The sequence below is a fragment of the Brassica napus genome, unplaced genomic scaffold (genome assembly GCF_020379485.1).
Source record: "Brassica napus cultivar Da-Ae unplaced genomic scaffold, Da-Ae ScsIHWf_2941;HRSCAF=3726, whole genome shotgun sequence".
NCBI lineage: Eukaryota > Viridiplantae > Streptophyta > Magnoliopsida > Brassicales > Brassicaceae > Brassica > Brassica napus.
Window position 1 is genome coordinate 1 of NW_026016188.1, and position 54,215 is coordinate 54,215.

The following is a 54,215-nucleotide window of genomic DNA, read 5'->3' on the forward strand; positions in this document are numbered from 1 at the left end:
TGGAGATCCCGATCAACCGATCCAATTCTATGTCCAGATCTCTCCATGTCTTCTTTCTAGATCTGGTCACTGGTGAGGTAAGAAACCCTAGTGTCGTTTTCTTCTTCTCCTCTCTATTCCTCCTTTTAGATCTCTTATCTCGGGTCTTTGATGGTAGCACCTACCCGTTTATCTGTAGATCTGGTTCGTTGAAAGCCATAAGCTTCAGATCTGGTTCTACTCTCTTTCCCATTCTCAGATCTAAGACCAAGGTGAGGGCTTGTTGCAATCTCTATCTCCTTCTATCATTATCTCATCATGGTAGAAGTGTCTAGGTTGATCACTCATCCTTACTTGTTACTTTCTATAGATCTACTAATATAAATAATTATACGTAGAATATATATAAATATCTTGATGCTTGATGTGTGAAAGACTAAGATCTATTGCTAAGGTTGTTAAAATATGGCTGAATGATGTTTGAGGATTGAATGTGATGATTGAATTGATTGGGGTTATTGTATAAGAGGATGATATCTACATAATTGGGAGATGTAAATGAGTTAGAGAAAGGCTTAAGGCCTATGTTTGCCGGTGTAACGTGGTGGAATGACATATGTGTATGTCTCGGGCGTTACATCGTTTCTTGTTAGGTCATGTGGCAATCATTTGAGTTGGCATGATTCATCGCCGGAGCGGGCATGCGGCGTGCCTGTAAATGAAGTAACGTAGAAGCGTGATGTCGTGGAGACAACGTGGAACGTATGAACATGGTGGCGGATCAAGCGTGAACCGGTGTCGGTAACTTGATTGCGTGAAGGCGTGAGACAGCGGGATGTCGTGGAGACAACGCAACATGAAAGTTCTCGCGCGACAACATGAGGAACGCAGGTACCGATTTAGGTGGCGTGGTCTCATTATTGGCACCGCCGGGGTTTATCCTCGTTTCTTGTTGATTGCTTTTGATTTACTGAATGTTAAAGTTAGATGCTTATGCTATGTTGTGTGTTGATTGTCGGGTGACTGATTTCGGGGCTCCTAGAGCTTCCCTCACTGAGCTTTTGTCAAAATGCTCACCCCTCCTTCTTTCCTTTTCATTTCAGGTTCGGCTCATATTGGTGGATTTTTGTCTAAGACGTCCTGGGATCCTAAAGACACATTGTTTCGGCCTTGTGGCTGGAGACAAGTGTCATGATATCGCCGACCATTTCAGCTACGCTGGGTCGGGGTGTCACAATTAATCTATATGATGAGATGGTTAATAATCATTTATACCTTGACCAAAGCCACTACCGACCAAGTACATTAGTATTACTACCAAAACCGTTTTCTCCATTGATCGCTTTTTCTCCCACACACACTCTTTCTTTTCTTGTTTTATTTATAGCCCATGTGGTCTCGTTTTATAAGCTTGAAAAGTCAGCAGTTTTACAATTAACCAATAACTAATGATCCAATCAACACCATCTCGTGTCTTAGCTGTCTCTTTTTATTTAAGCTAGCTGTCTCACTAACGTGAATTTCATTATGAATCATTCTTTTATTATAAGTCAAGTCGATAAAATAAACGAAGTGTAATTTAAAATATTATGAAAAAATTTAATTTGTATAAAACCTAAACAATGATTACAATATATTCCATCTTTTACATTGTATACTATTTTATTTGTTTTTTAATCACTAAATTATATATACAAAATTATTTAACGTTATTGAATTAAAGTTGCCTACGCGTTTGCAATAGAAAAATTCTCTTGGAAAGTATTTTTTAGTTTATTTTCACAAACATAGTTTTTAAGGAAGAAAGTGACCAAAATAGGTTTTATTAAAAAGTAAATATACATATATTTCTAGGATTAACTAATTTAGACTTAGTATTTAGAGTTAAATGATGAGATTTTGGAGATGAAGTTTTAAATTTAAATATCTTTTAAAAAATATTAAAATTTTCAAAAAGAGAATTGTCATTTAATTTAAAAAAAAAGATATTTGAGAGAATTGTCATTTTCAAAAAGATAAAAATAATCATTTTATTCTAAAATATATGAAATATCTATATTATTAAAGTAAAATCTCTAATATATTATGAGCTGTCAAATGGTATGTCCATGGTCCAATTGGGCATGACCACTTGGACCATTTCAGTTTTGGGTAGTAATGGGTGGTTCATATTGGACAATTGTCCAAACAAATGATCAAAATCAATAGAGACCATGTCCAAATGGGCAAGCCCATAGACATCCAATAATATTTATAATTATTTATAATTATTAGTTTATATTTTATTTTTAAAATTTTAAAATTATGTTTATTTTCCAAAATTATAAAAGTATTTTTTTGTCAAAACTGTAAAACTATGTTTTCTTCTCAAAATCGAGAAATTTCATTTTTCCGCAAAAACTGAAAAATTGCGTTTTCCCGCTAAAACAAAAAAATTACGTTTTTCCGCCAAAACCAAGAAATTGTGTTTTCCCGCCAAAACTGAGAAATTGCGTTTTCCCGCCAAAACCGAGAAATTGTGTGTTTTCCGCCAAAACCAAAAAAATGCGTTTTCCGCCAAAACCGAGAAATTGTGTTTTTTTGCCAAAACCAAAAAATGCGTTTTTCCGCCAAAACTGAGAAATTGTGTTTTCCCGTCAATGCTGAGGAATTGCGCTTTTCCGCCGAAACCGAGAAATTGTGTGTTTTCCGCCAAAACCAAAAAATTATGTTTTCCCGCCAAAACCGTAAAATTATGCTTTCCCGCCAAAACCGAGAAATTGTGTTTTTCCTCCAAAACCGAGATATTTTGTTTTTCTGCCAAAACCGAGAAATTTTATTTTTCCGCCAAAATCGAGAAATATCATTTTTCCGCCAAAATCGAGAAATTTCATTTTTTCGCAAAAAAACCAAGATATTGTGTTTTCCCGCCAAAATCCGAGAAATAGCGTTTTTCCGCCAAAACCGAGAAATTATGTTTTTCCGCCAAAACAAAAAATGCGTTTTTCCGCCAAAACCGAGAAATTGTGTTTTCCCGCCAAAACCGAGGAATTGCGTTTTCTCGCCGAAACAGAGAAATTGTGTTTTTCCGCCAAAACAAAAAAAATTGTGTTTTCCCGCCAACACCAAAAAATTATGTTTTCCCGCCAAAACCGAGTAATTGTTTTTTTCTGCCAAAACCGAGAAATTGTGTTTTTCCGCTAAAACCGAAAAATTGTGTTTCCCGCCAAAATCGAAAAATTACGTTTTCCCGCTAAAATCCGAGAAATTACGTTTTCTTGCCAAAACCGAGAAATTGCATTTTCCCGCTAAAACCAAAAAATTGTGTTTTCCCGCCAAAATCCGAGAAACTGCATTTTCCCGCCAAATTTTTTGAAATACATTTTTCTGTCAAAATTGTGAAATTATGTTTTCCGTCAAAATCGATAATTTTTTTATTTTAAGATAAAACCGTTTTTTGGGTTAAATTGTAAAGCTATGCTTTCTTTTGTTAAACTCATGAAAATATGTTTTAGGAAGTCCATGGACACTCATTGTCCATTTGGTCTTCGCCCAATTGGACCATGTACCAATTGGTTTTTTATCTAGTTGGACCATTTATTAATTGGGCATGTCCATAGCCCGCCCAAAATTAATTGGACTGGGCTAGCCCATGGTTGTCAACGGTGGCTTTCAGAACGGCTATGCTTCCTATCCTTATGAACGGCTGGACTTCCTGGAAGTCATCTGGACTTCATGGAAGTCTTCTGACGAAGTCTCCCTTTCATAATAGATCTAAGCGTTTTGGTAAGTTTTTATGTCTGATTTTTTTTCATTAGGTAACTTCTTGTTCTATAAAGTTCTTACTTTTTTCCCAAACTAAAACTCTCCAAACCCACTCTAATATCTTTGACTTGAAAACACCAAACTTTATATGAATTTTTCAGTTTTGTCTCATGTCTTTCTTACTAATCTATCTTTTTTGCAGGTTTTTAATCAGATGGTACTCATCTTCCACTCATTTAAAGGTAGATATATTAATTTTAGATATGTATTTTTGTGTGTTCTATAAAGGTAGATTTATCTAATCTTCCACTCCTTTTTTCTGTTTTTAAGCCATTTGAATGTTTTTGGATATGCAGGTTTTCATATCTAGATTTGATATGTAGGTTTTTCAGATCTGGAAGACTTCTGGGATGACTTATCTGTTAGTCGTCTAAAATATAATGCACTAGACGACTTTCAGAAAGTCTTCCAGACTACTTCCACTTCAGTCGTCTGGACTTTCTGAAAGTCGTCTGGACTTCCTGAAAGTCGTCTGGACTTCCTGAAAGTCGTCTGGATTTCCTGAAAGTCGTCTGGACTTCCTGGAAGTCGTCTGGAAGTCGTCTAGACTTCCTAAAAGTCGTCTGGACTTCCTAAAAGACATCTAGACTTCCTGGAAGTCTTCTGACAAAGTCTTCTTCCATATCAAGTGGAGTCTAAGCTTGTCTTTGTAGATGAATGATTTATAATAGTTTTGTTTGTGGTCTGTTTTGTGAATTGCATGTCTACTCTTTTAGTTGTGAATTTTTTGTAAAATCAGTAATAATGTTTCCCAAGATGTAATACATGTGCTAACAATGTGTTTAGACATTTACAAATCAATGAAATAATCGATTTCAGTAGCCTTTTTCTTATCTTTCGACCTCTCATATGCAATAATAAACTATAATGGCCTTTTTCTCATCTTAATAAACAAGAATGTTGGTAGCTTCATATTGATACAACATTTTAAGAAGCATTTTAACCCTTCTTCCAACTCATAACAATAATCATCATTATTGTCTATAACAATAATACTTAAGAGATGGAAACAAACAATAGTAACTAGTCAAAGAATATCATATTTTTTATAAGTTTGCGTTGAAAAACTTAGTCAAATTTAGTAAAACTAAGGGAGAGAACATATTTTGTAAATAAGAGTTTTACATATGTTGAAGTTAGTTATCACTCTTAAAAATACAAATTATTCAAAAACTAACGTAGAAGACTTAAAAACTAGCGGAGAGGACTTCCACTGAATTCTTCTCGGATCACTCTCGAATGTTGGTAACCTCATAAATATCACCAATTAAGTTATAAATTTCATTCAGTAGCCCAAATATTCATTAATAAACATGAATTAACAAGAAAATGTTAAAAAGTCTTTATAGTTTTAGAGAAAATGCAAGTTTATTAAACATTGACGCAGACGACATCTACGAAGGTCATCTAGTAGACTTCCAGAGAGTCGTCCATTTAGGTCGACGCGGACGACTTCAATATAAGTATTCCAGATGACTAAAATATAAGTCGTTTGGTCAACGCAGAGGTTATTTTTGCAATTGACTTTGAAATCTGTTATTTGAGACGACTGAAAAATAAGTCGTCTACTTTTGTTTGGTTAAAAAAAAACTCCAAAAAAGCTAGACGACTTATATTTCAGTCGTCATAGGTTAGTTTTGCATTTGACTGGATTATTTCAGAAGTTTGACTTTCCTGGACGACTTACATTTCTGTCGTCTGGTGAAAATTGAAATATCAATATTTTATTAACACTAAACGACTTACAATTAAGTCGTTATAGGTTAGTTTTGCAACTGAAAAAAAACTTTAATATTTAATTATACCCAGACGACTTACAATTCAGTCATCCGCCCAACGACTTACATGTAAGTCATCCATGATTTTATTCTGAGATTCTGGTCAAACCTCGTAAATGACGGACGACTGAATTGTAAGTCGTCTATATATAATTAAATATTGAAGTTTTTTTTTTCAATTGCAAAACTAACCTATGACGACTTAATTGTAAGTCGTCTAGTTTAAAAAAAATATTGATATATTAATTTTCACGAGACGACTGAAATGTAAGTCGTCCAAGAAAGTCAAACTTCTGAAATAATCCAGTCAAATGCAAAACTAACCTATGACCATTGAAATGTAAGTCGTCAAGGTTCTTTGGAGATTTTTTTGTAACCAAATAAAATCAGACGACTTAATTTTCAGTCGTCTCAGAAAACATATTTCAAAGTCAATTGCAAAAATAACTTCTGCGTTGACCAGACGACTTCCAAGTAAATCGTCTACTGCCAGACGACTTCCCATGTAAGTCGTCTGACGAACAGATCTCGAAAAAAATTTGATTTCATACCTTAAATTGGTGAGATAACTTCCTTAGCACACATAAGGCTTCTCGAAACCCACAGAATCTCAAACGAAAGTGACCCACCCATAATCGTTAGCTTCTATGACTTTATGAACCATAAAAAATGTAAAATCAAAATCTTGGGTTTTTTTTCTCAATGTGGAGAGAAAGTGAGAGATATGTTGTGTTTAGTTCATAAGAATGTAAAAAGAAGAAGGGTAACTCGATTTTGGGAGCATTAAGAGCTTCAAATTGGTTGTTCATGGTGGTTAGGGTATTGATGACAATGTCAATCTTGTAATTACCAGAAGATGATGAGGGTGAGAGAGTAAAAATGTCATTTTCGAAAAGAAAAAAAAATGATGGCATTTTCGTGAATTATATGAACTTGTGGGGTGAATAGAGCAAAACCAATTTCCAAAAAAAAAAGAGGTTAGTTTTGTATTTGATTTTAAGTTGTAGGTCAATTCTGCAAAAAGCCCTAATTTTAATATAGGTATTTTTTGTCATCATATAGATATTAATTATTTAAACTAAACAAGCTAATATTACTTCTATTGATAGTAACTAATAATTTCTTTTTGTTTTGTGAATGATAATAATCTAATTTCTATGCAAACTATACTCTCCATTTCATTTGAATAATATCTCTTATATATTAATTGAGAAACATTACAACATTGTTTTATAGCCACATGTCATCATGAGAATAAAATTCAGAATTCTTGATAAATAGATTGGTCCATCTTAATTTAGATTATATGTTTTATTAAACTAACTATAAAATTGATAAATAGTACACAAAAGAATATTCTCGCACTTTTCTTAAATAAAAGCTACAAAATTGTCTAATATGATTAACGTATATATGACAAACAATGATTATGAAAAATAAATATTTGATAATAATTTTGTATTTTAACTCTTTTTTTATTTTATATTATTAAAAGATATTAAACAACCACATTAATCATATAATAATAAAAATAAAATTTTTGTAATATGTTATATTTTGAATTTTTAAAACGACTATAAATTACTAAAAACGTTAAATGCCTCACACTAAATTTTTGTGATCAATGATTTAACTTTTTTTGGTAATAACAAGATACAAATGATCATAAATCATATGAATATGAAGTCTTATTTACTAGACATTTATATATATATATATAGTTTGTGTTTCAAAAAAAATATATATATATATATAGTTTAAAATTAAACATATAACATAGAAAAAATAATTAAATATGATAATTTCTAAATTTGTATTGAAAAAGTATTGAAACCTTAGTATTTTAATTTTGAAATTTGCATTCAACAAGTCGTCATTAGAAATTTTGTGTTTATCATATGAGTATGAATTCTCAATAATAAATATTTATATTAAAATATAATATTTATTTTTATGTCATTGAAAATTAGTTATATACCTTATAAAATAAATAAAATGATTGTTTTGATTTATTTACCAAAAAAATATCGTAAATAACAAGATGTATTGTTTTGATTTATGCATTTACTCTAATCATATACATAATACGTAAATAAATACAGATAAATAATAATAGATAAAAATTAGTTTTATATATAACATTCATCTCACGCAATTGCGCTGTGTATATATCTATATTTGATGCATTATAAGTTACTTTATACAATTTTACTGTCTAATAGTTATATTATTTAAACATTATGCTATGTACTTTAAATAATAAATTATTATAGTATTGGTTTGTAAGAATATGGAATACAATCTCTATAGAATACTTTATGTATACTCAATCTGCTGTACAAAGACTAATTGGTCAGACATCAGCCATCATGGTAGGCTTAACTATTTTAGGAATAAGGCAAAAGATGCGTAAAGTTCCATTCTGCTGCTATAGTACATTCTTTCCATGTGATTAAATTTTAATAGGGAATCTTTGTTATTAAAACTAATGAACTTACCTTAATATGAAACAGAAATATCGTTGGAAATGAAGTTCATAACATAGAAAGAAACACAAAAGTTTAGGGTTCGTTTATATATGTCTTCTAAAAGGATATTGATTCTTGATTTCTCTCAAGCAGCCAAACTCTTAGAGGCAATCTCAAAGACATTTTCAGATAATCCATTAGCTGACATTATCATCTCCAACTGTGCCTGCAAACCACAACAGCTTCATCTAAACATTTTTCTCTTATAGATTATAAACCCAACAAAAGCTAATATGGTTTGTTGCGTATTTGAGAAAAGAAACAAGACTGTTTTTTGCAGTTACCTTGGCCAGAGCTTGTCGGGTTTCATCGTAGCGCTTCCACCTCGAAAAGGCAGATACCATACGAGAAGCAACCTAGACTCGGACACAAGAATAGCAAGTCGTAAAGGTTTGTTTATTGTCAACAAAAGATAACACACAGGTTTAGTTTTGGGAGCCAAACCTGAGGATTGATTTTGTCTAACTGGACAACAATGTCACCCAAGAACTTGTAACCTGATCCATCTTTGGCATGGAAGTTCACTGGAGAACCGCAGAATCCTCCAATAAGCGAGTAAACCTGAATGATCGTTGTTTGTAAGGCATGGATCTGAGAAAGAAAGTTGCAAAATTGATTGAGAATTCACTTGCCTTGTTTGGATTGCGCAGATCAAAAGCTGGGTGATCCAAAAGCTTCGTCACATTCTCCACATTGCCGGGAATGTCGGATGACGATTGAAGGAGGAACCATTTATTAACAACCTGAAAAAAGAAGCCAGATAAATCTCAGTATGGAGGCAAGAAGGAAGTAACTTGTGAGATATTAAGAACCATACCAAGTAATCGCCCTGCCACTTGTTATAGAAGTCAGTAAGGACGTTATCACGGGTTTTACCCGGGATCTGGGCAAGAGCTGCTAAAGCAGCAAATTGGTCGGTCAAATTGGTGGCCGACTTGTATTCACTCAATGCAAGTTCCACATATGATGGGTCCTCAAGAGATGCAAGATAAGCTGGATTAGGCAAACATAATGAAGTTAGAACTTGAGCAAAGAAAGAGAAGCTCGTTTTTTTTGTTCAACAAAAGAAAAAAAAAGACTAGTTAATGCAAACCTAGAGCCGTGTTCTTCAAAGCACGCCTCGCCATGTTTGGGTGGTCAAAGACATAAGCCTCTGTGCTCCTATTGTTCTCAACCTGCACAAAAAACAACAGTTGAAAACTTTGGTCCCGAAAGATTCACTATGTAGAAAGAAGAAGACACACTATCTTTAGAAGCTCAGTTTTGAGTTCAGACGCAAGCTGCTTTCTAACAAACTTTCTAACAGCATGAACAGCATCAGGATCTGCCACGGCCATCATGTCCATAATCTCTCCCTCCCCAGGCAATGTTATTGCCTTGGCAATAAATTCCTACACAATAGAAGATTACAAAGTCGTATCCTTGTTTGATTATGTGGGGAATGTAGAGACATACCTTGTCCAAGGTTGAGTCAGAAAGCACGCTGCCAAGACCTTGAATGAATTTTGGGTTTAAAACCAATGGTCTGTTTTGTTGGAAATCAGAAACTAAGTTCAGCATGAGCTTCCTTGCAAGAACTTGACCTGCCTCCCACCTAAAAAATACAGAAATACATGAATGATCGAAGAGCACAAAGAATTAAAATATGTTGTGGAAAGGCACATTACCGGTTAAATTCATCTGAATCATGGGCTAGGAGGAAGAACAGATCATCATCCGAGAGATCAGTCTCAACACGAACTGGCGCACTGAATCCTCTAAATAGGGATGGAACAGGTCTTTCAGCTATATCAGAGAACACAAACTCTTCTTCTTTCTGGACGTAAGCAAAACATAAGCACTGGATGTGGAATACAGTGGAGGGCAATATAACGTATACTACATACATTACAAAACGTATTAAGGAATTCTCGACTGACCTTAGTCACTCGAAGTATTGTGCTGCTGCTAGAAATGGTCTGCAGTGTACCATCATGATAAACAGAGGAGAGTGTAATGTCTTTCCCACTTGAGTCCAGAAGACCAACAACCACTGGAATAAATGTAGCTTCTTTTGTGGGCTGGCCCGGAGTCGGAGGTATCTCCTGACTGGAAAAAATTATAAATTACAAAGCAACTCAATGTATCAACAACAAATTCAGTAGACGGTTCAGTGTAGAAATAGTACGATAAGAATAGAACCTGAATTTCAAAGAGAAGGTACGAGCTTCAGCATTGTAAGAGGATGCCACTTTGACGACTGGAGTTCCAGCTTGTGAGTACCTAAAATATAAACATTGTACATCCTTACTAGTATGAAAACAAGAACCTTCACGAGACATTACACAATACAAGTATGGCTTACCATTGCAAAAAATTAGCAAAATCTGCACTGTTGGCATCACGCATAGCAGCAAAGAAGTCTTCACAGGTCACAGCTTGCTCATCATGTCTTTGGAAATAGAGATCAATACCCTGCAATAAATTCACACAGAGGTGAGCGGAAAGAGCACGCAATAAAGACCTAGCTACTGGATTCACACAAAAAAAAAGAGTATTGGAAAGCAACCTTTCGGAAACCCTCACTTCCGAGTAGAGTTTTGTACATCCTCACAACCTCAGCTCCCTAAGAAAACATTATACAGTCAGCTAAGGTTTCTTGCTTACTGCATATAACAGCAACATTATTATCGAAGAGCCAAACCTTTTCATAAACCTGAAACGACAACAAAAAAAAGAAAACAAATCATATTATCAGAATTAACATATAAGGGACTGACACGAAATGAAACTGCATATGAAAATAAAATTCTTAGATCCGTACCGTCACTGAGTGAGCAGGGTGATGGCCAGACACATAATCCAAGTTTAGAACAGTTACAAAAACACTAGCACGTTAGATTGGAACACAATACTGAGAGCAACCAAATGAAATCAATCCCAGTCTTCTTAGCAAACAGAAACTTGCCTGTGTAGAAGTTGTCCATCTGTCAGAGAAAGATAAAGAGCCATGTTTATCAACACCGAACGTAACATCTACATCATAATTTTATGGCAAGATAAGTAACAAGAATCTCTAACCTTGATGTATGAATGTGGGCGAACAGGATGTGCCATAGGACCAGCATCCTGGAAATCAAACAACAAAGGATTTGGCTATTAAAAAAAATGAACAAACCATGTAGTGGCCTAAAGGATAAGACTACGTACCTGCGGGAATTGATAGATCCTGAGCTTTGAAACATCAGCAATGCGCTTTACAGTACGGCTTCCCATGTCAGATGAAAACTCCTTTAAAAATTTGAGAAGCATAATACGATTAGATAGAGAAAATTTTGCAATACGCAACTTACAATTATGAAGAATAAGTGTACCTGATCACGGAAGACAGTAAGACCTTCCTTTAGACTGAGTTGGAACCAGTCACGGCATGTCACCCTATTATCAGAAATAGAGTTTTAGTCATATACCAGGCCGCATAATAACAATGTCTATCTTAGGCAAGTTATTGTGCAGACGAGCATATAAGCAAAAAACTGGAAGATTCAACCAACAAGAAGCGATCATTTGTAATAAAGAGAGGATAGATGAGGCTGACCTGTTACCTGTCCAATTGTGGAAGTACTGCACATAAAACAATGAAAGACACATTTATTAAGAAAATAACCGTACACAGTATAAGATTTCATAAACAGAATAATGCGCATTACATACTTCATGACCAATAACTCCCAAAATTGCAGCATAATCTGCATCTGTTGCAGTTTCTGGAGATGCCAGGACAAGCTTGGAATTAAAAATCTGCAAGGTAGACATACTTACATGATCAAGAAGATAGAATATCAACACAGATACGTTATTATTATAAAACAAATTACATTCAAACTCTTGTTTTCCATGGCTCCCCTGAAAAGCGAACAGAAATCAATTAGTTTGATTATTCTCGACAATAAGAAAAGTAAAAGACTATTTGTTCATACATGTTAAAATCTGGAACGGCGACAATGTTGAAGAGATCCAGGTCATACTCAAGGCCAAACACCTAGAGGAAAAGGTTAACACAAAAAATTCAGATCAATACATGCAAATACAATATTAAAAAACTTTTGAAAGTACTTACATCTTCATCCCACTTCATGGCCGCCTTCAGAGAATACATGGCATGAGCAGTCTTCGGTAGATCTTCTGCAGGAGTCCAGATTTTCAGAGATACCTCCCTACCAGAGCGTGTGGTAAATGTATCATCTCTACTGGCTAGCTGTCCAGCCACCAGAGCAAATAGATAGCAAGGCTTCTTGAATGGGTCCTCCCATAAGGCAAAGTGCCGACCTCCCTACATTTCAACGAAGAGATATGCGTTCAGCAAAGAAAAAAGGTGAGACAGAAGGTGTCACTACGTTGCTAACCTCTATGTCTCCTTGGGAAATAAGGTTTCCATTGGACAACAATACAGGATAAAGTGACTTGTCAGCTTCAACACGGCATGTGTACTTCGCCATAATATCAGGACGGTCCTAATCATTGCATATTAAAAACACTATGTAAGAACATCAACTGTACTATCCCAACAAGAGTCATCTTATATAGAAGTGGCAACCCACCTGGTAAAATGTGATTTTCCGGAAACCCTCTGCTTCACATTGTGTGCAAAAGTTCCCAGATGACTTGTAGAGCCCCTACAGAATAACCATGGAATGGTTAAAATTATTCTGGTAACAGAAGAAAAAAAAAAAGTAAAAGAACATATGCAGAAAAGTTTACATCAAGTGAAGTATTCTTGTGGGGGTATATCTCAGTATCAATTTCCAGAACAAAGGACTCCTTGGCCGGCAGTGAAGGCAGAGTGAGATGACGAGAGTCCAACTGGTAATCCCCTTCCTAGTCAAAGTTAAAGACAGACCGGTAAGCAAAGAAAAGTGAGTTATTAATTTTTTATAATAGGGAGTTGATTTTAGTATCAAAAAAAAACTAATTGGTAATATTTAGAATAACAGAGTGAGCATAGAGATACAAAAAAAGAAGAAAAAAAAATCTGCAGGTTTAAGCATTAAGTGGATACCTTCAGAAGCTTGCCCTCAACTTTGACAGAAAGTAGCTTCAAGTCATGCCCATCCAGGACCAAGGGAGCAGAGGATCCTGGGCAACAGAAAGCGATGTGAAAGAAAAAAAATACATTGAAGTGAATGCAAAAAAAAAAAACGTAAAAACAAAGCTGAATGTTGAGCTTAAAGAAACTAAACAAGTAAGGTACCTTGAACTCGAGGGGAAACTTTGATTAAAGAGCTAACAATTGTTTTCTCTTCACCTAGAGAGAAGCTAAGATCCACCTAAACAGACAAAAAGCTTTAACATGAGAACGATAGTGATTATACTAATTTGGAGATTAAAGAAGGGTGGGGTAGCATACAGTTTCAAAGTAGTAATCAGGCTTGGTGTAGTCCTTGAGAAATATTTCCTTAGGTGCATCCATTTCAACTTTATCCGGAACTGATTCAGTGGCAACAGAACAAAATAGAGAGAGTTACATTAACAGAGTGTGATGGAAACTGATTCTTGGTCAAACAAGTAACCTGATGATGCAAAATTGAAGATTATACTCAATTTAGATTTAAGTAGAAGTTGAAGAAATAAAAGAAAGAAACAGAAACCTGGGAAGTAAGGAAGGGAGCAAGTCTCTTTTTTGGTGAATTACGTAATGGAAGAGGACTGGGAGCCTGCAAAAGATGACAAAATTAGAGAAGAAATTAAGGGGAATTTATAATATACTTGTTACAACCAAAGCAAACTTCATCATCAAAACTATACGAGTATTCAAAGCTCGAACAAACTCAATCATTTAGCTAGCTTGTTCAGAAGGTTGAAGAGAGCAAACGGAGAAGGTTGAACCTAGCCACAGTCACACTTCGACAAGGAATTATCAATCGAGCCATAGGAAGAATAAAACACCCAAATTCCCAAAAACCTCTAGCTAGATTCAAATCTATTAAACCCTAGAAAACTCTCTCAACTTACAGAGAATCACGAGATAACCACAGAGTTAAAAGGTTAGGGCTACGGACTTTATAAAGATATATGAAAATCGGATAGCATTTTAAATGAGAAAAAAAAAAAAGATTGATCTTGCGATTCGACTGATGATCAAAAAATCTAGCAAAATTGATCGGCGGAAGATCATTACCGAGATCCGATTATCAGATGAAACAAGAGGCACAACTCATTCAATCAGAAGAAGATAAACACTGTCTACTGCTGATATATAAACCAATAGAAAATATTAAAAAAAAATGAATAACAGAAAGGGATAATTGGGAAAATACTCTATTTATGTTTTCAAATTTGAAAAATACATTGATTTAATTTGTTTTTGAAAATTACACTTATCATCCCCTATATATTAAAAGAGAAGTCACTTTAGTGATTTCTACTGACGTGTCAATCACATAAAGCTTCTCAGGAAAATTCTTATAATTCTATTGGTTGATTTTTTAGAATTTTCTTTTTCTTTTTGTTTTATTCACTCGCGTACGAGAAGTGGAAAACGCCGTCGTATTTTTTTGAATTTTCTTCTTCTTTTTTTTTTATTTAATCGCGCATCAGATAAGTTTAAAACCGATGAAGACGGTCAGAGCAGATGAGTTTGCTTCTCGACACTCTGAAGACTCAATCAGATCAATGGCGGCAAGAAGCAACGAGCAGATGAGGTTCCTTCTCTCCACCATCGATCAGATCGACGAGGTGAAGTTTGTCGATACTCTGTTAATATACAGAGTTTTTGGTTTCTCTTATTGGATTCGATAGCGATTATCGTTAGCTGAGATTGAATTGAGATTTACTCTCGAACCGATTTAATTTGTAAGATAGAAACTACGATCTGCTTATTAACATTTTGATACTTTGTATCTAATTGAGTGATTAACCTGCAGAGATCGAAAGATTGAAGAAACTACATATATAATCGTTAAACAACTTCGTTGACCAGGTATTATTAACTTTTGAAGTTTTTCTACCTATATGTTTCTTGTTGTTGAGTTATTGATTCTCTTAAACTGGTTTAACATTCAGCTTGAGCATCGAACTAATTGCCACGTGAAGATAAGTATTTTCGCGGACTGTCTCCTGATGTGAACCTCTGAAGAAGGAATGTAAGATTTTATTCTCCTTACTTAACTCAACAAGCATTTAGACAGTGATAGATTGGTTTGTGATTCAGGATGTGAGAAATTACTGAGATTTTCAAGTTTGGTTTTCGGTTTCATTAGCAAGATTAAGAGCTTCACATTACTTATTTAGTCAGTCTGTTGCAAACCTAATTGCAGGTCCCTTTATATTCTTTGCACTGGTTATAAATAGCCATGCGCTTGAAGATTCTGTATGTAGCTTTGGTTCCCACATTTTCACTAGCTGAGATGAAGCTGAGAATGAGGTAATATTTGGGTCCTATCTTCTTAATTAGCTTTAATTATCTTAGGAGAGAAAATATGTCTTTAGCCTATTTAGAAAAGCCCAAAATTATTGTCGATTTAGTTAAGCCCATATATATAGCTAGGGGGATATTAATTAGATATTTAGTTTAAACTTGCGCAAGATTGTAAACTAATACAAATATTAATAACTTTCCTTATTATTCACACGGTAAACTTGCGCCGGTTGATATCATATTTATTACATTACTTGCGCAAGTTAAAATCATATCATATGCAAATCACTTTTTGACAATACACATTTATATCTTTTTTTAAACGATTTCATTATTTATTGGGGGTCATTAATATGAGAAATAAATCGACTTTATATATATAGGAGACACCTAAGGTCTTAAAATACAAACATTCTGCTCTTACAAGAACAATGGCAATGGTGCGAAATCTTGATCATAGCTATTTGGTTGGTGAGTCAGTTTCTTACACAGTTAGAGAGTCTGTCACTTTTGTTATACTTGTTCCTGATTTGACGCTTGTTTTTGTTATGTAGATGTGGGGCCAAATAGTTAACTTCGGGTCTCTGGAAAACAAAATAATAAAAGGAAAGGATAACATGAGGCTCTTGATTGAGTTGCGTGACCCAAAGTAAGATTAAGTCGTTTATCTTTTCCTTAATTTGCTAGCTAAACATCTATAATCTGTATTTTAACTTAAGTTTATATTATACAGTAATGTGATGTGTACTATGTGGGGTTGTTATGCTAAACAAGTATACGATTACAGTATGAGTAACATGTCCACGATGATTATTTGTGTTATCAGGTTCTGTTCTGTTAAAGAGTGGAAAGGTATATAATGTTGTTTATATTTGTGTCAAATTATTACTCGCATAACATATAAATAAGATGAAAATAATTTGTAGGTGCTTACTCCATATCTAGCGGGTATAATTCAACTCATATTTTGCTCAACCCAACACTTGAATTTATTGAGGAGTTCAAAGCAAGGTACGTCTCCAGCTTCTTACGTTCCAGACCCATTGAGGAGTTCCATACATCTAGATCTTTTTTTAATTTGTGAACGTCATTTTTAACTGAAACGTTTTAAACGTTTTGAATTTTCTTATGCCCGCACAGGATGCGGACCGGTCACCTAGTCTATACAATTAAAACATGATCCTTGTTTTCAGATTTCCTTTACACTACCTTGGAATATTATTTTGGTGCCACTGTATTTTAGTGAAAGTTTTGGTCTTCATTAAGGGTATTTTCGTCACGTGTAAACTGGTTCAGTTATATCATTTCTTTCTTTACCATTAAGCTAACGACTAGACATTATTATAATTGTTATACACTGACTTTGCAACATTCTATTGTCTTCCTATCTATATTATTAAAAGAGAAATACAAAATAGAAATGCCCCTTAGTTTTACCATTTATTTAAACTAGAATGCCATTGCCATATTTATTGAACCTATATTTAAATATGCTTGTTTTTTTCTAATTTAAATATTAGATTTAATCATATAATGTCTTTCATAATTTAAATAATAGATTTCATTTATCGAATCTTAACCAAAGTAGATTTCTCTATAGGTTTCCTATATATTTTGTATTAAAATATTAAATATTTTTCAATATTTATTAGTAATAAATAATAAAGTAAGAGACCACATATCATAATCCATTTATATAATATAGAAATAAAATATAATTTCATATATTCATAAATTATTGGTATAATGTTTTCATATATATGTATGTCAAATTAATAAATGATTAAAATAACAAAATATAATTATTCAAAGAAATAAATAATTTTTATGTATTAAAATGTTATATTAACAATTAGTTAATACATTTAAATTTACAAATATATATTATACTAATTTAGCACAAAAACATCTTTATATTAAAAACAAATATTCAAATGGTCATAGGTCAAGCTCTAGAAATAAACAATAACAACACATGATAATTTTTATATAACAACTTTATTTAATAGAAATTATAATTCCAAATTTTTTATATGTTTCGTGAATCTAGAAAATTTAGTTTATTTGTTTTTAAGGGGTGCCAAAATTATGGAATTAGAAAGAATTATGACCCAACCTTATAATGTTTTAGTTAGGATAATTGAAATTTAAATCAGAATATTTTATTAAAGTTTTCATTTTAATTTTTGTTATAACTGCATAGTTTAGTTTTTTATTTAAATTTATGAATAGAAGGTGCAATTTTATTTTGTTATATACTTTTGTATTTGTGAAAAATAATTTAAAACATATACTACAAAGCTTTATGAAGTAGGAGAAACAAGTATATAACTTTAAAAATCATGAAGTTATCTGCAGAAATGGAAGAAGAATACCATACATGTTGACCATAACATTATTTGTTCGAAAAACCACGTTTGAAAATATGGTTAGTGTTAAAAATATTTACCATTAATGATGTATAAATAAGATTTTATGTATGTAAAATTGAAAACAAGCATCCTTTATGTATATATTAAGTTACCTACACTTGACTATACATATCATTATCATTGTTTGCTTTCTATTATCAGTACTTCATTACACAATGGTGGATAAATTTGCATGTGGTGCTCGGAGTTTTCTTTTCTACTTTGTTATATGTTGATTTCGTACCTCCGGTTTGGTTATTTAAATCAGCGGTTGCTTCTACATAGTTTTTAGTTATTGTTGTCAAAAATATCTTATATAAATAAAAATTTAAAACTAATATAATCTATAAAAAAAAATTGGATTTTTGGTTTAAATGGGTTCGAGATTCAATAGAGATCGATCAAAAGGGGGATTATATAAGATGGGTTTGCCTATTTTAATTTCCCTAACAAAACATCTGATACATTTTTTACTAGATTTCACAACGTAAAATATTCCGCCCTTTTAAAGCGCAAATCAAAATCTAGTTTACATTAAAAATTTAGACTAGTGTGCTCCGTTCGAGATCTTTGAAATCAAAATGATCTGAAACTAAACAGTCAATATGTGTAAACATCCATGATACTGCATGTTATCTGATTACTGTTTGGATTATATTGTTTTTCATTTTGATTGCTTTATTCTCAATGTTTCTCTTCTCCACATAGTTTAGCATTATCTCACACGATCTAAATGCAGACGATCAAGATGATAAGTGTAATATTCCAGTTTGTGGTATATGAAAAAGTTTTAAAAGAATTTATTTGACTACTTATTTCTCTAAAGTGCACTTATTTTATTGGTAACACATCCAAAAAGAATTCCAGATTTAAGCGTGCTTGATTTGAAGTAGTAGATGAATGGATGACATATCCGAAAGTTATTCGTGGTATCGTGTGAGTGAGAACAAAGCATGGAAAAATATCATGTGGTGATTGCACCACTCGTTGATAAATTAATGCACCACCCATCGAAAGAAATGGGGCCCACAAATCGAGTGATACAGGCATGGAAGATCCATTAGCCGTGGGCGGTCGGGCCACTACAATAAATTAAACCACAAGAGTGGTTAGTCGATAAGTAGTTACAACTAAATTTCATTTATAACCATATTCTTATCTAAATTAAAGAGTTTTATGCATCATACAAGTTTATAATCATAAGAATAAACCGGAAAGAGATAGATATAAAAATGAAGAAAATATAGAAAGGTCTGAGACGATTCCAAAGAGCTCCAGGGGAAACAATTTGGAATTAATTTCTTGGATAAGCTGGATAGAGTCAAATGATTGAGTTGAATTTTGATGGTAAGTCCTTCTACCACCAGTGCATATGGGACAAACAATTGAACATTAAAAGATAGTCGTTAAATTGGGTTGATCATGAAGATCCAACCCATACCCGCTGACTGAAGATCCACCTGACACTCCACATGTGAAAAAGGGTTATATAAAAGAGTTAGAGCAACCTTTTACTGAAGAGATGCTAAAATTTGGGCAGATTGCCACTTTCGATCGTCTTGGGTTAGCTCAAATGATCGTTTGAAAAGCTGACTAGAACATGTTATTGAAGATTTTCGATGGCCATAGGTTCCAGTGATTAGGACTCATGATTTGATGCCCAAGGGAGAAAGTGTTGTAGAATGGAGAAGTTTAAAGAGTTATGCTGCCACATAAAGAAAATGCCATGTTTCATTCTCATCCTTCAAAGGTAGAAACTCCAAACCTCTTTCGTAAAGGGACAGAGAAAGAGTAGATGGTGAATAGATTCGATAGTCACATCGCCATCAAGTAAGAGTAACTGATGATATCCGAATATGAATTTGTTACCCCACATGTTGCGATTTTTTAAGCACTCTCATGTTGAACATCTTTAGGTTTGGAGAAAATTTCAGGGTTCATACAAGCGAGTTCCAGTTTAAATTGGAAGTCTGATCCACGATGTGGGTATTGTTCAGGGATATATCATTGTCTTATGGGTTGACCAAGGTATAAGTTCTTATTAAGAGTTTTATATTATGTTTCAAGTCTGTTTTAGAGTCATTGCAGGTTTAAGTATGATTTTGAGTACTTTAAAGATTCTGGAGCTATCTAAAGCATCAAGAGAATTGGAGCTGAAAAGCTAAAGTCAGAGTCGAATATTGAGGATCGACACCACCCGTGGTTTCGGTCAACACCCATTGATCAAGGAAACCGACTCGTGATAAATGAAGTTTCAAGATTTGCAAATTTTGCCCAGAAGTTTTTACTATTTACAAAAGTGTCCAAGTCATTTTAGACACATATTATGTTTTCTTAAGCCACTATTTAGGGTAAGCTTTATTTTATATTTGGAGAGAAAGTTGATACACTATTTAGGCTATGTTTTATTCTTAAGCCACTATTTAGGGTAAGCTTTATTTTAGATTTGAAGAGAAAGTTGATATGCTCAAGTTTACCCTTTGAACTACTCTGCAATTTCAGAGTGCGATGTAAAACCTAGGGATCGAATCCACAGAGACTCAATTATTCACGCAATAAAAGAAATTGATGCCCCCTCCACTAGTTCCAGCGATCCTAAAATCTAACCTATACTAAAAGGAAGATATACTCATCAGCCAAGCCATCCACGTAGTCAAAAATATTCAGCCTATCAGACATTACGTTTTTGCCACGTCACAAGGCGTCCAGTTACAATTGGGCTTAACCTAATCGAAGTGGCCCACTCCCAGTCAAACCCAGCTCCTGGTCCATCTTCGGTGAAAAGGATCGCCGACACTTCATCTTCAATTTCATCGTATACGATTCATGTCTCTTGATTCTCTTCTACAACACCTTTGTCTGCGACGTAAGATTTCAGAGTGATTAGTCGGAGTCATGTAAAACCAGGACAACGGTTCAGAGGTTACGGCCATCCAACAACAAAACTGTGAGACTCCAAAGGAACCACAATCTCAAAAAGAGGAGTTTCCTCCGGCACCCTCTGATCACCAGAGCATCTTGGTTTCTCTATCGTCCAGATCAGTGTGGAAAGGAACGGTGTGTGAGAGGTCTCATCTCTTCCGGATAAAATACTATGGTAGTTTCAATAAATCCTTGGGACTGTTCTTGAGAGATCATTTGTTCGATCAGGTAAGTTTTACAGTTTGACTTCTCTATTTCAGCTTACATAATAATATGGTAACCCAAATATATGCTCGAATCGCAGGGATACAGGTGTCGTTCATGTGAGATGCCATCAGAAGCTCACGTTCACTGTTACACTCATCGACAAGGCAGCCTTACGATATCTGTCAAGAAGCTTCAAGATTATCTCTTACCTGGTGAAAAGGAGGGGAAAATTTGGATGTGGCATAGATGCCTGAGATGCCCTCGACCTGACAGTTTTCCTCCTGCGACTCTACGAGTGGTGATGTCTGATGCTGCATGGGGATTATCTTTTGGGAAGTTTCTGGAGCTCAGTTTCTCAAATCACGCAGCTGCCAGTAGAGTAGCATGTTGTGGCCATTCTCTCCATAGAGACTGTCTTCGCTTCTACGGGTACTTTCTCTTGGCTAAATTGTTGAAACGTGTCTGATTAAAAATTCTATATGTTTCCTTTGCTCTAACAAGTTGTGTCCATGCAGATTTGGGAACATGGTTGCTTGCTTCCGTTACGCTACTATAGATGTGAATTCTGTCTACCTTCCACCATCAGTTCTTAGTTTCAACTATGATAATCAGGACTGGATACAGAGAGAGACAGATGAGGTTAGATATCTGTGATTTTACTGGGATGCAGTTTTGAAATCTCACACATTTTAACTGACTTCTCTTCATTTTTATTATTCAGGTGGTAGAGAGAGCGGAGCTTCTGTTTTCTGAATTATTAAATGCTATTAGTCAAATTGCAGCAAAAGGTTTTATGCGTCGAAACTGCTGCAGAGAGAGAAAGCAGAGTTTGAGGTAATAATTTATGTATTAAAGATCAAATTGATTCTCTTAAAACCAATATACTACAATTATTATTTTAAGACCAGTGGTTTTGTTTTGTAACGTTCTGACATTTCTTTCAGGATAATATTCAAAAGATGATATTGCAAAGGGAGGTGAAGGAAGGCCAACCTCAAGTGGATATTCTTGAGCTGTACCGGCTTCGCAGGCAGCTCATTTCTCAGTCATATATGTGGGATCACCGCTTGATTAATGCATCAAGTTTATCTAAGATTGAGAGTAGTGATGAAAATGAGAAAGTACCCTTGGCTAAGAGCCAGACCCTCCCCGAGATGAATGCTGGGACTAACTCTCTTCTTTCTGGCTCAGAGGTTGATCAGAATCCTGATGGTGGTTCTACTGATGACACTAAGGTTCAGAAGGAAGCGGATACGAATTTAGATTTGAATCCGGAAAAGGAAGATGGTGGAGAAGTCTCTCCCAGCAAGACCTTACCTGATAGTTCTGAACCTCTAGAAAGTAAACTCGATGTTCGCAGGACACAGTCAGATGGCGAGATAGTTATGAAAAATCTATCAGCTACTCTTGATGCAGCATGGATAGGCGAGCGTCAGACATCAGGGGAGATTCCAACCAATACTAAGATCTTGCTTCCTCCTTCAAACTTTTCAACTTTCCCTCCAATAGATCTCCCAGAACAGCAAAACGAATTCAAGGTGGCGTATCCAGTTTCACCTGCTCTACCGAGTAAAGATTATGAGAGCTCAGAATATTCTGTAAGCTGGTTAGGTGTGCCATTCCTCAATTTCTACCGCTCCATCAACAAGAATTTTCTCCTTAGCTCTCAGAAGCTCGATACATTTGGAGAGCATAGCCCTGTCTATATTTCATCTTTTAGAGAGGCAGAGCTTCAAGGTGGACGAAGGCTACTTCTTCCCGTAAGCATCAATGATATTGTTGTTCCGGTGTATGATGATGAACTCACAAGTATGATCGCATACGCCTTGACGTCACCTGAGTATCAACGCCAAATATCTCTAGAAGGGGAATCTCGATATAAGACTCAAACCCCTCTTAAACCTCCATTAATGGGTTCGTTTCGCATCCCTCTCTCTGGTCTGCGAAGTTTTTTTCAGAGTGATTTAAATGCCAAAGCAACAATATGAGGTACACCAACAAAAATAGAAGACTGAAGATTAAGGAATTAGAGTTGCGATGAAAAGAAAATTAGAAGCCAGCCTCCTATTTGGTACATTCTATTACATTTATGCAAAAAGCTGCACTGGTGTCAATGCAACAGTCGCGCTTCTCTACTATTTGGTACATTCCATTACATTAATGCAGAAAGCTGCACTGGTGTCAATGCCTCACAGAGATTCCACTACACCCACGGCTGGAATAAAACAGCAAGGGCAAGAAATAAAGAAGGCGCAGAAGTCAGACATTCTCTTTTGGTAAGTTTACTTTGCGGCTGTTGAATGTTGAATCAAGGTGTTTATGTGACATATATCTTCTTACTGATTAATGAATGCTCTTTTATTTTCTATCCTAGGCTACCAATTTTTTCCATGGATATAGGGTGTGACCGTGCAAGCAAGGTAATTCACGCTAATTATGCGTCTGTGATATGCATTATCTGGTTATTTATGCGGAGTACAAAGTCTTTATATTCCCTAGCTGCTGTCCTTGGGAGTTGAAAAAACAAAATATTATGCGACTCCAGCCGGTGCTTGCTTTTGAAATCGGGCTTGAACAGCTTGAGTTAATGTGCAAAGTTAAGAACATTGCTTCTCTTCAACTATAAGGAGACAAGCAAGATAGTGCTAAAACTTTCAACAAAGGCAATTCATATCTCAGTAGAATGAAGAAGTATGGTCAGAAGAAAAAAGTGATGATGAGCTAAGTAAATGGACCTGATCTTCCTACCAAGTCCTCTAAGGCATTGGCTGTATCTTTTCTGCCATAAGCATATCAAGAAAAAAACAATGTCCGTCTAACTCCCAGGAGCAAAGGAGGAGTTAGTTTCCAGCAAATGTCCCCGTCACAAATGTTGTTTGTCTCCATCAAACATTTATAAATGATAATGTCAATTTTAGCTTTTAAATTTAAAATATTAAAGAAAATAGTTATCTTTTAAAGATAAATTTAAAAAATGATATCAAACTTGGGGTAAAGTTTTATATTAAAATTTTCAAGAAATTAGAATATGCATTTGTTTCTCCAAAAATTCTAAAAGTGATGTTCATGTATAAATGCCGCTTCTATTTTTTTCCTTCTATGTTTTAAAAATTATTTTTTCAATAGACCTTTTGGTTCGTACACTATTATTCTTTGTATTTAATTAGCAAACAATTCATCCATAACTGTATATTAATTTACAGAAGTCCGACACCAAATAAGATATAAACTTATTTATTATAATGTTATCAAAATTATATTAGAAAAAAATTACAAAAACAACATTTACACATTATAAAAAAATCAAGTACAAATAAATATTTTTTCTACAACTAAAATATTGGTCACTAATATTTAATAGTATGTTTAATACGCTTCAAATTAATATTATTTTATAAATTAATATTTTCACTATTTAATAATGCACTTTTAGACAAATCTTAGATAGTTTGAGTTCTAAAACAGTCAACAATAATCGATATTAAAAATTTACATAAAACAATATTAATAAATTTAAGTGCATTATTGAACAAATATTTTTTGTTCTGATGTGTTTTACTTATATGAAATGTTGTTCCTAAAATGTTTCAAATCTTATATAGAAGTAAAGTTTGCAAAACATTTCAGGAAAAAGGTAACTCAAACTACATTTCAGGTTACTCCTTTTCATTTCATATACTATAACTGAAACTTATTTCACATTAAAATAGCTCTGTGCAACAGCAAGGATCAAATCATAAGAAACCAAGAACAAAACAATGCATGTTGACTACAATAGAGCTCCTTTGAACAAAGACAAGGCGATGACTCCAAACTAGGACCTCTGGCTTGCGTCTCCTGCTATATAGAATAGCACATGCAATATAAAGACCAAAGCTTCATACACCAGGAAACAGAACAATTAAGTTCATTAGTCGTCAACCGGAATGGCAGAGACAGAGAAGAGAACTCGAAACACTATGTGAAGCTTGATGGAAGAAGAGATTTTGATCAAATCTTAAGGGTAATGAAAAGGAGCGAAACAACTCACAATCGAGTTCAAACTTGCTCGAAAGATCGAGAAGGTGGAAGATCGAAACCAATAGTGACCCAAAGAAAGCTCAGAGACGACATGCAACACAAACAAAACAGCACATGGTTTCAAAGATAAAATCAGATCTGGAGGGTAAGAAAACCCAACCCGCTTTAACTAGCTATATCAAGCAAAGAAGATCGATTAACATTGCATTGAGATCATCAATAAACTCATTAATTTTCTGAAAAAAACAAAATCAAAACTTGATTATGTTACCCAAAAAGAAGAACATGAAGAAAACCAGATGATCTCAGTTAACAAAATATGATAAAAAAAAAAAAAAAATCAAAGACCCAACTCCAGCTCTAAGGGAGTAACCGGAATCAGAGAAGAAGCGTAACAATAGATAATGGAAAAGAGAATGAAAAGTTTTTTTTATGAAAGAAAAAGATTAGATTTTCCTCATGGGAAAAGTAAATTGTAAATGATCAAATAAACACAATTATTCTAAAATTAAGATGATAATTTAGATATGATAAAATATGCTATAAGTAAATGAATTTAAAAGTATATATCCGCGCGTAGCGCGGAAAAACGATCTAGTATTCTATTAAAGTTCATAAGCGAATCAATAAGGGGGACCCGTTTTTATATATTTAGTAACAAATAATGCTATTCAACAGTTATGTGTATTGAATAATAACTCTACTTACGATTCCAACTAGATCTACCTTCCTTCTTGAATGCTTTACGGTTTACATATTCTTCTTCTTCATTTTTCTTCTTCGCGAGGTCAACGAAAATGGCTGATCAACCTCCAAATCCCCAAAATAGAATCAAACTTCGTGATGGTAGATACTTGGCTTACAAGGAAAGAGGTATTCCCAAGGATGATGCCAAGTTCACCATCGTTCTTGTACATGGATTTGGTAGCTCTAAAGACATGAACTTCAATGTCTCACAAGTATAGACTATTCTTTTATTTACTCGATTCTTCCTAATTCTGTCTGTTTACTTACCTTTCAGGGTCATTGATCTAAAAATTGTACTTTTAATCTTGAGAGTTTTGTAATTGTAATATTTGATGTGCGTTGCCTGAAAAGCTGCCTAAAGCTAATTTCAATTTTCCATAGATTAAGCCCAACAGTCTCTAAATGAAATGATAGAGATTTGGTTGAAGACTAATGAGGTTTGTTTTAGTTATAATCTCAGGAGTTTGTAGAAGAAACTGGGATATACTTTGTGCTATACGATCGAGCGGGCTATGGAGAGAGCGATCCAAATCCGAAACGTTCGCTGAAGAGTGAAGCTTCCGATGTTCAAGAACTGGCGGATGGGTTACAGATTGGATCAAGGTTTTATTTGATCGGAATCTCGATGGGTTCATACACTGTTTGGAGTTGCCTCAAACATATTCCACAAAGGTAAAGAAAACAGATTGAGTAAATTTATACAACTTATTACAATGCTTAAAAGTCTTCTAAGCCATGTTGCAAATATATTGTTTCAAGATTGGACAAAATCATAAAATAGTCAGACAACACGTTATTTTTTTGGGCAACTCAGACAACATGTTCATATCCATATTGTCAGACAACACGTTCATATCCATATTTGCAGGGTCAATATTTTTATTTTATTTTTTGACAACAAAGCATTCACAGATCATATTGACTCTGTAAACCAAATTGGTAACTCCGCATGCTGTTGATTTTAAATTTAAAGTTTCAAAAATGCAAAAGAGAAATGTTTTTGCTTTACCCATTAGGGGTTTCCTAAAATCCCTTGATTTTCTTTTTTGAAATAGTTTTACTTTTAAAATTGCTTGTTACTAAATGTTTGGGTTTTCCCTAACTCGGGAGAATTTATTATTTTGTTATAGTATTTTGTTTTATAATCTGACTTTATTTTTAAATTTATTATTGGTTTGGAATTAATTATTAGTTTTGGATGTGGCATTCCAATTTTCTTTTGTTAAATTTTCTAAGCTTGATTACCAAAATGGGAGAAATTCTATGAAATTCTTATTTTTTTCGTTGGTTTTGGTTTGATGAAACGTAAAAAAAAAAATCAAAACTGTAAACTGATTCACATATTTGTATTCTTATGAATTTTATTAATTTTATTCTTGTTAATTTCTTTGAATTCGATGACCAAAAACAAATTCTTGGAATTCGCTTTCTAGCTTTAGCTTTATGAAACTTGAGAAAAAAGGGAATCTGTATATGTTTTGTTCTTATGAATATTTTCTATTTCTTTTAAATACTTATGTGTTTTAGTGGGTTATATTTATGTTTTTAATTAAATTAAGATTTTTTTGATAAATATGAACTATATGAACTACTAAATTTTTGTTGATCTGGGGAAAATAATAAAAGGATGAGAAATGTAAAGAAATTTCATAAAGTCTTTGAATCGTTGTTGATGTGTTAATTTTTAGTATACCACTTGCTAATATGATACTGAAAAGGAGAATTTTCAACTATTTATACATGTACTCTTATAAATTATTCTTAAAGATTTTGTTTTAAGTTCAGTTCTAGCTTTGGTTGGGCATTAATTTAGTATTTGATAAATAAATAAATAAATATATATATATATATATATATATATATATGTTTACAAATTTTGTCGATTTTAAATTAAGAAAATTGAAATATGGCGTAATTCGATAAGATATATAATAATTTTTATAACTCTTAGATATATAAATTCCTATCAAAATTATAAATAAATAACTATAATGTTTATATAAAATATATATTATAGGTTATGTTTTCAGTAAAAACAGTTCATATTATATATTTCACTTCAAATATTGAAGTGTTATTTTATCAAAAAAAATATATTTATTTTAGGATGCTATACAAAAATATCAACTAGTCTAATAAACTAATGGAAGTGAAATATGTATGGTCTTATATTAATATATAAAATTGTGAAATATATTTTAATTTATTTTGAATCAAAATATTTTCAGTGATATAAATTTAAAATAAAATTAAAGATTTTATAAATTAATAAAATATTAAAATTTTGACACTTAAATTTCAGAGTTTTTACCGTGATTTTATTTTATGACACTGAGCTCATAAATACCAAAATTGCAGGATTATTATGTACTGTATCTATAGTGAGCCACATTACGTGGTTTGACATTTGATCCAATTCAATTAAAGCACAAAATATAAAACAAATGTATTTTGTTGTACTATATATGATCGATCAAAATTCTTTTTTTTTTCTCATTAATGAAATTTAATAGGCTAGCAGGAGTGGCGATGGTCGCTCCCGTAGTAAACTACCGTTGGCCGTCGATTCCAAAGAGTTTGATGAAAAATGATTACAGAAGAGAAGTGTTAAAATGGTCTTTTTGGATTGCTAAATATTTCCCTGGACTGCTTCATTGGTGGGTGACTCAAAACATGTTTCCTACAACTTCAATGCTAGAGAAAACCCCTGCTAATTACTTCAACGACCAAGATATCGAAGTCCTCAAGCACACCAAAGGCTTCCCAATGCTCAGTAAGGTACCCAGATACTTTCGTTAGGATAATATAAATTTATAAGCTTTTTCTCATATATTCATTAATTTAAAACTAATAAACTATTATGGTACTATCACATTATCGAGCAAAGGTACACTCAATATATCCCTGACTTTGATTAGCAGACAAAACTTTCATTTTTAATCAATTTAAAAAGGTTAGTGAACGGGATTTGTGTGCTCAATGGTTTGTGTTAATATTGCAGGAGTGATAATCCAGTTTTGTAAGTTGTAGACTATCCAAAATTTAGCAAAAAAAAGTTGTAGACTAAATCTAAAGTTGTAGACTAAATCTATAAGATAATGTTTTACTCACTGAACAAGTTTTGCATGGACAAAAATAAAACTCATGCTACTTATTTGTTTCTGACATATACCTCTATGCTAGATTTTGAAGAAAAATGAATTGATAGAAAGAAATAGGAGTTTGATTGAATGGGATTCGTACTCTAGTGATTTTTATTATGTCGCCCGCGGTGTTATAATTTAGATCTGTAAGACTGAGAATAGAAGGGTTACTTAGATTTGCGTTGCATGGTCAAAGGTCATGTTACTTAAATTTGCTTCTGACAAAATGACGTGCTAAAAAGACCCATAGCCGTTGTAGTTTTACCAAATTATCTTTAGTTACAATTACATATATTAAAATAGAAAACCTGATGTCACTTTAGAATTAGATAACTTGGAGAAAAAAAACTGTGGTTATCAGTCACATTATAGAATGCTCATGAATGTGTCCACAGGAGAGGTTACGAGAACACGGCGTTTTTGAGACGCTGAGAAGCGACTTTTTAGTGGCGTTTGCTGACTGGGACTTCGACCCGGCAGACCTACCGGACCCGTTTCCGTCCGCACGAGAGAAGAGCCCCTCCTCTGTTCACATATGGCAAGGCTACGAAGACAAAGTGATACCGTTTCAGCTGCAGAGATGCTTGTGCCACAAGCTAGCATGGATCAAGTACCATGAGGTTTCTAAAGGAGGTCACTTGATCGTGCACTACGAAGGAGTCTGCGACGCGATCTTGAAATCGCTTCTTCTAGGAGAGGATCTTCCAATGTACAAACCCAAAGCTGTGGTGACTGAACCTTAGAGACAATTCATTCTTCTTGATTTGTTCGTATCTTGCTTGATTCTTTGATTTTGATTTATAAAAATGAATTCTTCTTTGTGACGTAAGAAAACTTATCTGATTGTTTTTTTTTCTCGTATTTGAGACATTATTTACGTCAATGGTTTTTGTACAATAAGTTTCCGTATATATTTTAATCTCCACGATATAGATTTAGGAGGGGTTATTGGTAACTGAATTCTCAGGAACTTTGAAAATTTTGAGATTCTATTGTTATGTTGCATCTTCCTCCTCGATTGGTTCCATCGATTTCTTTTCTTTTACCTCTTCTTCGGACCTCTGCATCACCACCAAACATCATCTTTTACTGCCTCATCTACCTTCCTTTACCAGAAAAATCAAAAACAAAATCATATAAAACAAAACAGGGAAAGAGAGAGAGATAGAGAAGGGAGATAGAGAGAGACTCCGGGGCGTCTTCTTCTCGGGTGAGCCTCGGCGCTTCGACCCAGCGAGTCTCCATCTTTGTCGCTCCATCACATCTTCATCATTTCCCAGTTGATTACATCTGAAAAGTGAGACCTGAGAGAAATGGTGAGCAGGGGCGGATATAGGAAAGCATTTAGTAGGGGGATTTGACATAAATTTTGAATTAACTGGGGGCACTTTCATTGAATTCAAGCTAATACTAAGATGGTCACTTAAAAAAGTATATTTTTAGTTGGGGACACGTGACCCGTTGATCACAACATACGTTCCACCCCTGTTGGTGAGCTTTCTAGAGTACAGAGATGGAAGAGATGAGAGTGAAAGAAGATGAAATGAAGAAAAATGGAGAATGAATCTGTCGACGGAGAGAAAAGAAAAAAAGATTAAAGAAAAGAATAAATATCAACCTTAATTGAAGATAACTAAATTTTGAGTTTTAAGTTAAGACTAATTGATAACCATTCGCATGAGTTTTTTATATATTAAAGTTTCTTCATGTTTTAATATTTTACAACACTACAATTTTTATCGACCGCAAAATAACAAATATAAAATTTGGTCTCTTAAATGTATCATTGTTGTTGAAGAGTTAACGTATTACTACTTATTTTAATTATTTTTAAAAATTCATATTCACAAAAGAAAATTAAGTTTTACGGCTGACACAAATTACAAAAACCAGATATGCAACACCAATTGTAAAATGACGAAATGGAATTAGGTTTTCTGCTCTCGATTTGTTATTATTTACTCTCCGTAAGTGATTTCATTTCCATTTCTATAAAATTGTGTTTTCGTTCTCATTTCTGTTTCAATCATATGAGTTTTTTTTTTTTACTTTTTCTGTGAATTCGGTGAATTACATAAGTGTCAATTTAAAAAGATGGACATCTGTAAAAAACTAGTTCCACTAAAGATACATATCTTAGAATCAAATTTTTGAAGAAAATCACCGGCAAACTCTATTTACAGGTTAGTGTTCAAATCTAATATATCAATTTGTTATAGAATATAAGTGCAAAATCAAAATATAAATGTATGTCTAGTATATTCACCAGTTCGGTCTAATAGTCATCTAATTCTAAAAACAACAAAACAAATTACTTATTTTATTGATTTACGCTTTTGAGTTTTAGTTACTTAAGAGTATCCCGATAAAAATATATATAATACTTTACTATTCTAGTATATGTTAACTATGTATAAAGTAAGAATTGTTAGACGAATGATCAAATATCTTATTATTCGAACAAACTCAAAAGGAGGTGATCGAAATCGTGTGTTGATATTTCATTAAAAGCTTTTTAGGAATACAAATCAAGACTAACATATTTAATCTGATGAAATAATATATAGATATAAAGTGTTTCCAATATTAAAAATCACTTTGATTTATAGAAGTCTATTCGTGGGATTGTCGGGATCAAATAACATATTATAAACCACCTATATTTTTTAAAACAATTATACATAGAAGTATAGGAGATTTGCCAAATATGACTCAAAAGTTGACTTTGATTGCAAAAATATACCCAAACTTGAATCAAATGCAAAAGTAACCCAAAAGCCATGTGAAATTACAGCCAGCCTCTTGTGACCAAACAAAAAAAACATAACTAATTTTTACGAATATACCCCCGAAAAGTCTTCTGAGTCTTCTGAGATACTGTGCATCGTCTAGACAACGTCAATGGAAGTCTTCTGGTATAGTTGATCTTAAAAATAATTTAATAATTTTTTTAAAAAATATTTTGACAAGTGAAAAATTAAAATCACGTAATTATAAATATTTTAAGTGATATAAATTAAGATTTAATAAAATTGAATACATTTCAATATAGATGAGTGAAAGTAGTTAATCATGATATTCTTTGGCTTAGGGTTTGACAACATATGTTATAGTATTGTATATATTCTTAGGGTTAGATTTTGGAAAGCTTAAATGTTTTTTTTAATTAAAATTTTACCTATAAGTGTTTATTTATGTGTTTAGTAAACACTTTTTAAGTAGTTAGTTAATTTAGTTTAGGGGTTATATTTAGGGTCTAGACGACTAACATCTAAGTCGTCTGGCGATTAGAAGACTTCTCTGAAAGTCTTCTGACTCCCGCTAAAAATATTATAGTTTTCCTCTAAAACTATTTTAGTTTCCCGCTAAAAATATTGAAGTCTTCTGAGCGACTTACAAGTGAGTCGTCTAGAAATTCTTCTATTAGAAGACTTACTTGAAAGTCTTCTGAATCGAAAATATTTAACCTTATTGGAATTTTGTCTCCATATATACAGAAAAATTTACACATTTTCTCTCCTCTTCTCAAATGGCTGCAACAAAAATGTTATGTTCCTCATTCTAAAACTCTTCAACCTCTCTCTAATCTCTTTGAACTTATAAACACCAAACTTTATATCAATTTATTGTCTTTGTCTCATGTCTTTCTCACTAGTTTATCTTGTTTTGCAGGTTTTTCATCAAATGGTTCTCATCTTCCACTCATTTAAAGGTAGATCTATTAATTTTAGATATGTATTTTTGTGTGTTCTATAAAGATAGATCTATCTAATCTTCCACTCATTTTCTCTGTTTTTAAACTATTTGAATGTTTTTTGATATGCAGATTTTTCAGATCTGAGTTTGATATACTTGTTTTTCAGATATGGAGCAGACTTTGGAAGACTTATGGGAAGTCTTCTCTGAAGTCTTCTGGAAGACTTCCTGGAAGTCTTCTAGCGCATTATATTTTAGGAGGCTTCCGAGAAGACTTCCCATAAGTCTTGAAAAATCTTCCAAAGTCTTCTAAAATATAATGTACTAGAAGACTTTCAGAAGACTTCCTGGAAGTCTTCTGACAGAGTCTTCCTTTTATAACAGATTTGAGCGTTTTGGTAAGTTTTTATGTCTGATTTTCTTCATTTGGTAACTTCCTGTTGTATAAAGTTCTTACTTTTTTTCCAAAGTAAAACTCTCCAAACCCACTCTAATCTCTTTGAGTTGAAAACACCAAATTTTATAAGAATTTTTCATTTTTGTCTCATATCTCTCTCACTAATCTATCTTTTTGTTGCATGTTTTTAACTAGATGGTTCTCATCTTCCACTTGGACATGTACGTTGTGTGTTCTATAAAAGTATATCTATATAATCTTCCACTCATTTTTTTTTCTATTTTAAGCCATTTCAACGTTTTTTTATATGCAGATTTTTCAGATTTGAGTTTGATATACATGTTTTTCAGATCTGGAACAGACTTTGTAAAACTTATGGGAAGTCTTTTCGGAAATATTCTAAAATATAATGTACCAGGAAGTCTTCTGGAAGACATCCTGGAAGTTTTCTAGCGTATTATATTTTAGAAGACTTCCGAGAAGACTTCCCATAAGTCTTCCAAAAATCTTCTAAAATATATATGCTAGAAGACTTTCAGGCTTCAATATAAAGGAGTACACATGTAAGTCTTCCTGAAAGTCTTCTGACGGAGTCTTCTTCCATATCAAGTGGAGTCAAAGCTTGTCTTTGTAGAAGAATGATCTATAATAGTTTTGTTTGTGGTCTGTTTTGTGATTTGCGTGTGTACTCCTTAATTCTGATTTTTTTTGTAAATATGAAGAGATATTAATAAAACAATTTGGTAAATATGTTCATATTCCACAATATTATTTTGCCAAAATTACTTGACATAATTGAACTTATTGATACAACTTCAATAGCAAAACACAATAACACAAAAAAATTAATCAAATTTATTACAACTAAGGGAGAAGAATTCTCAAGAAAACTTATTCTATAGAACACTTTCATTAGAAGTCTTCTGGGAAATCTTCTCGAAAGACATAAATTTAAAGCGGGAAATTGAAATATAAGCGGCAAATTTAAGTAGAAAATTAAATTTAAGCAGGAAACTCAAAATTTTAAGTAAAATTGAAATTTCAAATTTTTTGAAAGTTAAAAAGTATATCTTATGATCTAAGAAAACACATTAAACCATGTTACTTGATATTCTTGAAGTTACTTAATACTTTTGAAAATTAAATAAACATATCTTCAAGTTGCTTAACAAATTTACAAAAAATAACGTAGAATCGAAGTCTTCTCGAAACATTAATAGACATGAATTTCGATAAACTCATAATTAAAACCAGTTAAGTTATTAATTTCATTCAGGAGCTCAAATATCAACTAATATACATGAATTAACAAAAAATATATTAAAAAGTCTTTATAGTTTTAGAGAAAAGGGTTAGTTTTGCAATTGATTTTTAACCTAGACGACTTACATGGAAGTCGTCAATCTTTGTTTGTTAAAAAAACAATTTGAGACTACCTCCACGTAAGTTGGTTCGTAGTCAACGGGACCCCCATCCGATATTCACTCAGAGAACACGCGCTGATATCTGGTTTAAACTGTCAGCATTATTCGCATAACTATGAACAGTTGGGGGGCATAGATTTTGCGAGAAGACAGTTTCTCAAAGGAAGTAGAATGGCATATGAAGATGTGGAAGAGAAGCTGTAAAAAATTGAAGCATGTCCAGATAGGTTGAAGATGTGTGTACTCTACTTCTTATCTAGAATTCTTATAGGCAAGATCAGGACCAGTGACAAAGCACCCTCCGTGGATCCCTTTTTTGTAAGAGCTGTGAATGATCTTGAGATGTGTAAGACTTTTCCTTGGGGAAGATTATCATTTGATCAAAATATGAGAGATAACATTCGTGCAATGGATCACTGTTAGTCTCTCAAATGTTGGTTCAAATGATAATCTTCCACAAGGAAAGTCTTACACATCTCAAATCATTCACAGCTCTTACAAAAAAGGGATCCACGGAGGGTGCTTTGTCACTGGTCCTGATCTTGCCTATAAGAATTCTAGATAAGAAGTAGAGTACACACATCTTCAACCTATCTGGACATGCTTCCATTTTTTACAGCTTCTCTTCCACATCTTCATATGCCATTCTACGTCCTTGAGAAACTGTCTTCTCGCAAATCTATGCCCCCCAACTGTTTCATAGTTATGCGAATAATTCTGACTTTTAACCAGATATCAGCGCGTGTTTCTCTGAGTGAATATCGGATGGGGTCCCGTTGACTACGAACCAACTTACGTGGAGGTAGTCTCAAATGTGTTTTTAACAAACAAAGATTGACGACTTCCATGTAAGTCGTCTAGGTTAAAAAATCAATTGCAAAACAACCCTTTTCTCTAAACTATAAGACTTTTTAATATATTTTTTTGTTAATTCATGTATATTAGTTGATATTTGAGCTCTGAATGAAATTAATAACTAACTGGTTTTAATTATGAGTTTATCGAAATTCATGTCTATTAATGGTTCGAGAAGACTTCGATTCTACGTTATTTTTTGTAAATTTGTTAAGCAACTTGAAGAATGTTTATTTTTAATTTTCAAAAGTATTAAGTAACTTCAAGAATATCAAGTAACATGGTTTAATGTGTTTTCTTAGATCATAAGATATACTTTTTAACTTTCAAAAAATTTGAAATTTCAATTTTACTTAAAATTTTGAGTTTCCTGCTTAAATTTAATTTTCTACTTAAATTTGCCGCTTATATTTCAATTTCCCGCTTTAAATTTATGTCTTTCGAGAAGATTTCCCAGAAGACTTCTAATGAAAGTGTTCTATAGAATAAGTTTTCTTGAGAATTCTTCTCCTTAGTGTAATAAATTTGATTAATTTTTTTGTGTTATTGTGTTTTGCTATTGAAGTTGTATCAATAAGTTCAATTATGTCAAGTAATTTTGGCAAAATAATATTGTGGAATATGAACATATTTACCAAATTGTTTTATTAATATCTCTTCATATTTACAAAAAAAATCAGAATTAAGGAGTACACACGCAAATCACAAAACAGACCACAAACAAAACTATTATAGATCATTCTTCTACAAAGACAAGCTTTGACTCCACTTGATATGGAAGAAGACTCCGTCAGAAGACTTTCAGGAAGACTTACATGTGTACTCCTTTATATTGAAGCCTGAAAGTCTTCTAGCATATATATTTTAGAAGATTTTGGAAGACTTATGGGAAGTCTTCTCGGAAGTCTTCTAAAATATAATACGCTAGAAAACTTCCAGGATGTCTTCCAGAAGACTTCCTGGTACATTATATTTTAGAATATTTCCGAAAAGACTTCCCATAAGTTTTACAAAGTCTGTTCCAGATCTGAAAAACATGTATATCAAACTCAAATCTGAAAAATCTGCATATAAAAAAACGTTGAAATGGCTTAAAATAGAAAAAAAATGAGTGGAAGATTATATAGATATACTTTTATAGAACACACAACGTACATGTCCAAGTGGAAGATGAGAACCATCTAGTTAAAAACATGCAACAAAAAGATAGATTAGTGAGAGAGATATGAGACAAAAATGAAAAATTCTTATAAAATTTGGTGTTTTTCAACTCAAAGAGATTAGAGTGGGTTTGGAGAGTTTTACTTTGGAAAAAAGTAAGAACTTTATACAACAGGAAGTTACCAAATGAAGAAAATCAGACATAAAACTTACCAAACGCTCAAATCTGTTATAAAAGGAAGACTCTGTCAGAAGACTTCCAGGAAGTCTTCTGAAAGTCTTCTAGTACATTATATTTTAGAAGACTTGGGAAGATTTTTCAAGACTTATGGGAAGTCTTCTCGGAAGCCTCCTAAAATATAATGCGCTAGAAGACTTCCAGGAAGTCTTCCAGAAGACTTCAGAGAAGACTTCCCATAAGTCTTCCAAAGTCTGCTCCATATCTGAAAAACAAGTATATCAAACTCAGATCTGAAAATCTGCATATCAAAAAACATTCAAATAGTTTAAAACAGAGAAATGAGTGGAAGATTAGATAGATCTATCTTTATAGAACACACAAAAATACATATCTAAAATTAATAGATCTACCTTTAAATGAGTGGAAGATGAGAACCATTTGATGAAAAACCTGCAAAACAAGATAAACTAGTGAGAAAGACATGAGACAAAGACAATAAATTGATATAAAGTTTGGTGTTTATAAGTTCAAAGAGATTAGAGAGAGGTTGAAGAGTTTTAGAATGAGGAACATAACATTTTTGTTGCAGCCATTTGAGAAGAGGAGAGAAAATGTGTAATTTTTTCTGTATATATGGAGACAAAATTCCAATAAGGGTTAAATATTTTCGATTCAGAAGACTTTCAAGTAAGTCTTCTAATAGAAGAATTTCTAGACGACTCACTTGTAAGTCGCTCAGAAACTTCAATATTTTAGCGGGAAACTAAAATAGTTTTAGAGGAAAACTATAATATTTTTAGCGGGAGTCAGAAGACTTTCAGAGAAGTCTTCTAATCGCCAGACGACTTAGATGTTAGTCGTCTAGACCCAAATATAACCCCTAAACTAAATTAACTAACTACTTAAAAAGTGTTTACTAACACATAAATAAACACTTATAGGTAAATTTTAATTAAAAAAAACATTTAAGCTTTCAAAATCTAACCCTAAGAATATATACAATACTATAACATATTTGTCAAACCCTAAGCCAAAGAATATCATGATTAACTACTTTCACTCATCTATATTGAAATGTATTCAATTTTATTAAATCTTAATTATATCACTTAAAATATTTATAATTACGTGATTTTAATTTTTCACTTGTCAATATTTTTTAAAAAAATTATTAAATTATTTTTAAGATCAACTATACCAGAAGACTTCCATTGACGTTGTCTAGACGATGCACAGTATCTCAGAAGACTCAGAAGACTTTTCGGGGGTATATTCGTAAAAATTAGTTATGTTTTTTTTGTTTGTGGTCACAAGAGGCTGGCTGTAATTCACATGGCTTTTGGGTTACTTTTGCATTTGATTCAAGTTTGGGTATATTTTTGCAATCAAAGTCAACTTTTGAGTCATATTTGGCAAATCTCCTATACTTCTATGTATAATTGTTTTTAAAAAATATAGGTGGTTTATAATATGTTATTTGATCCCGACAATCCCACGAATAGACTTCTATAAATCAAAGTGATTTTTAATATTGGAAACACTTTATATCTATATATTATTTCATCAGATTAAATATGTTAGTCTTGATTTGTATTCCTAAAAAGCTTTTAATGAAATATCACACACGATTTCGATCACCTCCTTTTGAGTTTGTTCGAATAATAAGATATTTGATCATTCGTCTAACAATTCTTACTTTATACATAGTTAACATATACTAGAATAGTAAAGTATTATATATATTTTTATCGGGATACTCTTAAGTAACTAAAACTCAAAAGCGTAAATCAATAAAATAAGTAATTTGTTTTGTTGTTTTTAGAATTAGATGACTATTAGACCGAACTGGTGAATATACTAGACATACATTATATTTTGATTTTGCACTTATTTCTATAACAAATTGATATATTAGATTTGAACACTAACCTGTAAATAGAGTTGCCGGTGATTTTCTTCAAAAATTTGATTCTAAGATATGTATCTTTAGTGGAACTAGTTTTTTTACAGATGTCCATCTTTTTAAATTGACACTTATGTAATTCACCGAATTCACAGAAAAAGTAAAAAAAAAAACTCATATGATTGAAACAGAAATGAAACGAAAACACAATTTTATAGAAATGGAAATGAATCACTTACGGAGAGTAAATAATAACAAATCGAGAGCAGAAAACCTAATTCCATTTCGTCATTTTACAATTGGTGTTGCATATCTGGTTTTTGTAATTTGTGTCAGCCGTAAAACTTAATTTTCTTTTGTGAATATGAATTTTTAAAATAATTAAAATAAGTAGTAATACGTTAACTCTTCAACAACAATGATACATTTAAGAGACCAAATTTTATATTTGTTATTTTGCGGTCGATAAAAATTGTAGTGTTGTAAAATATTAAACATGAAGAAACTTTAATATATAAAAAACTCATGCGAATGGTTATCAATTAGTCTTAACTTAAAACTCAAAATTTAGTTATCTTCAATTAAGGTTGATATTTATTCTTTTCTTTAATCTTTTTTTTTTTCTTTTCTCCGTCGACAGATTCATTCTCCATTTTTTTTCATTTCATCTTCTTTCACTCTCATCTCTTCCATCTCTGTACTCTAGAAAGCTCACCAACAGGGGTGGAACGTATGTTGTGATCAACGGGTCACGTGTCCCCAACTAAAAATATACTTTTTTAAGTGACCATCTTAGTATTAGCTTGAATTCAATGAAAGTGCCCCCAGTTAATTCAAAATTTATGTCAAATCCCCCTACTAAATGCTTTCCTATATCCGCCCCTGCTCACCATTTCTCTCAGGTCTCACTTTTCAGATGTAATCAACTGGGAAATGATGAAGATGTGATGGAGCGACAAAGATGGAGACTCGCTGGGTCGAAGCGCCGAGGCTCACCCGAGAAGAAGACGCCCCGGAGTCTCTCTCTATCTCCCTTCTCTATCTCTCTCTCTTTCCCTGTTTTGTTTTATATGATTTTGTTTTTGATTTTTCTGGTAAAGGAAGGTAGATGAGGCAGTAAAGATGATGTTTGGTGGTGATGCAGAGGTCCGAAGAAGAGGTAAAAGAAAAGAAATCGATGGAACCAATCGAGGAGGAAGATGCAACATAACAATAGAATCTCAAAATTTTCAAAGTTCCTGAGAATTCAGTTACCAATAACCCCTCCTAAATCTATATCGTGGAGATTAAAATATATACGGAAACTTATTGTACAAAAACCATTGACGTAAATAATGTCTCAAATACGAGAAAAAAAAACAATCAGATAAGTTTTCTTACGTCACAAAGAAGAATTCATTTTTATAAATCAAAATCAAAGAATCAAGCAAGATACGAACAAATCAAGAAGAATGAATTGTCTCTAAGGTTCAGTCACCACAGCTTTGGGTTTGTACATTGGAAGATCCTCTCCTAGAAGAAGCGATTTCAAGATCGCGTCGCAGACTCCTTCGTAGTGCACGATCAAGTGACCTCCTTTAGAAACCTCATGGTACTTGATCCATGCTAGCTTGTGGCACAAGCATCTCTGCAGCTGAAACGGTATCACTTTGTCTTCGTAGCCTTGCCATATGTGAACAGAGGAGGGGCTCTTCTCTCGTGCGGACGGAAACGGGTCCGGTAGGTCTGCCGGGTCGAAGTCCCAGTCAGCAAACGCCACTAAAAAGTCGCTCTCAGCGTCTCAAAAACGCCGTGTTCTCGTAACCTCTCCTGTGGACACATTCATGAGCATTCTATAATGTGACTGATAACCACAGTTTTTTTTCTCCAAGTTATCTAATTCTAAAGTGACATCAGGTTTTCTATTTTAATATATGTAATTGTAACTAAAGATAATTTGGTAAAACTACAACGGCTATGGGTCTTTTTAGCACGTCATTTTGTCAGAAGCAAATTTAAGTAACATGACCTTTGACCATGCAACGCAAATCTAAGTAACCCTTCTATTCTCAGTCTTACAGATCTAAATTATAACACCGCGGGCGACATAATAAAATCACTAGAGTACGAATCCCATTCAATCAAACTCCTATTTCTTTCTATCAATTCATTTTTCTTCAAAATCTAGCATAGAGGTATATGTCAGAAACAAATAAGTAGCATGAGTTTTATTTTTGTCCATGCAAAACTTGTTCAGTGAGTAAAACATTATCTTATAGATTTAGTCTACAACTTAGATTTAGTCTACAACTTTTTTTTGCTAAATTTTGATAGTCTACAACTTACAAAACTGGATTATCACTCCTGCAATATTAACACAAACCATTGAGCACACAAATCCCGTTCACTAACCTTTTTAAATTGATTAAAAATGAAAGTTTTGTCTGCTAATCAAAGTCAGGGATATATTGAGTGTACCTTTGCTCGATAATGTGATAGTACCATAATAGTTTATTAGTTTTAAATTAATGAATATATGAGAAAAAGCTTATAAATTTATATTATCCTAACGAAAGTATCTGGGTACCTTACTGAGCATTGGGGAAGCCTTTGGTGTGCTTGAGGACTTCGATATCTTGGTCGTTGAAGTAATTAGCAGGGGTTTTCTCTAGCATTGAAGTTGTAGGAAACATGTTTTGAGTCACCCACCAATGAAGCAGTCCAGGGAAATATTTAGCAATCCAAAAAGACCATTTTAACACTTCTCTTCTGTAATCATTTTTCATCAAACTCTTTGGAATCGACGGCCAACGGTAGTTTACTACGGGAGCGACCATCGCCACTCCTGCTAGCCTATTAAATTTCATTAATGAGAAAAAAAAAAGAATTTTGATCGATCATATATAGTACAACAAAATACATTTGTTTTATATTTTGTGCTTTAATTGAATTGGATCAAATGTCAAACCACGTAATGTGGCTCACTATAGATACAGTACATAATAATCCTGCAATTTTGGTATTTATGAGCTCAGTGTCATAAAATAAAATCACGGTAAAAACTCTGAAATTTAAGTGTCAAAATTTTAATATTTTATTAATTTTTAAAATCTTTAATTTTATTTTAAATTTATATCACTGAAAATATTTTGATTCAAAATAAATTAAAATATATTTCACAATTTATATATTAATATAAGACCATACATATTTCACTTCCATTAGTTATTAGACTAGTTGATATTTTTGTATAGCATCCTAAAATAAATATATTTTTTTTGATAAAATAACACTTCAATATTTGAAGTGAATATATAATATGAACTGTTTTTACTGAAAACATAACCTATAATATATATTTTAATATAAACATTATAGTTATTTATTTATAATTTTTGATAGGAATTTATATATCTAAGAGTTATAAAATTATTATATATCTTATCGAATTACGCCATATTTCAATTTTCTTAATTTAAAATCGACAAAATTTGTAAACATATATATATATATATATATATATATATTTATTTATTTATTTATCAAATACTAAATTAATGCCCAACCAAAGCTAGAACTGAACTTAAAACAAAATCTTTAAGAATAATTTATAAGAGTACATGTATAAATAGTTGAAAATTCTCCTTTCAGTATCATATTAGCAAGTGGTATACTAAAAATTAACACATCAACAACGATTCAAAGACTTTATGAAATTTCTTTACATTTCTCATCCTTTTATTATTTTCCCCAGATCAACAAAAATTTAGTAGTTCATATAGTTCATATTTATCAAAAAAATCTTAATTTAATTAAAAACATAAATATAACCCACTAAAACACATAAGTATTTAAAAGAAATAGAAAATATTCATAAGAACAAAACATATACAGATTCCCTTTTTTCTCAAGTTTCATAAAGCTAAAGCTAGAAAGCGAATTCCAAGAATTTGTTTTTGGTCATCGAATTCAAAGAAATTAACAAGAATAAAATTAATAAAATTCATAAGAATACAAATATGTGAATCAGTTTACAGTTTTGATTTTTTTTTTTACGTTTCATCAAACCAAAACCAACGAAAAAAATAAGAATTTCATAGAATTTCTCCCATTTTGGTAATCAAGCTTAGAAAATTAACAAAAGAAAATTGGAATGCCACATCCAAAACTAATAATTAATTCCAAACCAATAATAAATTTAAAAATAAAGTCAGATTATAAAACAAAACTAATAACAAAATAATAATTCTCCCGAGTTAGGGAAAACCCAAACATTTAGTAACAAGCAATTTAAAAGTAAAACTATTTCAAAAAAGAAAATCAAGGGATTTTAGGAAACCCCTAATGGGTAAAGCAAAAACATTTCTCTTTTGCATTTTTGAAACTTTAAATTTAAAATCAACAGCATGCGGAGTTACCAATTTGGTTTACAGAGTCAATATGATCTGTGAATGCTTTGTTGTCAAAAATAAAATAAAATATTGACCCTGCAATATGGATATGAACGTGTTGTCTGACAATATGGATATGAACATGTTGTCTGAGTTGCCCAAAAAAATAACGTGTTGTCTGACTATTTTATGATTTTGTCCAATCTTGAAACAATATATTTGCAACATGGCTTAGAAGACTTTTAAGCATTGTAATAAGTTGTATAAATTTACTCAATCTGTTTTCTTTACCTTTGTGGAATATGTTTGAGCAACTCCAAACAGTGTATGAACCCATCGAGATTCCGATCAAATAAAACCTTGATCCAATCTGTAACCCATCCGCCAGTTCTTGAACATCGGAAGCTTCACTCTTCAGCGAACGTTTCGGATTTGGATCGCTCTCTCCATAGCCCGCTCGATCGTATAGCACAAAGTATCCCAGTTTCTTCTACAAACTCCTGAGATTATAACTAAAACAAACTCATTAGTCTTCAACCAAATCTCTATCATTTCATTTAGAGACTGTTGGGCTTAATCTATGGAAAATTGAAATTAGCTTTAGGCAGCTTTTCAGGCAACGCACATCAAATATTACAATTACAAAACTCTCAAGATTAAAAGTACAATTTTTAGATCAATGACCCTGAAAGGTAAGTAAACAGACAGAATTAGGAAGAATCGAGTAAATAAAGAATAGTCTATACTTGTGAGACATTGAAGTTCATGTCTTTAGAGCTACCAAATCCATGTACAAGAACGATGGTGAACTTGGCATCATCCTTGGGAATACCTCTTTCCTTGTAAGCCAAGTATCTACCATCACGAAGTTTGATTCTATTTTGGGATTTGGAGGTTGATCAGCCATTTTCGTTGACCTCGCGAAGAAGAAAAATGAAGAAGAAGAATATGTAAACCGTAAAGCATTCAAGAAGGAAGGTAGATCTAGTTGGAATCGTAAGTAGAGTTATTATTCAATACACATAACTGTTGAATAGCATTAGTTGTTACTAAATATATAAAAACGGGTCCCCCTTATTGATTCGCTTATGAACTTTAATAGATACTAGATCGTTTTTCCGCGCTACGCGCGGATATATACTTAAATTCATTTACTTATAGCATATTTTATCATATCTAAATTATCATCTTAATTTTAGAATAATTGTGTTTATTTGATCATTTACATTTACTTTTCCCATGAGGAAAATCTAATCTTTTTCTTTCATAAAAAAAACTTTTCATTCTCTTTTCCATTATCTATTGTTACGCTTCTTCTCTGATTCCGGTTACTCCCTTAGAGCTGGAGTTGGGTCTTTGATTTTTTTTTTTTTTATCATATTTTGTTAACTGAGATCATCTGGTTTTCTTCATGTTCTTCTTTTTTGGTAACATAATCAAGTTTTGATTTTGTTTTTTCAGAAATTAATGAGTTTATTGATGATCTCAATGCAATGTTAATCGATCTTCTTTGCTTGATATAGCTAGTTAAAGCGGGTTGGGTTTTCTTACCCTCCAGATCTGATTTTATCTTTGAAACCATGTGCTGTTTTGTTTGTGTTGCATGTCGTCTCTGAGCTTTCTTTGGGTCACTATTGTTTCGATCTTCCACCTTCTCGATCTTTCGAGCAAGTTTGAACTCGATTGTGAGTTGTTTCGCTCCTTTTCATTACCCTTAAGATTTGATCAAAATCTCTTCTTCCATCAAGCTTCACATAGTGTTTCGAGTTCTCTTCTCTGTCTCTGCCATTCCGGTTGACGACTAATGAACTTAATTGTTCTGTTTCCTGGTGTATGAAGCTTTGGTCTTTATATTGCATGTGCTATTCTATATAGCAGGAGACGCAAGCCAGAGGTCCTAGTTTGGAGTCATCGCCTTGTCTTTGTTCAAAGGAGCTCTATTGTAGTCAACATGCATTGTTTTGTTCTTGGTTTCTTATGATTTGATCCTTGCTGTTGCACAGAGCTATTTTAATGTGAAATAAGTTTCAGTTATAGTATATGAAATGAAAAGGAGTAACCTGAAATGTAGTTTGAGTTACCTTTTTCCTGAAATGTTTTGCAAACTTTACTTCTATATAGATTTGAAACATTTTAGGAACAACATTTCATATAAGTAAAACACATCAGAACAAAAAATATTTGTTCAATAATGCACTTAAATTTATTAATATTGTTTTATGTAAATTTTTAATATCGATTATTGTTGACTGTTTTAGAACTCAACTATCTAAGATTTGTCTAAAAGTGCATTATTAAATAGTGAAAATATTAATTTATAAAATAATATTAATTTGAAGCGTATTAAACATACTATTAAATATTAGTGACCAATATTTTAGTTGTAGAAAAAATATTATTTGTACTTGATTTTTTTTATATGTGTAAATGTTGTTTTTGTAATTTTTTTCTAATATATTTTGATAACATTATAATAAATAAGTTTATATCTTATTTGGTGTCGGACTTCTGTAAATTAATATACAGTTATGGATGAATTGTTGCTAATTAAATACAAAGAATAATAGTGTACGAACCAAAGGTCTATTGAAAAAATAATTTTTAAAACATAGAAGGAAAAAAATAGAAGCGGCATTTATACATGAACATCACTTTTAGAATTTTTGGAGAAACAAATGCATATTCTAATTTCTTGAAAATTTTAATATAAAACTTTACCCCAAGTTTGATATCATTTTTAAATTTATCTTTAAAGATAACTATTTTCTTTAATATTTTAATTTAAAAGCTAAAATTGACATTATCATTTATAAATGTTTGATGGAGACAAACAACATTTGTGACGGGGACATTTGCTGGAAACTAACTCCTCCTTTGCTCCTGGGAGTTAGACGGACATTGTTTTTTTCTTGATATGCTTATGGCAGAAAAGATACAGCCAATGCCTTAGAGGACTTGGTAGGAAGATCAGGTCCATTTACTTAGCTCATCATCACTTTTTTCTTCTGACCATACTTCTTCATTCTACTGAGATATGAATTGCCTTTGTTGAAAGTTTTAGCACTATCTTGCTTGTCTCCTTATAGTTGAAGAGAAGCAATGTTCTTAACTTTGCACATTAACTCAAGCTGTTCAAGCCCGATTTCAAAGCAAGCACCGGCTGGAGTCGCATAATATTTTGTTTTTTCAACTCCCAAGGACAGCAGCTAGGGAATATAAGACTTTGTACTCCGCATAAATAACCAGATAATGCATATCACAGACGCATAATTAGCGTGAATTACCTTGCTTGCACGGTCACACCCTATATCCATGGAAAAAATTGGTAGCCTAGGATAGAAAATAAAAGAGCATTCATTAATCAGTAAGAAGATATATGTCACATAAACACCTTGATTCAACATTCAACAGCCGCAAAGTAAACTTACCAAAAGAGAATGTCTGACTTCTGCGCCTTCTTTATTTCTTGCCCTTGCTGTTTTATTCCAGCCGTGGTGTAGTGGAATCTCTGTGAGGCATTGACACCAGTGCAGCTTTCTGCATTAATGTAATGGAATGTACCAAATAGTAGAGAAGCGCGACTGTTGCATTGACACCAGTGCAGCTTTTTGCATAAATGTAATAGAATGTACCAAATAGGAGGCTGGCTTCTAATTTTCTTTTCATCGCAACTCTAATTCCTTAATCTTCAGTCTTCTATTTTTGTTGGTGTACCTCATATTGTTGCTTTGGGCATTTAAATCACTCTGAAAAAAACTTCGCAGACCAGAGAGAGGGATGCGAAACGAACCCATTAATGGAGGTTTAAGAGGGGTTTGAGTCTTATATCGAGATTCCCCTTCTAGAGATATTTGGCGTTGATACTCAGGTGACGTCAAGGCGTATGCGATCATACTTGTGAGTTCATCATCATACACCGGAACAAAATATCATTGATGCTACGGGAAGAAGTAGCCTTCGTCCACCTTGAAGCTCTGCCTCTCTAAAAGATGAAATATAGACAGGCTATGCTCTCCAAATGTATCGAGCTTCTGAGAGCTAAGGAGAAAATTCTTGTTGATGGAGCGGTAGAAATTGAGGAATGGCACACCTAACCAGCTTACAGAATATTCTGAGCTCTCATAATCTTTACTCGGTAGAGCAGGTGAAACTGGATACGCCACCTTGAATTCGTTTTGCTGTTCTGGGAGATCTATTGGAGGGAAAGTTGAAAAGTTTGAAGGAGGAAGCAAGATCTTAGTATTGGTTGGAATCTCCCCTGATGTCTGACGCTCGCCTATCCATGCTGCATCAAGAGTAGCTGATAGATTTTTCATAACTATCTCGCCATCGACTGACTGTCCTGCGAACATCGAGTTTACTTTCTAGAGGTTCAGAACTATCAGGTAAGGTCTTGCTGGGAGAGACTTCTCCACCATCTTCTTTTCCGGATTCAAATCTAAATTCGTATCCGCTTCCTTCTGAACCTTAGTGTCATCAGTAGAACCACCATCAGGATTCTGATCAACCTCTGAGCCAGAAAGAAGAGAGTTAGTCCCAGCATTCATCTCGGGGAGGGTCTGGCTCTTAGCCAAGGGTACTTTCTCATTTTCATCACTACTCTCAATCTTAGATAAACTTGATGCATTAATCAAGCGGTGATCCCACATATATGACTGAGAAATGAGCTGCCTGCGAAGCCGGTACAGCTCAAGAAATCCACTTGAGGTTGGCCTTCCTTCACCTCCCTTTGCAATATCATCTTTTGAATATTATCCTGAAAGAAATGTCAGAACGTTACAAAACAAAACCACTGGTCTTAAAATAATAATTGTAGTATATTGGTTTTAAGAGAATCAATTTGATCTTTAATACATAAATTATTACCTCAAACTCTGCTTTCTCTCTCGCAGCAGTTTCGACGCATAAACCTTTTGCTGCAATTTGACTAATAGCATTTAATAATTCAGAAAACAGAAGCTCCGCTCTCTCTACCACCTGAATAATAAAAATGAAGAGAAGTCAGTTAAAATGTGTGAGATTTCAAAACTGCATCCCAGTAAAATCACAGATATCTAACCTCATCTGTCTCTCTCTGTATCCAGTCCTGATTATCATAGTTGAAACTAAGAACTGATGGTGGAAGGTAGACAGAATTCACATCTATAGTAGCGTAACGGAAGCAAGCAACCATGTTCCCAAATCTGCATGGACACAACTTGTTAGAGCAAAGGAAACATATAGAATTTTTAATCAGACACGTTTCAACAATTTAGCCAAGAGAAGTACCCGTAGAAGCGAAGACAGTCTCTATGGAGAGAATGGCCACAACATGCTACTCTACTGGCAGCTGCGTGATTTGAGAAACTGAGCTCCAGAAACTTCCCAAAAGATAATCCCCATGCAGCATCAGACATCACCACTCGTAGAGTCGCAGGAGGAAACTGTCAGGTCGAGGGCATCTCAGGCATCTATGCCACATCCAAATTTTCCCCTCCTTTTCACCAGGTAAGAGATAATCTTGAAGCTTCTTGACAGATATCGTAAGGCTGCCTTGTCGATGAGTGTACAGTGAACGTGAGCTTCTGATGGCATCTCACATGAACGACACCTGTATCCCTGCGATTCGAGCATATATTTGGGTTACCATATTATTATGTAAGCTGAAATAGAGAAGTCAAACTGTAAAACTTACCTGATCGAACAAATGATCTCTCAAGAACAGTCCCAAGGATTTATTGAAACTACCATAGTATTTTATCCGGAAGAGATGAGACCTCTCACACACCGTTCCTTTCCACACTGATCTGGACGATAGAGAAACCAAGATGCTCTGGTGATCAGAGGGTGCCGGAGGAAACTCCTCTTTTTGAGATTGTGGTTCCTTTGGAGTCTCACAGTTTTGTTGTTGGATGGCCGTAACCTCTGAACCGTTGTCCTGGTTTTACATGACTCCGACTAATCACTCTGAAATCTTACGTCGCAGACAAAGGTGTTGTAGAAGAGAATCAAGAGACTGAATCGTATACGATGAAATTGAAGATGAAGTGTCGGCGATCCTTTTCACCGAAGATGGACCAGGAGCTGGGTTTGACTGGGAGTGGGCCACTTCGATTAGGTTAAGCCCAATTGTAACTGGACGCCTTGTGACGTGGCAAAAACGTAATGTCTGATAGGCTGAATATTTTGACTACGTGGATGGCTTGGCTGATGAGTATATCTTCCTTTTAGTATAGGTTAGATTTTAGGATCGCTGGAACTAGTGGAGGGGGCATCAATTTCTTTTATTGCGTGAATAATTGAGTCTCTGTGGATTCGATCCCTAGGTTTTACATCGCACTCTGAAATTGCAGAGTAGTTCAAAGGGTAAACTTGAGCATATCAACTTTCTCTTCAAATCTAAAATAAAGCTTACCCTAAATAGTGGCTTAAGAATAAAACATAGCCTAAATAGTGTATCAACTTTCTCTCCAAATATAAAATAAAGCTTACCCTAAATAGTGGCTTAAGAAAACATAATATGTGTCTAAATGACTTGGACACTTTTGTAAATAGTAAAAACTTCTGGGCAAAATTTGCAAATCTTGAAACTTCATTTATCACGAGTCGGTTTCCTTGATCAATGGGTGTTGACCGAAACCACGGGTGGTGTCGATCCTCAATATTCGACTCTGACTTTAGCTTTTCAGCTCCAATTCTCTTGATGCTTTAGATAGCTCCAGAATCTTTAAAGTACTCAAATCATACTTAAACCTGCAATGACTCTAAAACAGACTTGAAACATAATATAAAACTCTTAATAAGAACTTATACCTTGGTCAACCCATAAGACAATGATATATCCCTGAACAATACCCACATCGTGGATCAGACTTCCAATTTAAACTGGAACTCGCTTGTATGAACCCTGAAATTTCTCCAAACCTAAAGATGTTCAACATGAGAGTGCTTAAAAATCGCAACATGTGGGGTAACAATTCATATTCGGATATCATCAGTTACTCTTACTTGATGGCGATGTGACTATCGAATCTATTCACCATCTACTCTTTCTCTGTCCCTTTACGAAAGAGGTTTGGAGTTTCTACCTTTGAAGGATGAGAATGAAACATGGCATTTTCTTTATGTGGCAGCATAACTCTTTAACTTCTCCATTCTACAACACTTTCTCCCTTGGGCATCAAATCATGAGTCCTAATCACTGGAACCTATGGCCATCGAAAATCTTCAATAACATGTTCTAGTCAGCTTTTCAAACGATCATTTGAGCTAAACCAAGACGATCGAAAGTGGCAATCTGCCCAAATTTTAGCATCTCTTCAGTAAAAGGTTGCTCTAACTCTTTTATATAACCCTTTTTCACATGTGGAGTGTCAGGTGGATCTTCAGTCAGCGGGTATGGGTTGGATCTTCATGATCAACCCAATTTAACGACTATCTTTTAATGTTCAATTGTTTGTCCCATATGCACTGGTGGTAGAAGGACTTACCATCAAAATTCAACTCAATCATTTGACTCTATCCAGCTTATCCAAGAAATTAATTCCAAATTGTTTCCCCTGGAGCTCTTTGGAATCGTCTCAGACCTTTCTATATTTTCTTCATTTTTATATCTATCTCTTTCCGGTTTATTCTTATGATTATAACTTGTATGATGCATAAAACTCTTTAATTTAGATAAGAATATGGTTATAAATGAAATTTAGTTGTAACTACTTATCGACTAACCACTCTTGTGGTTTAATTTATTGTAGTGGCCCGACCGCCCACGGCTAATGGATCTTCCATGCCTGTATCACTCGATTTGTGGGCCCCATTTCTTTCGATGGGTGGTGCATTAATTTATCAACGAGTGGTGCAATCACCACATGATATTTTTCCATGCTTTGTTCTCACTCACACGATACCACGAATAACTTTCGGATATGTCATCCATTCATCTACTACTTCAAATCAAGCACGCTTAAATCTGGAATTCTTTTTGGATGTGTTACCAATAAAATAAGTGCACTTTAGAGAAATAAGTAGTCAAATAAATTCTTTTAAAACTTTTTCATATACCACAACTGGAATATTTACACTTATCATCTTGATCGTCTGCATTTAGATCGTGTGAGATAATGCTAAACTATGTGGGAGAAGAGAAACATTGAGAATAAAGCAATCAAAATGAAAAAACAATATAATCCAACAGTAATCAGATAACATGCAGTATCATGGATGTTTACACATATTGACTGTTTAGTTTTCAGATCATTTTGATTTCAAAGATCTCGAACGGAGCACACTAGTCTAAATTTTTAATGTAAACTAGATTTTGATTTGCGCTTTAAAAGGGCGGAATATTTTACGTTGTGAATCTAGTAAAAATGTATCAGATGTTTTGTTAGGGAAATTAAAATAGGCAACCCATCTTATATAATCCCCCTTTTGATCGATCTCTATTGAATCTCGAACCCATTTAAACCAAAAATCCAATTTTTTTTTATAGATTATATTAGTTTTTAAATTTTTTATTTATATAAGATATTTTTTGACAACAATAACTAAAAACTATGTAGAAGCAACCGCTGATTTAAATAACCAAACCGGAGGTACGAAATCAACATATAACAAAGTAGAAAAGAAAACTCCAGCACCACATGCAAATTTATCCACCATTGTGTAATGAATTACTGATAATAGAAAGCAAACAATGATAATGATATGTATAGTCAAGTGTAGGTAACTTAATATATACATAAAGGATGCTTGTTTTCAATTTTACATACATAAAATCTTATTTATACATCATTAATGGTAAATATTTTTAACACTAACCATATTTTCAAACGTGGTTTTTCGAACAAATAATGTTATGGTCAACATGTATGGTATTCTTCTTCCATTTCTGCAGATAACTTCATGATTTTTAAAGTTATATACTTGTTTCTCCTACTTCATAAAGCTTTGTAGTATATGTTTTAAATTATTTTTCACAAATACAAATATATAACAAAATAAAATGGCACCTTCTATTCATAAATTAAATAAAAAACTAAATATGCAGTTATAACAAAATTAAAATGAAAACTTTAATAAAATATTCTGATTTAAATTTCAATTATCCTAACTAAAACATTATAAGGTTGGGTCATAATTCTTTCTAATTCCATAATTTTGGCACCCCTTAAAAACAAATAAACTAAATTTCTAGATTCACGAACATAAAAAATTTGGAATTATAATTTCTATTAAATAAAGTTGTTATATAAAAATTATCATGTGTTTGTTATTGTTTATTTCTAGAGCTTGACCTATGACCATTTGAATATTTGTTTTAATATAAAGATGTGTTTTGTGCTAAATTAGTATAATATATATTTGTAAATTTAAATGTATTAACTAATTGTTAATATAACATTTTAATACATAAAAATTATTTATTTCTTTGAATAATTATATTTTGTTATTTTAATCATTTATTAATTTGACATACATATATATGAAAACATTATACCAATAATTTATGATATATGAAATTATATTTTATTTCTATATTATATAAATGGATTATGATATTGGTCTCTTCACGTTATTATTTATTACTAAATATTGAAAAATATTAATATTTTAATACAAAATATATAGGAAACCTATAGAGAAATCTACTTTGGTTAAGATTCGATAAATGAAATCTATTATTTAAATTATGAAAGACATTATATGATTAAATCTAATATTTAAATTAGAAAAAAACAAGCATATTTAAAAATAGGTTCAATAAATATGGCAATGGCATTCTAGTTTAAATAAATGGTAAAACTAAGGGCATTCTATTTTGTATTTCTCTTTTAATAATATAGATAGGAAGACAATAGAATGTTGCAAAGTCAGTGTATAACAATTATAATAATGTCTAGTCGTTAGCTTAATGGTAAAGAAAGAATGATATAACTGAACCAGTTTACACGTGACGAAAATACCCTTAATGAAGACCAAAACTTTCACTAAAATACAGTGGCACCAAAATAATATTCCAAGGTAGTGTAAAGGAAATCTGAAAACAAGGATCATGTTTTAATTGTATAGACTAGGTGACCGGTCCGCATCCTGTGCGGGCATAAGAAAATTCAAAACGTTTAAAACGTTTCAGTTAAAAATGACGTTCACAAATTAAAAAAGATCTAGATGTAGGGAACTCCTCAATGGGTCTGGAACGTAAGAAGCTGGAGACGTACCTTGCTTTGAACTCCTCAATAAATTCAAGTGTTGGGTTGAGCAAAATTGAGTTGAATTATACCCGCTAGATATGGAGTAAGCACCTACAAATTATTTTCATCTTATTTATATGTTATCGAGTAATAATTTGACACAAATATAAAACAACATTATATACCTTTCCACTCTTTAACAGAACAGAACCTGATAACCAAAAATCATCGTGGACATGTTTACTCATACTGTAATCGTATACTTGTTTAGCATAACAACCCCACATAGTACACATCACATTACTGTATAATATAAACTTAAGTTAAAATACAGATTATAGATGTTAGCTAGCAAATTAGGAAAAGATAAACGACTTAATCTTACTTTGGGTCACGCAACTCAATCAAGAGCCTCATGTTATCCTTTCCTTTTATTATTTTGTTTTCCAGAAGACCGAAGTTAACTATTTGGCCCCACATCTACATAACAAAAACAAGCGTCAATCAGGAACAAGTATAACAAAAGTGACAGACTCTCTAACTGTGTAAGAAACTGACTCACCAACCAATAGCTATGATCAAGATTTCGCACCATTGCCATTGTTTCTTGTAAGAGCAGAATGTTTGTATTTTAAGACCTTATGTGTCTCCTATATATATAAAGTCGATTTATTTCTCATATAATACCCCCAATAAATAATGAAATCGTTTAAAAAAGATATAAATGTGTATTGTCAAAATGATTTGCATAGGATATGATTTTTAACTTGCGCAAGTAATGTAATAAATATGATATCAACCGGCGCAAGTTTACCGTGTGAATAATAAGGAAAGTTATTAAATTTGTATTAGTTTACAATCTTGCGCAAGTTTAAACTAAATATCTAATTAATATCCCCTAGCTATATATATGGGCTTAACTAAATCGCCAATAATTTTGGGCTTTTCTAAATAGGCTAAAGACTATTTTCTCTCCTAAGATAGATTAAAAGCTAATCTTAAGAAGATAGGACCCAAATATTACTCATTCTCAGCTTTCATCTCAGCTAGTGAAAATTGGAACCAAAGCTACATACAGAAATCTTCAAGCGCATGGCTAGTTATAACTCAAGGTGCAAATA

The 54,215-nt window shown here is 33.0% G+C and overlaps 2 protein-coding genes and 2 pseudogenes across 4 annotated transcripts; 1 reads left to right on the forward strand and 3 right to left on the reverse strand.

Moving 5' to 3' along the window:
* Positions 1-8,013: 8,013 nt before the first annotated feature.
* Positions 8,014-14,378, reverse strand: LOC106347673 (puromycin-sensitive aminopeptidase-like). Of its 2 annotated transcripts, none has more exons than XM_048774173.1 (32): positions 14,247-14,378; positions 13,717-13,782; positions 13,476-13,638; positions 13,320-13,395; positions 13,128-13,204; positions 12,830-12,946; positions 12,670-12,744; positions 12,475-12,582; positions 12,189-12,401; positions 12,049-12,110; positions 11,947-11,974; positions 11,783-11,869; positions 11,667-11,692; positions 11,443-11,506; positions 11,279-11,359; positions 11,150-11,197; positions 11,037-11,055; positions 10,893-10,897; positions 10,773-10,784; positions 10,638-10,694; positions 10,434-10,543; positions 10,271-10,351; positions 10,009-10,177; positions 9,757-9,905; positions 9,545-9,683; positions 9,334-9,480; positions 9,183-9,264; positions 8,907-9,082; positions 8,722-8,832; positions 8,534-8,650; positions 8,374-8,445; positions 8,014-8,255 (listed from the first exon to the last, which is right to left on the reverse strand). In XM_048774173.1, exons 3-32 carry the CDS (start codon positions 13,536-13,538, stop codon positions 8,175-8,177), a joined length of 2,652 nt encoding a protein of 883 aa, XP_048630130.1. In that variant the 5' UTR covers positions 13,539-13,638; positions 13,717-13,782; positions 14,247-14,378; the 3' UTR covers positions 8,014-8,174. The 2 variants fall into 2 exon arrangements, with proteins under 2 accessions (XP_048630130.1, XP_048630131.1); XM_048774174.1 differs by having other exon boundaries at positions 13,476-13,555; positions 14,247-14,360.
* An 11,350-nt stretch (positions 14,379-25,728) lies between these two features.
* Positions 25,729-29,796, forward strand: LOC106347675. 2 transcript variants are annotated; one of them, XM_048774175.1, is made up of 4 exons: positions 25,729-26,004; positions 26,253-26,464; positions 28,306-28,570; positions 29,331-29,796. In XM_048774175.1, exons 1-4 carry the CDS (start codon positions 25,843-25,845, stop codon positions 29,676-29,678), a joined length of 987 nt encoding a protein of 328 aa, XP_048630132.1. In that variant the 5' UTR covers positions 25,729-25,842; the 3' UTR covers positions 29,679-29,796. The 2 variants fall into 2 exon arrangements, with proteins under 2 accessions (XP_048630132.1, XP_048630133.1); XM_048774176.1 differs by having other exon boundaries at positions 25,779-26,004; positions 26,241-26,464.
* Positions 29,797-39,896: 10,100 nt separating this feature from the next.
* Positions 39,897-43,803, reverse strand: LOC125602689 (annotated as a pseudogene).
* Positions 43,804-46,402: 2,599 nt separating this feature from the next.
* Positions 46,403-53,695, reverse strand: LOC106350265 (annotated as a pseudogene).
* Positions 53,696-54,215: the final 520 nt, after the last annotated feature.

Bases quoted from the DNA above. Each gene is read 5' to 3' on its own strand.
- LOC106347673 (XM_048774173.1), bottom strand. From the start codon at position 13,538: ATGGATGCACCTAAGGAAATATTTCTCAAGGACTACACCAAGCCTGAT. The intron at 12,583-12,669 runs GTGGGTTGCCAC...TGCAATGATTAG, and splicing joins GGAAAATCACATTTTACCAG to GACCGTCCTGATATTATGGC. The intron at 12,402-12,474 runs GTTAGCAACGTA...GTTGAAATGTAG, and splicing joins TTTCCCAAGGAGACATAGAG to GGAGGTCGGCACTTTGCCTT.
- LOC106347675 (XM_048774175.1), top strand. From the start codon at position 25,843: ATGGCTGATCAACCTCCAAATCCCCAAAATAGAATCAAACTTCGTGAT. The intron at 26,005-26,252 runs GTATAGACTATT...TTATAATCTCAG, and splicing joins TGAACTTCAATGTCTCACAA to GAGTTTGTAGAAGAAACTGG. The intron at 26,465-28,305 runs GTAAAGAAAACA...GAAATTTAATAG, and splicing joins CTCAAACATATTCCACAAAG to GCTAGCAGGAGTGGCGATGG.